The 65,074-nt window shown below is 40.6% G+C and overlaps 3 protein-coding genes across 3 annotated transcripts; all 3 read left to right on the forward strand.

The window, feature by feature from the left end:
* The first annotated feature begins 471 nt into the window (after positions 1 to 471).
* Positions 472 to 25,835, forward strand: fgf22 (fibroblast growth factor 22). The gene is made up of 3 exons (XM_082138910.1): positions 472 to 1,621; positions 23,372 to 23,475; positions 25,571 to 25,835. Exons 1-3 carry the CDS (start codon positions 1,285 to 1,287, stop codon positions 25,763 to 25,765), a joined length of 636 nt encoding a protein of 211 aa, XP_081995036.1. The 5' UTR covers positions 472 to 1,284; the 3' UTR covers positions 25,766 to 25,835.
* A 14,651-nt stretch (positions 25,836 to 40,486) lies between these two features.
* LOC309475915 (granzyme B(G,H)-like) lies at positions 40,487 to 42,306 on the forward strand. Its single transcript, XM_082138903.1, has 5 exons — positions 40,487 to 40,672; positions 40,766 to 40,916; positions 41,256 to 41,388; positions 41,479 to 41,730; positions 41,932 to 42,306. The coding sequence occupies exons 1-5, from the start codon at positions 40,609 to 40,611 to the stop codon at positions 42,085 to 42,087; spliced, it is 756 nt and encodes a 251-aa protein (XP_081995029.1). The 5' UTR covers positions 40,487 to 40,608; the 3' UTR covers positions 42,088 to 42,306.
* Positions 42,307 to 50,217: 7,911 nt separating this feature from the next.
* LOC309475913 (granzyme B(G,H)-like) lies at positions 50,218 to 51,953 on the forward strand. Its single transcript, XM_082138900.1, has 5 exons — positions 50,218 to 50,328; positions 50,422 to 50,572; positions 50,913 to 51,045; positions 51,138 to 51,389; positions 51,579 to 51,953. The coding sequence occupies exons 1-5, from the start codon at positions 50,265 to 50,267 to the stop codon at positions 51,732 to 51,734; spliced, it is 756 nt and encodes a 251-aa protein (XP_081995026.1). The 5' UTR covers positions 50,218 to 50,264; the 3' UTR covers positions 51,735 to 51,953.
* The last annotated feature ends 13,121 nt before the right edge of the window (positions 51,954 to 65,074 follow it).

Consider the following 65,074-nt stretch of genomic DNA (forward strand, 5'->3'; position numbering starts at 1 on the left):
AAATCACAACATGTAAATAGGAAAATGTCGCCGTTATTTTGTCACTTATTGGGAGCAGTATGCTAGATGGAGGCCGTTTACCTCCAGTATTTATGCTAAGCTTACGCATGGAGATGAGAAGGGTATGTATGGACTTATCTAACTCTGGGGGATACGGTGAATAAGCTAAAGTTCCAAAAAGTCGGCGTGTTCCTTTAACCAACGTACGGTTGGAAAATGCCAACCCATATTGCTCCATGACGTGTCAACGGTCAGGTGGTATTGATAGCATAGGGAGCGGGAGCGGGAGCATTTGATTGGACAGAAGATGTGATGAGAAACTGAAGTCCGAGGTGATGTCATAAAATAAAATACCGTGATCCATTTTAGCGGAAGTGAAAGACTGTACGCTTTTAATTATTATATTTCCTAAATGCAAATTTTGTCATTGTTTTGGAACACACCAGATAATTCATAACCGTAAGGCTTTATTCTTACTAAAAGCTAAAAAACTTAATTTTTGATTTCAGTGGGCCTTTAAGGGAAATGAATGACAGTATGTTAAAAGGTAAACAATATTGAGAGTGACATTTACTTAAAATGATTATGAATAATACAGGCCCCACCCATCCAAGTCCCCCAGATGCAAGCCCTGCCCTGAATAAAATGCAGGAAAGAACTGAGCCACCCCACCAAAGAGCAGGCAGACAGCAAGGCACAGAGAGTGAGAGAGAGAAAGACACCCATTTACAGCTTTACTGCCTTGTTCAGTCCGTCAGACTTGCTCTCACTGCCACCTCTATCATATCCTCTCCCTTTCTTTCTCTCTGTAGTCTCTTTGAATATTTCTCTCTCTCTCTCACACACACACACACACACACACACACACACACACTCATTCAAATACACTCATTCAACTCAGCTCATTCACAGGCACGGGTCAGGCAGCCTCACATTTCACCTTGCTCTGCCTCTGGCTGAGAGGAGAGCCCTGCAAGGTGCAGCCATCACACAGGACACAGGCTCCCGCAACTCAGTCAGGTTGGACTGAGGGACCTGAATGCTCCAGGACAATCTAACAAGACCGAGACGTTTCTTCAGGATGGCATTGCAGAGTTTTCATTCATCACTCTGAAGAGCAAAACCAGAAGACAGCTAGTTACAAGACCATTTTCTTTTTCAAAGAACTTTTACCATCTCTTCTCATGTTCCTGCTAAAGGGGTCTGTGTGAGGCAGAGCACCCAGCGAAGACCAGCATCATGCCGACTACTTGTACAAGGTGCACCTTGGGAGTCTGACCCATCATGTGCAAATGGACACCTACTACCGCTGGTCTCCACTTCGACCTCACCTTTCCTGGCTCAGCCCTCCCTTCCTATCCTTTTTCCCTGGTATGCCTGTCCTTGCTCTTTCTGGCTTGCTCTGCTCTTGGAGGTTGCCCACCTGGACTGGGGCATGACCCTCTTCATGTGCTGGCACAGGGCACAAACTGCTCTTGGACTCTGGAGCGGCACACACGCAGCTACAACCACCTAGAGGGTGATGTTCGCCTACGACGCCTCTATTCCGCCAACAAGTTCTTTCTCTGCATCGACAAGACGGGCAAGGTGGATGGCACCCGTCGGAAGAATTACGCTGACAGTGAGTAGACACACAGTGTTTTTCTACATGCATGTGTTCCTGCAGAAAGGGAGTCGTGCTCATTTGGTCTTTATAATCTTCCATTGACTCTCTTATCATTTGAGTTTATGGCTCTTTTAGTCCTCTGCTTGTAGGGTCAGACTTTTTTATTACGAGTATGTACAAAGGTGTTGCTAGGTAGGATTTGTAATACACAAAACACTTGATGGGAATGTGAAGGCCCTTATATTGGTCAACAAAATACTACGATTTGAAATATGGAAGTCTGTCTCCGCCTGTGACTTTATCTCTCATGATTGCAGCTTTATATATCTCCTAATTGCAACGTATCTTATCTTGTGACTTAAAATTTCACAATGTGACAATTTCTTGTTACTTGTGACTTCTTGTTATTGTGACTTTATATCCCACATTTGTGACTTTGTCTTAATTTTTATGTATGTAAGTTACCTGTTTTATTTTTTACTCAGAAGAAGAAACTGACTTCTATATTTAAATAAGGGATCAGTTGAACAGGAGCGGATTTGTCAAAACTGAACATACATATATTCAACATAAGTGTTTTGTTTTTAGAATCTTAAAACATTCTGCACACTGTCAGAAAAAAAGTGTACATTTTTTACTTTTAGGTATACAACAGCTTGTCAATGGTGCAGTACCCTTAAAGGGACGACTTTGTACCTCTAAGAGGTGCATATTAGTACTTTACAGTATGTATTAATAAGTACGCTTAAGGTTCTGCTATTAACATTTAAGGGCTAAATAAGTTGCAAAGATGTCCCTTTAAGGGTAAAGCCCCAGTGAAGATTGGAAAAAAAATTCTTTACTTTGACTATTTTAGCCCCACTGAAAATTGTGGGTGTATGCACATTTAAAAAAAGCAGGTGCAGTTGGTAGAAAGTTGGCAGATTTATACAATGATAAATCCACCAGATGTGCCTGTCATCAGGGTCATCCCATGCTCCTTACAAATCACTTCTCCCCTACCTCCTAATTTGGTTCCATTATCTTTGCACTTGTTTCAGCTGGAGTTTTACGTTATGTCATCCTGTGTCAGGGTTTAGCAGTGGCTTTCCGTTCATTTGAATTTGGGATTTAACTGGTCTGTGTCATGGTGGGTTGACCCTGGTTGTTGTGTATGTGTGTGTTGTTGCAAAACAGAGTGAGTCAGACTTTTTTCCAGGAAAGTTGCTTTAACTGCTCTGCCACTGTGCAGATCTTAACTGTTGCATGACATTTGTTTATGAGTTTCTGTCTCAGATCAGCTAAGATGCTTGTGCTTAATACAGCTGGGTGAAATTGTACAGCCCTCAGAAGCAATTTGCTTGTGCATTTACTTACCATCCTCTCATTTCCTGTCCCTAAATTAAGGTTCTTTTTAGCAGAGAGGGTCCCCTTCACAGAAAGATATCCTGCATTAATTAGCAGTGCAGAATTCCTCTATATCGCCTTTACTTGCTTTCAGGGTTCACATTAGAGGAAATTTTAGATTTTCAAAAAACACAGGTATCATGACTTCTTTCAGTAAACTCAGAATTTACATTGATCTTGTTGGTGTTGCTTTGCTGCTGTCCACCTTGTCCTCTGCTTAGCCCTCAGCGTCCGTCAACACTACTGCGTTGCCCAAACAGCCCTGCACTGACTCTCCCTCTCACTTTTTCCAACTCTCGCTCCCAAACTCTCAGGTGCAAAAACAGTTGGAATAAGTCAACGGGCCCTTGGCTAATTGAGGTAGGAAAATATTGTATCAATCCCAGTGAACTGCAGACTGGAACAGCTGAGAGAAGAGGCTTCGATGAAAAGGACTGAATGATAGATTGAGAGGTAAAAGGATGCAGGGGATATTATTTATATTTATATTTATATTTATATTTATTCATTTAGCTGACGCTTTTATCCGAAGCGACTTACAATTGCTATATATGTCAGAGGTCGCACGCCTCTGGAGCAACTAGGGGTTAAGTGTCTTGCTCAGGGACACATTGGTGTCTCACAGTGGATTCGAACCCGGGTCTCTCACACCAAAGGCATGTGTCTTATCCATTGCGCCACCACCACCCCTATTATTGCATTTGTGCATTGAACAACACACATTTATAGTACGTTTGAGAGTTTCCATACTTAATTCACTAATTCTCATGCTGAGGATTCCTTTAAAGGGCTGTTAATGGGCTAATAACTGCATGTTTGGAAGATTGCTCAAGTTTAATTTGTTAGCAAAATAATTTTAGATAGCACTGTTTGAGCCAGGACAAAATTAAGCAACATGACCTGGAGGAAATGTCTTGCATAATTGTGCAAATGATTTTAGAGCTTAACGGGCCACAAACTAGCCTTGCTTTGGCTCCAATTCCTGAAACTTGTTTTTGTCCAGGTGCTAAATGGAACAAGCACTTTGAGGTTTCAGGATTCAAAGTAGATTGATGTCAATCAACTACAATAAGATTCTCATCGTTCACAGTTAATGGCCGCCTAATGCAAATTAAACAAGCTTATTTGACTATTATTTCACAGTTGAGTGCAAATGAAGGTAGAAGTGCACCTGACAGTGCTTATTGACTGTTGGCAGTATAAAAACAGACACAGTCCCAGTCCATTTGCTAGCAACTATTCTGCCGGTGCGTAAGCTTGACATTAAAGGGAGCAAACAAGAAAAAAAACAAACAATTGGATTGTGTATGGCAAATTTATGAAATATATACAATTTATATGTTGCTTGCCTCACCTGTCAATGGAAATGTATTTTGCAGACATAATGGTGTAGTTTCACAATCTACCCGCGAACAAGCTACCCAGCCAAACTTTGTGAAGACCCATACACTAGTGTGAGTTTCACCTGCTACTCTATCAATAATGGCCTTCAATTTAGCAAATTAGTTAATTTTGCTTAAGGCAAGCTATCCTTGAAATTAATATAGTAAGTTTCTTTAGATAGAATGTTTTTCTAACTAGTAACAAATGTAGTAATGTACAAGTTTTCTCTAAAAGGCATGAGAAAGAAAAAGAATGGAAATGTCAATCAGACTTCAAAGGTAAAGACTGTAACCATCAACCACCACTTGATAACTAAAGTGGGTTGGTGAGTAAGAAAGTAGATCAATCTTTATCCAATGCTTTCTGTCCATTCTGTTTAAGGATTTCACCTTAGCCAAGGTTGTTTTCTTTTACACTTTTCGTGATGCAGGTACTTAAAACCAGCTTAACTCTTTTTTTCCCCTTAACATTTGGCTTTAAAAAGAACGCTGTTGAAGTCTAGGGCGTATGTGGTTGAGGACATCAAATGCTTGACTTGAGTCCAGGCAACAACACTGTGCTTAAGGAAATAAAGTCATGCGACAGGCATAATCAGAGAAGTCACTTTTGCTAAAATATGGCCACTTTGCAGTTTTCCAGGCCTTTCCCTCTGTTTCTCATTTTCTCTCGTTCTCCTTCTTCCATTTCAGCTGTATTTACAAGAGTTGTGTCATGTTTACCAAGTTTCCCCTCACTTTTCTGCATCTTGCTTTAGATGTTACAGTTTTCCCTTGCCGTGATTTCATAGGTGTGTTGAGCTTGGACCTGAGTCACGGGAAGAAAATCATCCACCCGTTCTGAATATATTGTGGAATTATTTAAAACATATTTCAAAAAGAGAGACTGTCAGTTCATGGACGCCTAGAGGCCACAGAGGAAAGATTGTGCACGACTGAATGCTGGAGAATTCATGGGAGGTGAAAATAAATTCACAATATTATATTATATCACCATATCAGGTCTGCATATGTGTTTTATTAGAAAAACAAATAATTACAGAATGTTGTTTGATTACAGACAGCTGAATTCATAAAATGAATTAACAGTCCTCTAGAAGTATCGATATATGATGAGACATTAAAGTACTTGGTTGCCTCAAACAAATTTGTTAAAGAATGAGAGGGCATGTACTCCACTAAGGACCTTTCATAAGTATAGTAGTGAAGCTCCTGGTTTGTGACAGTTTAAGTGGTAAGGGCACATGGGTGCTAGGTGATTCCAGACGCTTCTGGAAAGTCTGGGAATGTTGCTTACATTTAGCCTGTAGGGGCCTCTTGGAGATTTTGGTGCCAGGAAAAAAAAGAAAATCCTACAAATCCAGCCTTTTTAATCCTTCCGATGGACAGTGGTCCAGAGTTAGTGAGAAAAGGCTCGAAATCCATCTCTTGCCAGGTGTTTTTGGCCCTGGGAAACTGAAAAAGACAGAAACTGACACGCACTCTGAGAATGGTAGAGCTAAAATGTCCTAATTTCTCTAACCTCTTCTCTTTCCAAAGGCCATTTTTGATGTCATGAATGGATAAAAAGACACGTTGCAGTTGTAACCCCTCAGGTCCTACTCGCCCCACTCTTTGCGGGCCTTGAACCCATGTCCCCGGCATAGGAGGTTGGCGCGCTAACAAGGACGCTAAAGACCACAGTCTCTAGCGCGCCTCCTGAGATCAGGGGAGTGAGGTTTACATGCAGAAGCTCTCACTAGCTGGCCTCCGTTACACTCACCCCCCTAAACCTCACTCCCATACGGGTCACGGCACCAATGTAAACCCTCAGGTCCTACTCTCCCCCTCCCCACTCTGTGCGGGCCTTGAACCCGGGTCTCTGACGTGGGAGGTGGGTGCGCTAACAAGAACGCTAAAGACCACAGTCTTTGGGGTAGAAGTGAGGTTTACATTCACAACTCTCATTAGCTGGCCTCCGTTACACAATTAGTAGTGTGCTGCTAGGTGCAAAGAAGCTGAGTAAAACTACTTTAAAAGCCTTTGCCGAATGGTTGAATCGGCAGTGGACTCTAGGAACGTGCAAGCAGTGATACTACAATGGCTAATAGGAATACACAAAATCTGGGATTTTGAATCATTCTAAATCATTCTTTAGCCTGATGGAAATCAAACTTTTAAAGCGCATGTAAATGTACTTATTGAGTCACAGAGTGTCAGTTTGAATCTGGTAATCTCTGATGATATTACAAAAACAGCCAACGATAACAACATAAAACTGGGCCTAGTCTTATGATGACTCAACTAATGCAATATATATTTTCATTTAAAGGTTGAGCACTCTATATACCCAGCGGTGCAATTACTGACAGGCAGTCTCATGGTTCAAAAGGTATTGCTCCGCTTCTCTCATCTTCGCTAGCCAAACGGTAATGTTTGCAGAAAATTGACCCGAGACCATTTTTTCCTGAATGAGAAGTCATTAGCACTGTTGTTATTATTATTATAACTTTTTGTGAGGGATGTAAAACAAGTATTAATTAGATCAGTTGGGAACCCACAGCTTGGCTAAATCATGCAGTGCCATATGCTGACTAACATCTGCCAAAGCCAACACAGTCCACCTCTCTTGGCTCTGAGGCGAAATTAAACAGACAGACAGACTCGGTCTCATTGTGACTAGGTTCAGGCACTAGGCAGCGGCAAATTGGAGCACCCTCTTGGGATTGTAGTCGCTCTGAATTGACCTTTTGATTAAAGCTGTTCAACTTCAAGCTCAGGTTAACCCAGACGGTGTATCTTGGAGACTCTGAGTGACTACTGTGGGATTCCCATGCATGCATTTATAAAAATTCGTGATTTACACATTCTTTGCCAGTATATATATATTGTGGTAACATTAATGTCCAAACCTGCCATTTTGGGATAAATATCAGAAGTCAAAATGCAGGCTTATTAAACTGATTTCTCTTAGTCTGAAATGATACACAGGAATTCTGCTGTAATTCTCCCTCTGGGTTTACACAAGTCCATTGTATTTATTAGTGGTTCACCTCATGTTTTGGTGACCTAAATTGATGCTATTTATCACTTGTCTATTTATAATGATCAATGACTGAAGTGAATAGAATGGTCTCTTAGGTGTTGCAAGCTCAAGTTTCTAATCAGACCTAAATCTAAAGGAAACTACTTATAAAATATGGCACGATAAGAATGTGACACACCTAGTGCACGTCTTTACACGTAATTACAGCTGATTAAGTTGTAAAAAACAGCAATAAAATGAGTGAGCCACTAAAAACAGGCCCACCCTTCATCTGCCTGAGGATTCCTATGGCTACCACTGAAAGACTTTGATCACATAATCTAAACTACTTTCTACCATAGATATGTTAATTCATTTAATATTGTGGTTTGCTATAAGTAATGTGACAATGGATTTTGGCAGCTTTTGATTTATAAAATCCCAAGATATAAAACGTTTTAGTATGAAATTAAAAGTTTGTGTATACCTGTCCTATGTTTGGAAGTGTGTTGCACAATTTGCTGCTGACATAATCATAGTTCTAAAACAACTTATGAATATAAATCAACATGTCAACAAACAACAATATAAAACAGCTTTAAGCATACAGCCATATCACTAATGGTAGCACAGTTTATTTACAGTATATTGCTACCGTTCAAAAGTTTGTGGTCAGTTACTTTTTGTTTTTTTAAAGAAATGAATACTGTTCAGAAAGGATGATTTGTTAAATTGATCAAAAGTGACAGTAAAGACATTTATAATGTCACAAAAGATTTCTATTTTAAAACTTTATTCATTAAAAAGTCCTGAAAAACCTCTGTACCTCTGTTTCCACAAAAAAATTTCATCATTGATAATAACAAGAAATGTTTCTTGAGCACCAGATCAGCATTTTAGAACTATTTCTGAAGGATCATGTGACAATATTTTGTAACAATATTTTACAATATTACTATTTTGTACTGTATTTTTGATCAAATAAATGCAGCCGTGGTGATTATAAGAGACTTCTTTCAAAAACCGACCCGAAACTTTTGAACAGTGGTGTATTTGATAGTTACAAAGTTTTATCAGCTTTGTTTTATGTGATAAGACGGGACAATTCTCCGGACAGCTTTTGATCTAAACCAGTTAAACAGTGTATGTGAGATTTAGAAACTCTTTCCATACCTTATCATAATCAGCTTGTTTGCATGAAATCAGACATAGGACAACAACAAAAGACGGGCCACTATGAAGGCCAGCTACATGCGCTGAATGTTTCAACAGTTTTATCTCGCCACCTAAAGATGTAAAGTAATCATGATGTGCTAAAATGTGCTGTCCTGAAATGACATATAAGGGCATTGTCAATGAGCCCATTCAACATAATAAGCCATAAGCACACAATTGCCCCATGGTGTAAACTGAATTTGTGTGTGTTTGCTCACTCAGTTTGTATAGCCTCTAGGATTTGATTTGGCTATTAAAACTTGAATCAGTTTTCAGCGGCGATTAAAGTGATAATAATGATTTATTGTACCTCAAAGTTGGCTTCTTCATTGCAATTTCACACTACGTTCCACCAACCTTGTGGTAAGCACACTATACCTCTGTAACCGATATGCCACTGCCATCATTAAGACGCTGTCAAGACCCAAACATTATCTCAGTTTCAGTTTCCTGACGCATTTTTCTTTTTGTCTTGCCTCATAATCATCCAGTTGTGATTCAAAAAAAAAGAATTGCGTATTTTCCCAAACGCTCTTCAATAATGGTTTAGTTTCCCATGTGGCCAATTAGCTGAATCAACATTTTCAGGATGTATGCTGTTTGTCAATTATGTGATCCTTCATCTGCAAGTTAACACATAGCAGAGCTCACTGTATGTTTATGTATTTATTCTTCTTTGCATGACTTATCATGGCCAGACCCCACTTTACAAATTAGACAGTTTTTTTTGTGGGTAAAATAAAGACATACAGTGTGTTGTCCAATTCATGAACAAATTACTCTTATGAAATGGTTCTTTGTGTGTTTTTCTTTCAATAAAGAGTTTATCAGAGCAGTTAATGAATCAATATTTGACTCACTTTTGAACTGTAAATTATTGTTATTATTAGTTACTGTCAGTGTGTGTGTTTATATATATATATATATATATATACACACACACACACACACACACACATACATGCATACATAGATGGCTTTTTGTAGCTTCAAAAACACACTATTCAATGCCATTACAAAGCTCGGGAGAGCCAGGGTTTTATTTAATATAACTTAGGATGGCTTGAGGGTGAACAAATTATGGGATTAATTTCATTTTTGGGTGAACTATTCCTTTAAACATGTTCCACAAAGTTTGACAACCACACAGACTTTTTGTCTTCATTTTGAGCAATGTACTTATATTTTATATGTTCATTTTGTGAAATGAGGAATTTGATTGAAAAATTGTAGTGCTTGTTCTATTTTCTATAGAAGTAGAATAATGTCAAATGTTTTTGAAATAAAAAGCCTGTTGAATTGCACTACTTGAAAAAAAGAGTCATTGCATTAACCATGCTTGCATTTTAATGCATTGTATTTTTAGTGCTTACATTTTTATGGGCTGAAATTCAACATGGTTGAATATTTAAGCTGTGAATATTTCAATTAAAAACATTTCAAACACCTTTTCATTATTAAAAATTCAATAATCCATATTCACCTTTCATATTTCACTTCCAAAATATTCAAACTGTTTAAAAATACAACCAATAATATTCAACAGGCAATTTTCGGTCCATTTTATTTCGCTTTGCAAATTCGCTTCCACAAATTCAGTGGTTCAAATTCGACAGTAAATTCAACATTGACGTCCAGGAACTGCAGGAAAAGCAGTAGATTGCCGAGCATACTCTCCATCTGCTGTTAGTCGACCTCACCATCAGATGGTGCAAAAGCGCTTGTTGTTGACGAAGACATTCATTCATAAAATGAAAATTATTATCTGTGTCAGTATATGCGGAAAAGATGATAAACACACAAAAGCTGTGTTTATGTTTCATTCAATAACTTCATTGTTACTTTCCCTGTGTATTCTACATGTCATCAGCTTTCTCTACCATGAACAGGATTATAATCGGTTTCCCTCAATACCTCATACTCAAGGATTTCCCTTCCGTTGATACAGTGATATGAAAGACCAATCTTGCACCTTATTAGGGAAGTAGGCTGTAGGCTATTATATAGGCTACAGGCAAGAAGATGGACTCAGAATATGAACTTAACGCGCAAAGTTTCATGCTGAGCGTTTCGTGATACTGGCATAAAATCAACACATACATATATAGTATGCATACGTGTATTGCATTAGCTTAAACTGTCACAGCACTTGCATATTGTCCTCCTATTGTTAGTTTAACTGTAAATCGCTTTGGATAAAAGCTTCTGCTAAATTACTAAATGTAAAAATTGGCTTGACATTATACATTCGCACATTTAGGGACCGTCTCTAAAGTTGCATACAACATTGGCATACACGTTTCTAACTTCAATAGCAAACTTAAATTTATTTGAATAAATATAAAAAATCCAAAGGGTGCGCATTATGCCTGACACTAAATGAACACTTTACAGTTGGTTTTATGACTGTAAGTCGTTCTATTCAAATGCTATCGGAGTTAGAAACGTGTATACCAAAGTCGTATAGGCTACACTTTAGAGACGGTCCCTAAATGTGCGAATGTCCAACATCAAGCCATCTGTATGCCAATCTATCACTGGGAAACGCTCAGCATTAAGCTTTGCGCGTTATTCTGAGTCCATCTGCTTGCCTGCGAGTTTGGTCTTTTACATCACTGTAGTCCATTAAGCTACGTTAAGCGTTGTATATGTCCAGAAGGGGAATCCTGAAGTATTGAGGGAAACCCTACATGCAGCACATCACCACAATATAAAGTTAAGGCAACTAAACAACCAAGAGAAATATATGTCAACCTCAAAAATGTAACATTGGATCTGTATATCCGCATCGGGGAATAACATTATAATCTCGTTCACGGTAGAGAAAGATGCATGTAGGCTACACAGGAAAAGTAACCGTGAAGACACTGAATTTAACATAAAACAGCCGTCATAATAATCACAAATACACTTACATTGCTGTAAATGAGTTTTATGAATGAATGACTTGTTCTAACTGTTGCTGGTCTTCAACACGCGCTTTTGCACCATCTGATGGTGAGGTAGACTAACAGCAGATGGAGAGTATGCTCGGCAATCTACTGCTTTTCCTGCAGTTCCTGGACGTCAATGTTGAATTTACTGTCGAATTTGAACCACTGAATTTGTGGAAGCGAATTTGCAAAGCGAAATAAAATGGACCGAAAATTGCCTGTTGAATATTATTGGTTGTATTTTTAAACAGTTTGAATATTTTGGAAGTGAAATATGAAAGGTGAATATGGATTATTGAATTTTTAATAATGAAAAGGTGTTTGAAATGTTTTTAATTGAAATATTCACAGCTTAAATATTCAACCATGTTGAATTTCAGCCCATAAAAATGTAAGCACTAAAAATACAATGCATTAAAATGCAAGCATGGTTAATGCAATGACTATTTTTTTTCAAGTAGTGCAATTCAACAGGCTTTTTATTTCAAAAACATTTGACATTATTCTACTTCCATAATTTTTACTCATAACAAAATATCAAAAAGTGGCATTTTTTATGTAGAGAGCTCAACACCAACCGATGCTAAGTCTGATGTTAAAGCTCTTTGAAACAAGGGGAGATGTTGTCTTAACTCTCTGTGCTGCTGATATCAGTTGCGAAGTTTCAGGTGTGCTCTGATCAGAAAGTTCCAGACCAAGGTTGAGTGGACAAGGGCCAGAAATCCCCCATGGAGGATAGTGTTAAGGTCAAGGCCTCTCTCGCTAGCTGAGTGATTTGACAGATCTGACAAGAAGCTGATTGCCCCTTTGTGCTGCCTGTCAACTTCCTTTTCGGTCCGTCTCATTTCAGTGCTTTGAAACACAGAGTGAGCTCCAGCCATGGAAAACATCCTGCTTCGGATTGACCAAGTGGAACTCCTTGTCTAAGCTCAGTCGGCCCTGTTTCAAGCACTACCTTCTCTGTTGTCACCGCAACACAACCTTTGTAACTCCGTTGCTATTTTTAGGTTAAGTACTTTGTCAAATGAGAGTAGAACGGGTGATGTAATTGTTTTATGTGCTAGATTATGGTAATTGTTCTGTGTGACAACAGGTATTAAAGGATTAAGTCACTTCAGAATTAAAATTTCCTGATAATTTACTCACCCCCACGTCATCCAAGAAAACATATCGCCATTTCAACGTGATTACGTAATGCGTGGCGTATCGCAGTGCTAGTGCAAGACGAGCATTTGTGGTTAAAAAGTATCTATATATATATATTTTTTTTTTAATGACAGATCGTTTCGCTAGATAAGACCCTTATTCCTTGGCTGGGATCGTGTAGAGCCCTTTGAAGCTGCATTGAAACTGCAATTTGGACCTTTAAACCATTGTACCCCATTGAAGTCCACTATATGGAGAAAAATCCTGGAATGTTTTTCTCAAAAATCTTAATTTCTTTTCGACTGAAGTAAGAAAGACATGAACATCTTGGATGACGTGGGGGTGAGTAAATTATCAGGACATTTTAATTCTGAAGTGAATAAAACCTTTAAGCCCTCTAGATTCATATAGGTTCTGGAGAAGTTACACCATAGCTTTGTTTGAATAAGCCCTGCACGTATTTGCAAGGGTGAGGTAGTATGCTCTCGTCCCCAAGCCTGATTTTAGTCAGGACAACTGCATCTGCATTTTGGCAGGTGGACGGTTCTCCTCTCATGCAACTTGGTGCAATTAACCACATTTCGACAATGACCTCAGCCTTAATCCTGGGCCTTTTGATAGCGCTGGCTGCAGAAAACAACAGAAGCCTTGAGTCACAAAATAGCCCTTGAATCCGCTTGTAACTATCCGTACGGGCCATTGATGTCTACCCGCTTGCTGGCACAGGAAGTGATGCGTGATTTGGAGGCACTGCTGCACACCCTCTCCTTGATTAAAGAAAAGCCTATTTATGGGGTCCTGCTTTCTTTCCGTGCCACCTCACACATTTTAGTACCTCATAAGACCAGACACACCAGACCATGTCTTTGTTAACCTCTTGCGCCTTCTCAGTCCTCACGACAGAGGCACCGCTTGCCCTCCGGCATGCTAAAACTCTTAGTGGGTGGGTGAATGTCTGCTAGTTTTTTCAATGAGAAAAAATGCTAGCAAGGGAACCATCCTGAGGGTTTGGTTTCACATGAGAAAGAAGCCAGATATGTACTATTCAGCCTTTAGGAGCAATAGAAATCGGTCTTGTTGAAGGTCTGGCCACTAATTTGCGACCACCAATGCAGTCATAGCAACAAGATAATTTTTTTTTGAGAATTTGAGAGTCCATTTAATCTTATTGAACGGGCAAATTGATTCCACTTGTATTAAGTATAAACCACTTAAAAACAAGTGAATAAATCTGTCAGTGCAGTAAAACAAACACTGTAGGAAAAGAAGACACATTTTCTGTGAGAAAATTTGGCGGGATGAAAATTGAAGTGTCTCAATGGGCTTTGTGGGCCATACAGTGAGTAAATCGGACATTCTGGGATCTTGTTTTAGGGGTTGATTATGTAATTTGGCCTCTGACCCTGGATCAATTGACTCTGGAAGTGGTCTCTTTATCTGGGACAGTAATTGACTAATGAAAGACTTCCTGTGCCTCTTATCTCTGAGTCTCATTTCTAAATCTCGATATCAGTGTTTCAAACACATTTCTACCATACACACATGTAACAATGTGAAAAAAAAAAGTTATTTAGCTAGTTCGTCCCAGACAGATCAGTCATTTGAATTCAATGAACCAATACATTTGCACAAATTTAGTCATTTGTGCAATTGTAATTAGCCGAATATGTATAAATAAAGCCACGCAATTCAATATAAACTCAAATCCTGGCTTAAAGTCCACCAAAGTGCTCAATATTTGTATCTCTTTTATGTGTCTTTCAACCTTTCAGTCACAAACTTCACACATTTACAAAAAAATGAAACGTTTCTACAGCGTTAGGGGAACCGGTCAGTGACAGAAAGAGCTGTCTGTAAGTTTGACAAGGCAGACAAACTGACAGAAAGAAACTCGGGGCCCTTGCTAAGTCTCGCTTTGTCCCCGTCTGACCCCTGCTCTCCTTCCTGGCCTCTGTGCCTCTCACCTGGGCCGTCTCTCTGTGTGCGGGGGGTAATGGGATACCTGTCACTGGCTCTAATGGCCTTTGAAGGACCTGGCTAATCCCAAGAGCTTGCATTCAGCGAGCCATAAAAGCAAAACGAGGCCAAGGGCAGGCCCCTGAAACTGTAACAGCTCTGAATTGTGTGAGAGGGAACGTCACCCAAGTGTGCAACCCTGGCAAATGAGTGTGATAATGGACTCTCAACTGAGTTAAAGTGCCTTGATGCTTGTGGTTCAAATTTGCACATCCCCACTTGCCGACACAATAGCAACTGAACGGCTATAGGGATGCACACTATATCGGTACCATATCGGTTATCGGTCGATATTGGATATTTAATTGTAACTATTTATAACCCATAATTTAACATTTGGATGACCTTTCCAGTCATCTAACATTATTAAAATTTCACCTTAAAAAACAATACTAATTTAATAACACTGCATTGTAATCTTTAGCAAATCTCATAATGCATATCCATTCTATTTTCATATTTTTCATATTGTACAAGTATGATGCACCATTTAAAATAGTTAATTTTAGTGTTTAATTTTTTATGTATTTAGACAATATAGTTATAGAAGTTAGCCAGAATTTGTAATATCGGTGCATCCTCCAACAATGCAAATTTAGAATACGAATAAATAGAGATAAATAACTTAAATATATATAAACCTGTGTGTGTGTGTGTGTGTGTGTGTGTGTGTGTGTGTGTGTGTGTGTGTGTGTGTGTGTGTGTGTGTGTGTGTGTGTGTGTGTGTGTGTGTGTGTGTGTTGGAATAAGTATCGTCTTCAGTATTTGGGGTAAAGTACTGTAGATCAGTTTCAGTATTAAGGATAAATGGCGTTTTCCAACCATGACCATTTGGTGCATGTAATAGAATATTCTTTTTTATTCTTTATTTTATTCAGTAAAGCTTGAGTGAATATGACATGCACTTTATTATACTGGAGCCCTATGAAACACATGGCGAGAAGTAAAGACCAAGTCTGAAACAGATGTTTCACATTACAGCCAATGGACATTTATGAGACTGGACAGTAAATGCTTGGCAGAGTTATTTAACTTCAATGTGTGTGACCTGGTCAAAAATATTTTTATTTGATTTTATTTTTAAAACATGGAGCAGATTTCATCAGCTTTTACAGGACCTGGAGCACGAGTTCCTATTTGCTTTTGTTCATGTTGTCTGAAATATGTCAATATTATAGTCCATATTATATCCCAGTAGAGAGGTGCATGTGTGCTGCATTAGCAGGTGTGAACTAGATTATATACCGATAATTTAGACATTTTTTTATTTATGTGATATATATGTATTACTGGTATTGGATATTTAAGCACTTAGTAAATTTTTTAAAACACTAATAATTCATATTTCGGAACACTGTTAAATCTTTAGCAAATCTCAAAATGAATAATATATATATATATATATTTTTTTTTTTTATATATAAGTATTTTATTAAGCTGTGATGCCAAAATTCACTATTCAATTTCGAACAAGATCAAATAAAATATTTTACATTTATTCTGGCAAAAAAGTATACATTTTAATATCGGCCATTAAAACTCTGTGAGTGTCTTGGGAAAAGTGTTTATAACTAGGAAAAAAAGTATTGTGCGGTTCTCTACTCTTGTTCTCTACGCTTGGTTCTCTAAAACTGTACCAAGACCACTGCGCATCTTGTTCAAAAATCTCTATTTAACGACCAATTTAATTGTGAAAAAGGGCATGTTTACCTCACACGCAGGCCTCTGGTGCAATGGATAGCAGACTAATAGGATGAGAAAGACTGATGTTATCAAAGCCAGCGTAGTTTAACACACACCACCCCACCCCCTGGAGATGGCAAGAATGTGGGAACGAAGAGAGAAATCAGGCCAGGCAAAGAATCGCCTCAGCCGCGTCCTTTCTTTGCACTCTCGTTGTTTCTTTCATCCCTTTCACCGTTTTCGCAGTAAGAACAGACCAAAAGGCATGCGAGTACATCTGAACAAACCATTGTCCTGCTTCTAAATGGCAAAAACCGGTGCATATTTGTTATGCATTTCTTCAGCTTTTATTGTGAATTAATCAGTAACTTCTCATACATTCAGTTTCATACAGAAAATCAATTGACTTGCAGTTTGAAACGGCGTCCGTTTATTTAGTGTTGAAAATGTCAAGAAATGTCTAGCTTTTTTCCACACATTCAGCTTAGAGGGAGCTTGGAAACCGTTATTATAAACAGCTTAGCTGTACACATTTATTACATCAATAACAACCATAAGTTATGTTTATGGCTGTGTAGGATGTCATGGGATCTAAATAAGACATGGGAATCATTACTATAGACTTTAACGCCTTGACAGACTTACGTAATTTGAATAATATATAGTAATATGAAGCCAAGGTGGAAAATTGCGCTAAATACTGGAGCATAGACAAGTTATATTTGTATACTAAGATAGTTCCATTAAGGTTACAGGGTCATTTTGACAATCCGCCATTATATGTACTGTATATGTGTGGTGTGTATGGATGGAGGGGTTTTCCATAAGTGAAAGAGTAGCAGTGTAGAAGAGGTTTGTGAGTGTAGAGGAGACGTGTGTCATAGCCTGTAACCTTTGGAGACTTCGTATAGTTATGACGCATGTCCGTAAACACAGGCTGGAGCTTCTCAGCTGCTCACTGGAATACTTTTAGGATCGTTCAGCTGTTAATTAGCTCATAAATTTAACAACCCCGCAGAAGCCGTTTCTGCATACAAGTCAAGTTGTTTGACCACACCTGTGGTCAGTGTGGAGCTTCATGCCAGGACAAGTTGTAAAATGTTAGTTTATACCATAAACATTAATTTTCGGATTAAAACCATTATGAAATTACTTGAACCCAACTGAAAACACGATATAAACTTTAGACTTGAATCCAATGACGGCCCCAAAACATATTTAGAGACCAGTATAATAAAACCATTATGGAATTACCTGAAGTCTCGGTTATATTCCCCAATTGGCGGCGTTCATTTTATCAAAAATACCATAGAATTTCACAAATTTTTAGTCAAATTCAGTACGGAAAATGTCCATCTAGGACTAGGAATAGCATCAGATGATAACCTCTTTCCCCAGGGCTCCAGTGTTTGGTGAAAATTCGATTTTGACTGTAACGTGGTCCAAAAGTAGGGCATAGCGGTTTCCCGCACACTTGAAACTCAAGCTGTTTAAAGCGGCGGTGACCAGGGTGGGCTCACGGCCTGAACGCTCATCCCACACACACAGGCCTAGAGTTCATTGGGCTCAAGAGCACCTAGGAGGAGGCTGATCTGATCAAAGGTGCTGGTCACGGCCATTAGGCACAGCAATAAGGACCCAGCATGAAAAGGTTGTGATCTGAAAAGGGTTAGGAAAGAAAAGGAGAAAAAACAACATCAGGACCCTCTAAAGGAAGAAAGCAAACTGTGAAAAAATTGAAAAGGTACGTCAATCAACTACAAGCACCCAGTTGGACACAAGAGATTCCCAGGCTTTCACCCGAAGGGGCGACAGGCCAGAGAGGGCTGCTGGAGGGGGCAACCTGGGAAATTAAAGACCCTCTTTAAAAAGCACGTAAGGGAGGGAGTTCGCAGGAGAAACTTAGCTCCATCTTTCACCCTGTCGACCCCTTCCTTCTCTTTTAATTGATGTGGGTGGAACTTTGCTCTGTGTGACAAAAGCCGGGTCATTAATGAGACCTTGTCAGCTTCCAAATCTCAGGTAGGTAACAAAGGCCTTTTGGGAGCAAAGGGCCAGTTGAAGGAAACATAATTTTAGGAACCTCCTGACCTCCGCCCTGGCTTTCCTTATTACCAGCATCTACATCCCGCGTTCTCCACCAACTCCTCCTTCTGCTCCTCTCACCCAACGATAATTCTGACAAAGGAATCGCTTTGAGAGCTCCTTCCTGCTTTTTTTTTTTTTTTTTTTTTTTTTTAAATGATTTGCTTTCAATGTTAAAAAGGGCTGAATGATCTGAAGATGGGCTCACTTCCAAAAAGTAAAGGGTGGGAGATTAAGGCAAAAGTGAAAGAGTAAAAAGACTGTGCAAAAGGGCTTTCAGAGGTTACATGTGAGATGGGAAGAATGGGTAGTCAACACTTGACTAAGTCTGTAGAAATGAGGATTTTGCTTGTAATAGTTCAAGCAGCTTATTGCCATCTCCGGCCAAAACATGTCAAAGGTCAAGCGAGTTTCCCGAACATGAGACGAAAACAAAGTCGACGCTATTTAACTGAAATTATTCTCACCTACAAAACTCACTGGCATCTTGCACAATTCTTTCATTAAAATGTAAAAAATACTATTGAAAAAAAAGAGGAAAATTCTCACATCAATTACTCATCTTTGTCGTTCCAAACCTGCAAGACTTTCGTTCATCTTCGGAACACAAATTAAGATCTTTTTGATGAAATCTGAGAGATTTTTGTCCCTTCATTGACAGATACGCAAGCACCGCTTTGACGCTTCAAAAAGAATAAAAGCCTAAATCTGTTCATAATAAAGTGAGCGAGTTTCTTCAGAAAACTTAGATGTTTAAGATGAACGAAAGTCTTACGGGTTTGGAACGACATATTACACGAGTAATTAATGACGGAATTAGAATTTTTTTTGGGTGAACTCCACACTAAAATTGCCATATTACTTCACTGACTACGTTTACATGCAGCCAATAACCCGTTCAAAACCGGGATATTAGCAATAACCCGGTCGCGCACGGCCATGTAAACACCGGCAAAAACCCGGATATGCTCATATCCCGTTTTTTAAAAACCCGGATATTATACCTGGGGTACCCCCTTTCTAACCCGAATATTTGGTCATGTAAACGCGTATCGGCATATCCCCATCAAAAGGGACATTGATTTGTGTTCTGCGCATGTTCTATTCGCAAGGAATCTTGGTCTTTTGAGTAGGGACGGCGCATACAGAAACCCGCGTGCAGTATACCGGAAGTAAACAAGAAGTAGAGGTAAACATGGCGAGACGCAGCACAGCACCACACTTTTGGAGCGAGGAGGAAAGCGCAAACAAAGGCGATCGCTATCTGCCCCGAACTATTCATTATCCGCGTGCTGCTGCTGCTGTTGTTGTCTTTGGATACAGGAAAAAGAATCGGAAATGACGCATATTGCGTCTTAAGGAAGTCCGTACGTCCAGACGCTAACCGTGCGTCGCCGTTTACATCGGGATATTGCAAATTCCATGTATACAGGAGTAACTCTCTCTGCTCACGCATGTAAACGCGTTATTCCGAATGTTTCAGAAACCCAAATAGTGACTCTAACCCGACCATAACCCGGATATTGGCTGCATGTAAACGTAGTCAGTGATGTACGTCTCACAGTTGTATGTGTTTGATTAATCTCATTTGAGTCATTCTGTCGAGATTTGGACTATAGTTGCATTGTAAAGATTGACCTTTGCAGTACTTTATTTCTTTCAAGGTTTTTAGGTTGTGTTGGACTGGGCATTTTCATGATAAATTGAATTCCTTGAACACTCCACAGACCATGAGCTTAAGTTAGGACACAATAGAGGACATTTTCAAAGGGAATAAAGATTAATAAAGGTCCAACTTGGCTCTACAGGTGTTTGGTCATGCGTCAAGAACTTTAATAATTTCACCTAGACAAATCTGCACAGAATATCCATTGGATTTTCTCAACTGTGGTTCAGCTGAGGCTGGTTCAAATAATGTTAAGAATAGACGTTTCAACTTCTATTCAACAAAGCTTTTTTGTCTTTTCCTTTTTTTTGCGCATTGAATAAAACCACTCTGAATCAGTTCTTTATTTAGGAAGTTGTCCTGAATTGGACTTGACTCACACCTTTGAGCAGCTATAATGAAAATGAGAAGAAACCGCACTTACTTCAGACACCGGCGCTTTTCATTTGACTCGACCGTTGCTCATAAACTCAATGTGAGCTCCAATCATCTGGGAGACTGGCTGGATGTCTTATGAGCTGTTTGCACGCGTCCATCACCAAAGCTCCCATGATTGTAAACACGGCAAGGAAATAACATATTGACCTTCAAAGCACAAACATTATTGAATGAGGTGGCACCTGAATGATCTATCAGCATGTCCTTATGATGGACTATGTTACCCATATGTGAAGAAAGACGTTATTTATCAATTTATGTGCCTGTCACCTGTATTAGACTTCTCATGCTTGCCAGTGAATTTCTTTTAATTTTTTATTATTATTTATGATCTATTTTTATTTCTATGTTACATTTAAATTACATTTATTGCATTTGACATACATAGAATACATTGTAAATTGCTTTGGATAAAAGTATCTGCCAGATAAACGCTATAAAAATCTGATGTATATATGTATAAAAACGTATATATACACTGTAAAAAAAATTGCTGCGATTATTTATCACAACTTAAAATCCAACATTGTTTCAACTTTAAAAAGTATGTTCATGCTTGACTTAAAATATTAAGTTTAGTTAACTTTAGTTAAGTTGGATATTTAAGTTATCTCAACTAATTTTAAGTTGTTATAACTAATCGCAGCCACATTTTTTACAATGTACGTATATATATAAAAATGTGTGTGTGTGTATATATATATATATATATATATATATACATATACATATATATAATATGCAAGCATGGGAAGACTTGTTTGATTTTTGCTTTTAGAGTTTACCACAAAAATACATATGAAAGATGGTTGTTGGACATTAAGTTGGTGCAGTATCTTCCATCGTATCAGTGTCAGTGATTTAATTTCCAAACCCATTGGAAATGACATAGGGTCAAGGATATTACTCTATCACTACATTTTCTATTCCATTTTTTCCAAGCTACCATTTTCGGATAGAACAGTGTTTTTTATCATAATAAAACGTGTATAATTCAACAAGTACATTCATCCCAGGAAGTGCCACAAAGTTGCGGACGATAATTAGTCAATGAGTTTAAACTGGAAGAAATGGCTGTTGAGAAATGACTACACCTGCTCAAACCTGACGGCGAGGGTTTATTCAGTCACAGCTCAAAAGCTTTATCCAGGATCCCAAACCCAATTTCTTCGGTCTACCACCTGCAACACATGTGTTCAACAGAACTGCCTTCCTGTGTGTTTTTTTTATGTTCATTTCCCAACTGGCACTAGGTCAACATCTCATTCAGCACCTTGATGTGTTACAGTGTTTACAGTCCAAAGCCAACAGCTGATTCGTCTGCACCATTTCCCCTTTCAGTATTATAGAGAGGCACCCAGCTGACACCAAATGGTTTGCAGCGTTTTGTATTTTTCCCCTTTTAAGCTGCTTTTTATGAGCCTTAAAAAGTCTTGGATGCTCCGGAGAGATAACAACAGACATTAAGAAGTATGTGATGTAATGGAGAGGAACACTCTCAGAAAGCATTCAAGTCTTTTTCACAGATTTTCAGGACAATCTCAGGTCATCTCCAAAACAATCTGTTCTATTGTCATGACAAAAGGACCAGCCTCCATTTTAGAGCAAAAACAGCATTAGAAAAACTTTGCTCGATGGACATCCTACCACAATCAATCTAAAACTAAATTGCCAGATCATAAAAAAAAAGGATTGCTTTAGATATAATCGAATAGGTGAAATGTTTGTAAGAGAGCAGTCAAAGACGTCCATTGAGCGCATGTTGAAAAATACATAGAAACTAAAAAAAATAATGGGAAAACAGCAGTGGAATGCAAAAATGCATTCAGTGAATGGCTCCTTAAACTCTCAAACATTTTTCTTTAGATTGTGAAAAAAAGACAAAAAATGTCAAATGTCAACTGTTTTGATTTGTTGCAAATTCATATAAATTCTCAAGACCTCATTTGTACGTTTTCGTACGTTCTGCTCTCGCCCAACTGAGGTGTATGTTTTTGGGGTGGGTTATGGATTAAGCTTAAGCTTAATACTTGTTTTTAGAGAGAGATTAGAAAGAGGTTGTCATTCGAGCCATATACAGGTATATACAAATCATACAGTTTCACACTAATCACAAAAATTCTTACACAACTGCACACTTAAAAAGTAGCTAAATCTCATGATTTGTGGTTGAAAAATGTTTATTCACTTGACCTATTGTTTGCATGTGTAAACATATTGGCAATACCAAGCTAAAGTGGGTTTTTTTTTTAATGCAACATAGATGTATTTACATTTTGAAAACCCTATCTTAGACCAAAATTGTTTACTATTTTGTCATTCTTGTGAGCAACCAACAGAAAAGACGTGCATTTATCAACCCCCCCCCCAACATTTTTTGTCAGCTACAATTGGGAAGTACATCTGAAATCAGTTGTATTTGTCAAAAATAAAATGTGTTAATTTACTTGCAACTTATATACGTATAAAGTTACGTTTTTATACGTAACGTTACCCCCAAAACTGGCCATAACATCAATCTAGCATTTTGTTGTTTTCTACACTTTGTCATTATGCCAAGTGCCATATTAGTAAAAAAAAAAAAAAAAAAAACATGTCTGGAAAGGTTGTTCTTTTCGTGGGATTCACAAAGAGCATCATTCAAACTGGCCTATTGTAGTGTGTCCTGTTTTTTCTAGTCCTGCGAGGAAAAAAAAAAGCCCATCCCTTGAGCATATGGATGCCTGGTGTTCTAATCAGTAATGATAGAGTGGCTTTTGATGGAGAAACTCACTCTTTCTAAACCAGACTTCTGTTCCTTTTTCCCCTCCTCAGGTCTGATGGAAATCCGATCTGTCAGTGTGGGAGTTGTCGCCATCAAATCTGTCAGCACCGGCCTGTACTTAGCTATGTCCAAAAAGGGAACACTCTTCGGATCGGTAGGTACATCGAATGACAGTGTTTCGGCATCTTTTAGTATTAGCGATTTTGTGAATCACAGACGTTGGTCATCCAGTGAATATCCATATTTTGACGTTTAATACTGTAATTTAACTCAGACTTGGTCATTACAGGAATCTGCGGTATCTTACTGTTTTTGTGAAGTTAGTGCGTGCCACCAGACAGTTGTTTTTGGCTTGTTTAATGAAGACGCCCCATTGCATGGTGCGTTTTAACTGCACTCTGAGAAATCTCACCCTGGCAATCTGTCACCCAGCCATGATAAGATGGCTTACAGATGGCTATATCTGTCCTCCGATCCCCAGAGTAAACATGACAAACCTTGGGAATCACTCGAGGCCTAAGCACCCTTCCTTTCTTACTCTTTTGAATGATTATTAGTCACATTCACTCATTCCACAGTTATCTTATCGGACTGTAAAGTGTTATTGTCATCATCCTTTTTGTCCGTTTCAAGTTAATAGCTTTATCCAGCTGTGACAGAGTGGCAAAGCTCTTTTGGCCTCGTCAGGCAGCTTTTTGAGCCCATGCGAGACGGTGATGGTTGATTTACAATGACAGGCTGGTTGAAATAAATAGAAATGCGTAATGGGTACACAATGGGATGCTTGGAACATTACTCACTCTCAGATTTACCTAGGACATAAACACATTTTCTGGATTTGGGGATCCAAATGTAATTCTTCAATACAATGGCTGACCCGAATATTGGGGTGGGGGTCCTAGTGAAAAAAAAACCCCTACCAAAATACATTTATTTCACACTAAGTATAGTACAAATCCATTATTTACTGACAAATCGCTTGAAACTTACTGATATAAATATTATAATTAAACTTTATTTGGAGTAATTCTTTATTGCACAATGCACATTTCTTTAATACTAAGCCTAACATGTGTTTTAATGTCATTATTATTAAGGATTGTATTATCACTGTATAATATCAGTCTTTAAATGCAAGATATTTAAAGTGTATCTAAAGTATACTTGCAGTATAGTTCCATTTCAGCACAATCAAATATCTTTGGTTGAACCACAGCACTACTTCCGGATAACTAAAGTGTGTTAAGTACAAAGTTAGTTGTTTCAATTTGGCCGACTTTAAGTATAACAATTTACTATACCAAAAGTATATCAAGTACATAAATATGTAAATGTATTTGTAGTATACTTAGCATAAAAGAAATGTATTTTAAACACATTTTGGTACATTTATTTTTCACTAGGGGGTGGTTACAGACCTGAAAAAATAGATATATAATATAGATTTTGAAATATATTTGAAACCTTGAGGTACTGAAAGGCATTATATAAAAAAATATGTTATTATTATTGTTGTTAATAATAATAGTACTAATAATAATATATTTTTGCCCAAATATATATATTTTAAATAAAAATACATTTCACAATTGAACATTTCTTTTCTTGCCGTTTGAAGAACATTTTGCAGTACATAGTATTTAGCTTTTTCTCTTTTTTTTTTGCCTTAGCCAAGTTTTAAATGAAATTTATCTTTAATTAAATAGGCTATATATATAACAGTATATATTTTTTTGAAATTAAAGATAAATTTCATTTAAAACTTGGCTAAGGAAAAATATTGCTAAATACTATGTTAAGAAAATTATACATATATATAATTTCCGCTGTTTACAACATATATTTAGCATATTTGAAATCTATTATGTCCAGATATTTTTTTATTTTTTATTTTTTTGGGGGGGGTTAGGGGGACTGCCTTAATAAAAAGGACCCCTTGCTACTGAAAACATAGGCAAATTGACTAGTTGGTCAATCAGCAGATTTGCATCAATTAAATGACATACCATTTTAGTCCTCTAAAGTAAAATTATATTTTAATTAATAAAAAATAACATGATGAAATTTTGCCAAATTTTAAAGAATATTTCTTTCAAAAGACATCTAAAACAAGAACTGTGTAAAAAATAAAATAAAAAAATAAAATAAAAATATATATATAATAATAACTGCATGTCTTAATCTACAGTAAATATTTTGATGCTGTCAACAAGTAACTCATCCTGCAATCTTCATTTGACTAATTTCAGGTCAGATACAACCCCAGCTGCAAGTTCAAAGAGCGCATCGAAGAGAACGGCTATAACACCTACGCCTCCCTGCGCTGGAAGCACAGGGGGAGGCAGATGTTCGTGTCGCTGAACGGCCGAGGGAAACCCCGCAGAGGACACAAAGCTAGACGGAGACACCCATCTACTCATTTCCTCCCTATGCTGCCCACATAGCTGGACTCTTCCTCATGAGCAATGCTGTGCCATCTGCATTTGATGGGGACTTATTAAATGTTATTAAGTTCTTGTTTGTCCGTTTTGTTTTTCTGAGTACTGCCGCACAGTACATTAACTTATTACTCTGTCTTCTGGCTCAGCTTAAGACCCAGTAATGTTTAAAGCAATGTTGTTAATATGATGTACAGGTTATGTATTAATGTTGTTGTTGAGTTAACTAGGTATTTACTGCATCTATTTGTATGGCAGATTTCTGATAGAGATCACCAACCCAATCTTACTGGAAAAATGTGCCTCATACATTTTTGCAAAACCTATTCATAGAATTCACTGCAGTTTCCGGCTGAAATTAACACTATAATGGCAGCTTTTATTCCTTTTCATAGAACTGATGATTATGGGGTATTTTATTATACTCTAATAAAATACTTTTCAGAAAACGTCTTTTTCTTAAGACTAAGAAACACTCAAAAAGCTTTCACCATAATTATTGCATGATTTGTAGGCTAATTTATTTTAATGGCAGCCTAGGCTACTGTAACCAGCTTACTACTGTTCAAAAGTATGGGGTCAGTCAATAAAACATAAAAAAAAAAAAAGATGTTAATCATTTTATTCAGAAAGGACACATTAAACTGATCAAAAGTCACAGTAAAGGCATTTATAATGTAAGAAAGAACTTTCCATTCATTAAAAATATTAAGCAACACAACGGTGTTCAACATTTAATATGTATATTATATATTATATAATATTATATACCTATAATACTGTAATCAGATATGTTTCTTGAGCAGATGCAAATCATCATATTATTTCTGAAGGATCATGTGACATTGAAGACTGGAGTAATGATGCTGAGAATTCACCTTTAAAAATTACATTGTTAAAATACAACTTTCTTTTGCTTAGGCTACACTGTCGGTAGGATTTAGTGTATTTTTTTCTTCATTTTAAAATAGATAGAGAATTAAACTTTTAGTGCCACTCATTTGACGATTCATTTCCGAACTGCTGTGACGTGCACGCAGCAGGGAATGCTTTCACAGTCATGTTCTTTTGTTCCGGCAAAAACTAAACGCATTTGGTGCTATTTCACTTATGCCGCGATACGCGCAAAAAGCAACATAATATCATTTTGCAAAAATATCGCCACAGGCACGTTTTTTTCTTGAGACTGGGTTGGACATCACAATTGGCGATTGCATTTTAGAAAAGCAACGTTTGTTTAATTCTTTTATTTTTATTTTTTTATATAAGTCCACAACACACTGTTGAATCTTGAAACATGGGCTGCGTCCGAAATTGCATACTCTCTTGAGTAGGTACTTATTTTGAATATGTAATTACTTCACGACCCCTAAAAAAGTATGTTCTATATAGTATGAATGTAATCTGGACATACTACATCCGCCATATTGTCATTATCATGTGACCTACCAGCGTCAGTTGCGTCGCATCACCTCCATTCACAAATCCTTTACCGTGACCTCATAGGTAAAGTGTCCATCCTATGCACACTTCCGAATCTCACCGGAAGTAGGTCAACTGAATACTTTTTGCCTGCTGTTTTATGAGTATTGTGAATTCGGACATACTATTCTTGTCACATACTGTGTTTCGCCTATATAGGGAAGTATGCGGTGTCAGATGCAGCCATGAATTTGGAAACTACAGTTTCAGTGTGAAAGCCCTTTTCAGTACAAACAAAAAATATATAATTACGACTACAAATCTCAAATGTATTTCTTGTGATTGGAATGATTTAACAAAAAGAAACATATTTCACTGCCAACATGCACTGTGAAGGGAACATACAACTAATTGGTTACATTAGTCAACATCATAGACAAAAAGTTAGGCAAATGCAAACAGATTTAGTTCTCAGAACAACTTTTAGCTTAACAGACTTTCTGTACTGTAACGCTCTGAAAATATGTTTTTATATCCATGTGTTCTTACTGTCTCATTAACATTTTTTTCCACAACTTGTCGCAAAATAGAACATTTAATATATTTCGACCTTTTGAACTCCACTGTTCGGTTGTGATGTTATTGTCTATGTTTTGTCCTTCGCAACTGCAGTCTGCTCCATGTATCGGTGAGAATCTGGCTCCCTCCACGTTCCATCGACCACAACTGCATGTTCTGCCTACTAATGATCAGCATCAGCTGCTGAGTGGTTAGCCGTGGCAGAAAGTCCAAGATGCCTTCCAAAAAGGCGGAATTCTAGCCGCGCTAATGGAAGCTTCATCTGTTTGAGTCAAAACAGGGGTCTGCTTTCACCTGTTGCTGGCAGTCGCTAAAAAGCTCCGGAGACTTCTATGCCCATCTCGCCTGTTAGTCAAAAAAGTAAAAGGATTTTATTCACTGTGTGAAATGTTGGTTGACATTTTGTATAGTTATACTGTATGTGTTTGAACAAGGATATGAAACTAATGGGGTATGCTGAGGTATTTGCGTATATAACGTTACAAGAGTGCTGTGGTTTATTAGCCTCATTGATTCTCGTCTTATTTGCAGGTTTAATGGCAAAAAAAAATCCTTAATGCTACTACTACTGACATAATGATCCAACAAAACCTCACGGATCTTGGACAACAGTAAAAAGCTCTATTCATAAGGAAAATCACACAATTTAGAAGGCTAAAGGATCTTGGAGGGTTTTTTCAGCTTGATAATAATTGCACAAGGAAAATTTTTTGCTATAGTTCTTGTAAAAACTTCTATGTTCTTGTGCTCAGAGTTCTGAAACCAGCATGCTGATCTGAAGAAGCTATAATGCAACATCAAGAACATTTTTAATCTTTAATCTAAAACATGTAGCTCAACTCCAGACAGCAACATAGTGTCGGCCCAGATCCGGGCCACATCTGGTACATGTGGGCAGGATCTGGGCCGACACTATGTTGCTCTCTGGGAAACAATAGGTTTGTTGGACCTATAATGTCCAAATGAAAGTACAATTGACCGCCACACTAGAGGAACCTTTTAAAGAACATCTAAGAATTATTTTGAACGTCCCTCAGATCTCAAATTTCATATTTTGTGCTCAACTATCTTCAAAATATATTTCAAGTACCTCAAAACCTTTCCTTTATGATGGGTTCCTGGAAGAGACGTTGATGTTCCCAAAAGTCTTGCAGGAATCTATGGGTTCCTAGAGCTGCCCTTTATTTTAAGCCCTGTAGATATTTCATCATTAAAAAAAAATTCACAACATGCTTAAAAACTAAAAAGAGAGTATTCGCTTTGAGATACTATTTAGTATAAATGTACATGAAAGCAAAGCTTTATAGAGACACCAACTTTCTATCATGCAGAAATGTTCTATCCTCCTTTAATCTACTCTCTTCATCATCTAAATAGTAAAAGCACTTTACCTTTCTTCCTTTCTCTCTCCCCGTGCTACAGCCCAGGAATTCAGGCTGTAGTGCAGAGTGTCTGTTTATGCCAGTTTTTTGCTTGAAAGACACAGAAAGAAACATAAAGAGGAGCCTGTAATTATCATTGTTGGTCTACTGTCCTGTCAGTTCGCTCGCCAGAGAGACCGGAGTGATCTTTTGGCAGCACTGGGACGAAAGATCAAAGCTGTGGACCTTTGATCAATGCTAAAACAGCCCGCAAAACGTCTCTGTGGAAAATCAGGATGGAATGCCTGAGAAAAAAGGAAAAAAAAGAGGACAAGACCCTGGAAAGCTTGGCGAAGACATCTTCTGTCCTCTTCCATTTTTAGACCAGTGGTGGCAGTTTGATTGTTCATATTTTGTGTCTTTAAAGATGGTCAAACAGTGATGAATGATGTTTTGATATAGATTAGACAATTTCAAAGACAGTGAGCTTCCCGGTTATATTGTATTACATCATATAGTATATGTAAATTATGAGTATATAATAGTATTAAATCATAGCAGTTGGTAACTAGCTTCACCAAATATTATTGTTTCAAACTGGTTTTGCAAACACCCATCTGCCACCACTTATTTATTCAAACTGTACCATTCTTGTCTTGTAAAACTGATTAAACAGCATTATTCTCGTTCTTCTCTCCTCCTTTCTTAATACTTGAATGATATATTTTCCATCTGTTCCATTTATAATTGATCTAAAGGCCAGAACAAAAACATACCTGCAATTTTGCAACTTAGTGAACCTGTTCAGTGTTCTCAATGTAAATCAAGTTCGCCTCACGAAGAGCTCGCTGATTTAGAGACAAGAATGGACAGAATCTAAATTCTCCTCAATTTGTTGGGTAAACTCTCAGGGTTGCTTTGAAATTGATCCAGATTCATAGGCTATTCAATGTTTCTTTACCTCCAAACTACTTCTGCATTTGATTTTGGCCATCGTCTATACTTACTTTGAGGCCGATGTGTTCATTACATAGCATGATGGTTTTTTTCGAGTCTGTCTGGCGTTACAGCATTGCATCTGTGCGAGAAAGTTTAGGACGGCAGTTAAAATGAGTTGTTGCATTACTCTCGGGCTGAAAAAACACAGCTTTCAGAAACCCCTTGTCCTTTTCCTCTTGCGGTCGCTCTCTTTCTCTCAACCTTGGCAGTCCCGACAAGATTCATCATGGCTTCGATTGTCATCACGTTGAGGATTAGTGTGTGTTGTCTGAAGCGACTGGACGCACATGAATCCTGGAGTGGTGCGCGAGCCTCGTGGCCCTCGTGAACCCCACCATGCCACTGTCGCGGTATGTGCCGCCACCACAAAGTCTTCCCTGACTTCTGCACCATTTTGGCATTCCCAGAATGCCTGTGGGCAAGCCAAACGCTGGCGAGTGGGTTGAGCAGGCTGCCATGCGGAGGGGGTGCTGTCCATTGTTATAGGTTTTGGGCAGTTGAAGCAGACCGTATATTGGCTGCCATCCCAGTTAGCATCGTGAGGTTGTCTATGGCTTTTGAGGGGCTGGAAAAGGTGTAAGATGGGTTTCATACAGTGTTCATTTTCATGTTATTGTCTTTTAAAAAAAATACCATTTAAATTTAGTCAAAATTTTGGCTTGTGATGGTCATGAATTTACCCAATTTGAGTATTTTAGTTGTGTAAAATGAATTCAAATATTCAAACATTTTACATATTAATTAAAACGTCAAAATTAAAAACAAACAAACATGAAAACTGCTTGTTGTGATAACCCGGGCTCCTAAAATAACGTTATAATGAGCAGCATTGTATTGTAATTCCTTGCTTTATTCATTGTCCCTTTTCTAGGGTGTTGCCATGGAAATAGAGTATTAATGACGTGACTTACACATTCTGACTGGCACGTAACTTAAAGGGTTAGTTCACTTCACCCAAAAATGAAAATTATCCCATAATTTACTCTTCCTCAAGCCATAGGTGTATATGACTTTCCTCTTTCAGCCAAACACAATCAGAGTTATATAAAAAATATTCTGGCTTTTCCAAGCTTTATAATGAGAGTGACTGGTACCTGAGTTTTTGACGCCCCAAAAAGCGCATCCATCCATTATGAAATGAGGGTTAATAAATGCCTTCTGAAGAGAAGCCATGCGTTATTGTAAAAAATATATCTATATTTGCAACTTTATAAACTATAATCACTGCTTCCGGGAACCACATGAGTCTAGTTCTGGCGGAAGAAGGACATCTGACCCGACGTTAAAAGCGCCAGGAGTTATTGTAGGAGAAATAATAACGAAAACACCTCATTAACGAACATTTTAGGCCGTAATTACGTTGATGGGATTAACACTGGTGGGAAATCTCAACCATGCCAAACTGCTATTTGCCTGTGTATGAGAAGGCCTATAGGTTATATATTCTGTCTTCTGTCTCCATCTGGACTGTGATATTTCTCAACAACTCAAACGTTGTATTTTTCCTCGCTGAATGTTTAAAGTTAGGTTTTAATCAGTTTCCTTCAATCCTACACATTTGTAAAATAAGCATGTCTAGCCATGAACAGCCCATTTATTTTGGACTCTTTCCATTGGGTTAGTATCAGACTTGCTGAGCGCACTAGCCAATCAAATTTCAGCTTCAACGCTCTGTCATTATTTTCTCTGACAATGAAGATAACCTGATACTAATAATGGCTGAATCAAACGCACATGCTGGTTCAGTCTGGTTTGTCTGAGCTTCTTTAATAAATATAAATATAAATATATGTATATTGAGTGTACTAATAACATATAAAAATAAATCATTTCCAGCAGAAATGGGTTTGTGCACATGCTGTCAGATAACTAGACATTTTGGCTTTAGAACAGAACATGGTTTTGGTCTCCATCTTTATCATGTCATTATGAGTATTAACCCTTTCATGCATTAATTATGACAACCTCAGTCAGGATTTTATATCTCTTAGGGTATGAAAAACAAGATCTGAACTACTTCTTTTTTTTTTTTTTACACATTTTTTAAAGAGATTTTTCAGAGGTCCACTTGAGTGGACAATGTGTATGTTTAATTTTAACTGAAGAGATACTGTATTGTTTTATGTACATGTGAAAACGTCTCGGTTACGGATGTAACCCTCGTTCCCTGAGTGGGAACGGAGACGTTACGTCGGATGACGACGATTGGGGTTTCGCTTAGAAGCCTATCACCTTCGAGTATATAAAACGAGCCAATGGCAATGAAATGCCATGGGTCTGCGGAATTTGCATAGCGTAACTCCGCCCGCCGCAGGGGGTATATAAGGAAGTACGCTGGCACAATGCAGATATGTCTTCGCTGAGGAGCCGAGACTAGCCCCAGGCGTTTTTCAGCGGTACAGCGGAAGTGGCAGGAAGACGTAACGTCTCCGTTCCCACTCAGGGAACGAGGGTTACATCCGTAACCGAGACGTTCCCTTTCGTGGTCACTCCGAGTTACGTCGGATGACGACGATTGGGGTTCCAGTCTAATCACGCCACCTCGGCTGTCTTCCAGTGCCCTGCGTAAGTCTGAGCTCCCTGTTGTGAGACCAGCACGAACGAAGGAGTCATACTTAACACAGGGATACCAAGGTACACTGGGAAGCATATCTCCAGAGAGAAATATGCAATTATGCCCAGCCATTGATGGGGGGGACTTAGAATACACATATGACCCAGAGGGCTGCATATGGAAAATCACTGGGGTGTCCAGCCGCAGGTGGAATATTTCAACCCCAGGGGTGGCAAGGTGGCTTGCCAAGGGAAAGACACACGCTCACAAGGAGACTTACAGTGGAATACACATGTGGGGGTCGCCCAGAGGGGGAACCATGCACATGGAGGCACCTAGTCAAGCGCAAAAGCTGCGTTATGGCAGATTGGCATAACTCAGGCGTTGACGTAACCAGTGCTGGAGGAAACTCAGAGCTTATCAGACTCACCTGAGAGAAATATCGCACGTATCCCGTCCGTGGAGAGGAATGGCGAGCAAGCGAAGACACCTGAGCAGAATCTAGCACCGGCTGGTTGAAGCGAGTACATGAGAAGAAACTGGCTCTACTCGGAGATTATAGAATCTCGCGAATGTGTTGGGTGTCGCCCAGCCTGCAGCTCTACAAATGTCTGTTAGCGAGGCGCCATGCGCTAGAGCCCAAGAGGAAGCCACACTACGTGTGGAGTGGGCTTTCACACCAAGGGGGCACGGACGACCTTGCTGCTGGTATGCCAAAGCAATGGTATCCACTATCCAGTGGGATAACCTTTGCTTTGAGAGAGCCTTTCCCTTCAGCTTCCCACCATGACAGACAAAGAGCTGGTCTGAGGTCCTGAAACACCGCGTTCTGTCTACGTAAGCACGGAGGGCGCGTACTGGACAGAGCAGTGCCAAGGCTGGGTCTGCCTCCTCCAAGGGCAGCGCTTGCAGGTTCACTACCTGGTCTCGAAAGGGTGTGGTAGGAACCTTGGGCACGTATCCAAGCCGGGGTCTCAGGATCACGTGAGAGTTAGCCGGCCCGAATTCCAGGCACGCTTCGTCAACCGAAAATGCCTGCAGGTCCCCTACCCTCTTGATGGAGGCCAATGCAACCAGGAGCGCTGTCTTCATTGACAGGAACTTAAGCTCCACTGACTGTAAAGGCTCAAATGGAGCACTCTGCAGGGCAGTTAGAACCACTGAGAGGTCCCAAGAGGGTACGAAGGGAGGACGAGGAGGATTTAGTCTCCTCGCTCCCCTCAGGAACCTGACGATCAGGTCGTGCCTTCCCAGAGACTTACCATCAACTGCTTCGTGATGTGCGGCAATGGCGGCAACATACACTTTCAGGGTGGAGGGAGACAGCCTTCGCTCCAACCCTTCTTGCAGGAAGGAAAGCACGACACTGATCGGGCATTTCGTGGGTTCTTGATGTTTAGAAGAACACCAGTTGACGAAGAGGTTCCACTTCAACGCATAGGCATGTCTCGTGGACGATGCTCTAGCGGAAGTGATGGTAGCCACCACCGCAGGTGGTAGGGTACTCAAACCTGCCTCGTCCCGTCCAGGAGCCACACGTGGAGGTTCCAAAGATCGGGACGAGGGTGCCATAAGGTGCCCCGTCCCTGAGAAAGGAGGTCCTTCCTCAGAGGAATTGGCCAGGGAGGTGCTGTCGCGAGGAGTACTAGTTCGGAGAACCAGGTCCGGTTGGGCCAATACGGGGCAACCAAAATGACCTGCTCCTCGTCCTCCCTGATCTTGCGCAAGGTCTGCGCAAGAAGGCTCACTGGGGGAAACGCATACTTGCGTAGGCCCCGCGGCCAGCTGTGCGCCAGTGCATCCGTGCCGAGCGTGCCCTCGGTCAGGGAGTAAAACAGGTCGCAATGGGACGAGTCGTGGGAGGCAAACAGGTCTACCTGTGCGTCGCCGAACTGATCCCAAATCAGCTGGACCGTCTGGGGATGGAGTCGCCATTCTCCAGCGAGAGGCCGAACTCGAGACAGCTCGTCGGCCGCCTGGTTCAGGTGTCCCGGGATATAAATGGCTCGAAGCGACCTCAGATGCTTCTGACTCCATATGAGGAGGTGGCGAGCGAGTTGCGACATACGGCGGGAGCGTAGACCACCCTGGTGGTTGATGTACGCTACTGTTGCGGTATTGTCTGATCGGACTAGTACGTGCTGGCCCCTGAGCAGCGTATGGAAGCGGTGCAGGGCGAGACGTACAGACAGCAACTCGAGGCAATTGACATGCCAAAGGCGCTGGGGTCCTGTCCAGGAGCCCGCGGCAGCATGACCATTGCACATGGCGCCCCAGCCCGTGTTGGAGGCATCTGTTGACACAACAACATGCCGGGAAACTCGTTCTAAGGGCACTCCGGCCCGTAGAAAATTGAGGTTCGCCCACGGGGTGAAGGTCTGACGGCAGGCTGGAGTCACTGGGACTCGGAGCGTGCCGTGTTGCCATGCCCACCTCGGGACTCGATCGCGAAGCCAAAGCTGAAGCGGTCTCATATGAAGCAATCCCAGCGGCGTTACTGCGGCTGCGGATGCCATATGCCCCAGGAGCCTCTGAAAAAGTTTCAGTGGAACCGCACTTTTGCCCTCGAACTGACGAAGACAAGTCAGCAGTGACTGCGCGCGCTCGCTCGTAAGCTGCGCGCACATGGCGACCGAGTCGATCTCCATACCGAGAAAAGAGATCCTCTGCACGGGGCAGAGTTTGCTCTTCTCCCAGTTGACCCGAAGGCCCAGACGAGCTAGGTGCCGGAGCACTAGGTTCCTGTGTTCGCAAACCTGGTCTCGAGAGTGAGCTAGGATAAGCCAGTCGTCGAGATAGTTCAGGATGCGAACCCCGTGTTCCCGAAGGGGAACAAGGGCTGCCTCGACGACCTTCGTAAAGACGCGAGGAGACAGGGCTAGCCCGAAAGGGAGAACCGCGTACTGGTATGCCTGCCCCTCGAAAGCAAACCGTAGAAACGGTCTGTGTCGAGGTAAAATGGAGACATGGAAGTAGGCGTCCTTCAGGTCGATCGCTGCAAACCAATCCTGCGGCCGCACACACTGGAGGATGTGTTTGGCCGTGAGCATCTTGAATGGCAGCCTGTGAAGGGAGCGGTTCAAGACGCGCAGGTCGAGGATTGGCCGTAACCCACCGGTTTTCTTGGGTACAATGAAGTAAGGGCTGTAGAAGCCGGACTTCATTTCGGCTGGAGGGACAATCTCGATCGCACCCTTCGCCAGCAGGGTGACGACCTCCGCTCTCATGACAGGGGCATTGCCACCGACCATAGTGAAGCGGACTCCGCTGAAGCGGGGAGGAGATCGCGCGAACTGAATCGCGTAGCCGAGCCTGATGGTTCTCGCGACCCAGCGGGACAGTCTGGGAAGCTCTAGCCAGGCCTCCAGAAAGTGCACCAGCGGGGTCATACGAACCACAGACGTACCGTCGGTGGGGCAGCGAGGCGGAATGACCGGCACCGGCGAGGGTGGCATCGCGGCCCTGTGCGGGGGCACGGTCATTAACCGCGTCCTGCCAGAGGAGGCCAGGGGAGGGCGCGCGTCCCGCGGGGGCGTGCTCTGGCAGGGGTCTGGCGACAGAGGGGGATGAGAGGAGCGTGGCCCGTGGGCGGCGCGTGCTGTCATCCCAGACCTCTGGGACAGAGGAGGGCGGTAGTGGTGGGACCCAAGGGTGGCGCGCACTGCGGCCCTCTGGCTCTGTAGGCTCAGGATTGGGGATTTCGATTCTTTCTTTAACCACATTAGGGTGCTGCCCGTCGTGGGACGAGCAGCGGGGAGTGGAGAACAAAAGATTCTCCCCCAGCCCTCCACCGGGGGAAGGAGTGGCCCTGCTACCACCTCCTGTAGAGAAAAGAAAGCCAATCCTGAGCTGCCCGTCTCAGGAGCGCCGCTTAGCCTGGCGTTTAGCGGGCCGCGGGGCTGGAGAGGGCTGTGGCGCCTTCCTACGGCTTCCTCCGCGACGCGGCCCAGATGAAGGCTGCTGCTGAGGCCGTGCGGGAGGGGCGGGAGCCGTGGGAGGGCGCCCTCGGCGGCGAGCAGGCTGAGGATTCTGTACCGGCGGCTGAGCAGCAGCAGCGCGTCGGGGCAGAATGTGCTTGATCGCCTCAGTCTGCTTCTGGTCAGTCGAGAACTTTTGGGCAAAATCCTCGACCGCACCGCCGAAAAGGCCGGCCTGGGATATGGGAGCGTCAAGCAGACGAGTCCGCTCGGGCTCACGCATATCAGCCAGGTTCAGCCAGAGATGTCTCTCCTGGACCACAGCTGTGGACATCACCAAACCCAGGGAGCGCGCGGTCACTTTCGTCGCCCGGAGAGCGAGGTCAGTGGCGGCGCGCAGCTCATCAAAGAGCCCTGGGTCTGTCCTACCCTCGTGCATGTCACGGAGCATCTTGGCCTGGTAGACCTGCAAGATGGCCATGGCATGCAGAGAAGCAGCTGCCTGTCCCGCCGCTCTGTAAGATTTCGCCACCATGGTAGACGAAAATCTACAGGCTTTGGATGGGTGCTTTGGATCACCACGTGATGAAGCGCTTGCCGGACACAGCTGCATCGCGACAGAACGTTCAACCGTGGGAATCCCAGTGTACCCACAAGCATCAGCTCTATCAAGGGGAGGAAAGGCGGAGAAAGCCGACGAACGATCACGGGAAGACATGGGAGCCTTCCAGGACCGCGTGACTTCCTCATGCACTTCCGGGAAGAATGGTATTGGGGTTGGGCGGCGACGGGTGTCAGCGGCCGCTCCCAAAAACCAATCATCCAGCCGCGAGCGCACTGGATCAGGTGGCGGGGACCACTCAATACCAATGGCCGCGGCTGCCCGGGAAAGCATGGCGGTCAGCTCGGGATCAGACTCGGGCAATGCTGGCACGCCCGAGGGCGGCAACACAGCCGAATCCTCACTTCCCGAGGACTCGCGCCCACCTTGTGATGCAGCGATCGACATAGTATCTTCCTCTGGAGCTCCAAACGAGACGCGCTGGGGCTCCGAAGAGGGACCAGCGGTCTCAGTTTGAACACTCGCGGGTGCTGATGCTGGAGAGGGGTGTGTGGACCGTGGACGTGTCGGCGGTATGTCCCACACAGTCACCCTCAGGTCACCCCGGCCACCAGCCGAAGTACTAGCCCTCTCGGGACCAGTAGATCGGGGTGTGGGTAGGGGGACTCTCGCTCTAGTGAGCTCATTGAGTCTCGACCGCAGCATAGAGATGGTCATGTTCCCGCAGTGGGAACATGAGTCATCCACGAACGCTGCTTTAGCGTGATCAACGCCCAAACACGCTAAGCAGAGATCGTGCCCATCAGAGAAAAATATCTCGCGACCGCAACCAGAAGTGCACGGGCGAGGCATCTTTAAAAAGACGTGCCACGTGCAATGCTCTTTTTGTGAGAGGAAAAACTCCGCGGATGCTGAAGCGAACAGGGAGAAACACACTATCTGTCAGATCACTGACCAGATCAGCAGGGTAGTGAGCACTCGCTGAAATCGCCGTCACACCAACACCGGAGAGTTCGCTCGTCTCGAAGGTAAGAGAAGGCTTGCAGGAGTGGAGAAGTTCTCGGCTCCGAAGCGAAAACATATCTGCATTGTGCCAGCGTACTTCCTTTTATACCCCCTGCGGCGGGCGGAGTTATGCTATGCAAATTCCGCAGACCCATGGCATTTCATTGCCATTGGCTCGTTTTATATACTCGAAGGTGATAGGCTTCTAAGCGAAACCCCAATCGTCGTCATCCGACGTAACTCGGAGTGACCACGAAAGGGAACTATAAAATACATACAAACAAAATAATACAGCTTCAGTTATTGCAAACGCAATTGAGTTTGTTCTTGTTCGACTAGCAGACGGAGAAGAACTTCATACAAGTTGAACGTTGTACTTTTGAATACTTTTGTGATGTTACAAGTAACATGCATTACGTAATCAGATTACTTTTTTGATGCAATGAGTAAAGCAACGCATTACAAGTAACATGCATTACATGATCGGATTACTTTTTGATGTTACAAGTAATGCATTGCATTTTGTAATAAGATTACTTTTTTTTATATAACTGCAAATTACATTCTAATAACACAAATACATTTATTTACAGCCAGAAAAGTTACAGCAGATGAAGTATTTTCAAGAACAGTCACAGTATTAGTATGAATGTAGCTGATATATACAGTGATGCATGATGTCCAATTTAGAAGACAGATGATTAATCTGAATTTCCTCCAAATCTAAAATCAATACGGGGAAAATTTAACAATGATATGATTTCTTAGATGTACTTGATGTTGCAACTATTTTTTTTTTTTGTTAAAATTAACATTTTGACCTGCAAGAGTCTAGGATAGAAGGAATGGATGCAGATTCTGGAGCAACTTGGCATTTCTGACTGACTGTCAGCCATCTTGGTTTGGAGAAGAAAAAAAAAATCGACATACAATGGCTTGTCACTTGGTGGCAATGTATAGGATGATGCACTAATGTCCGTTGTAGTGCTTGATGTGAAACTGTGCCATCAAAACCCATGCATACAAGAATGGGCTTTTGTATAGTTGTCCACTGTAGTGACTCTATGTGTGAAAGAATTTAAAAATAAAATGCTGATATTTCATCAATCAGGATCAGTACCAGTCCAAGTAACTATCAGTAATTATCCAAATAAGTTCAAATAAAGGAAATACATTTTTTTGTTTAATGTTCAACATTTTTATAAAATAAAATTTATTTATTTTCATCCATATTGAATTTTTGTCACTTTCTGTGGCATTTTCTTGGGTTGGCAAAGCCAAAACTGACATCAGATGTGTTTATAGAGCCCTCTTCTGACAGAAAGAGTGTATTACAACATGAAGACCACACTATGAAATTGTGCCCCCCCGTCGGATGGAAATGTCAAAAAACTTCCCAAAATACTACAAGTCCTAGTAATTACTAGTAAACTAATACAATTAGTATCATAAAAGTATCGTGTGTTAACAATAAGTCAAATAGTTTTCAATGTAGCAACCTCATGAAATTGCAGTAACATCCTGTCTAAATGTTTTACGCACACAAAATATAAATTTCTTCCTCGCATTTGTTTCCTGAGCTCCCGTAAAGTTAATCAAGAGGTTTACTTCTACCTCACTTCTGCAGTTTGAGAACAATGACACAGTAGACATTACAGTTTTATAGCCATTATGAATTTTATTTTTGATTTGGAGTACAGTGATTAATAATGAATTAAATTAGTTCTAAAAAGACCACAAAAATATAAAACCAATCATGTTTAAATGCCTCATAACTGTTTAATGTCGGTCCAAGTATTCAAACATATTTGTGTTTTATATATTGCATGCAAGTGTTAATTTTGACACTATGCCTCATCTTTTAACAGTTTTTTTGTCATCTGACACTGTGGTTGGAGCTGAAGAGCTGAATAAGAGATCTTGCTACAATGTGTGTGAAGTTTTACTGCGTCCATCAAAAGGATGTGAAACTGCTTTAGCTTTTTCTCTGCACTCTATTTCAAGAAAGACCAAAACCTGAAACAAATTTATCTAGGGGAAAAAATGCTTCGAATGGCTTCAGTGCAATGCAAGCATATAGGAAATGTGTTAGATTTAATATGAAAAAAAGATGTATACACTGCATTCATCAATGCAGTTATAGGGTCATGTGACCGGTATTAGCATTGCATACGCAAAGTCTTTCACGTACTTAACTTGCATTTGTATATAGTGTTGTATACATCGAAAATTGTTTTAGGGTATATTTTGGACCTCGCTTTTTCCCTCACACCAATGTCAGCACTGGTGCTTTCCAGATGATGGTTTTAGACATTAGACCACAAGGATTAGCAAGAATTTACTCACAGTGTTACTGGCATCATAAAGTGAGAAACTGAGTCTCCACCCACTGAAAAGAACAATAAATACTCTGCTTCTTCTGCAGACGCTCACATATCGTCTTCTTCATCATGGCCATCATCATCATCTCTCTGCTCCTGCTGGCCTCTCTGCTGCCACACCTGATCTTCACTGGTGAGATTGATTATATTACAGCATATTATGATGATTTTTTAAGAATAATTAATTGGTATGTGCTGAATAAGTTACTGATAGCATCTCTTTCAGCTCATGTGAATGTGGGTATAGTGAACGGCAATGAAGCCAAACCCCACTCCAGACCCTACATGGTTTCTCTTCAGAAGAACTCTCGACATATCTGCGGTGGATTCCTCATTTCTGATGAGTTTGTCTTGACTGCTGCACATTGCCGAAACAAGTAAGACAAGTAATTTTATCTGAGCTAAATTCATGAATTTTCAATTCAATTCACATTTATTTGTATTGCGCTTTTCACAACACATTATCGTTTCAAAGCAGCTTTATAGAAAAATACATGTTTCTACATTACAATTTAGAGTAATCTGTTATCAGAGGTGACTGTCGTAATCTCTTCACAGGTTTTGGGTCATCTGAAATCTAACTAACTTTAAAACTAAAACTAAACTAAATTAAAAGTTAAAAATCTCAATTATGGTTTCATCATACCTTCACAATCTTTTCTGAAAGAATAAAGAAACCTAAAAACTGAAGTTAAGATGAATGTTTCCATAAACAGAACAGAAGAGCTGACAGTTGTGGTTGGTGCACATGCCCTACGAAAAATGAACGTCCGCATTAACGTGAAGTCCTACTACAGACATTTGGATTATAGTGAAAAACCTTTTCTGAATGACATCATGCTTTTGAGGGTAACAGACTGCATTTATATCAGTTTTTGAAAATGATACCTAATCATTTAAACACTGTCTATTAACATATCATTGCATTTTTGATTGCAGCTAGAGAAAAAAGTCGAAAAGAACAAAAATGTCGAATGGATTTCAATACCAAAGACAGAAGAAGACATCGCAGAAGATTCTGTGTGCAGTGTTGCAGGCTGGGGACGTTTAGCAACTAATGGCACTTTAAGCCCAGTCCTCATGGAAACAAATGTGAAGATCATGAATAACAAAAAATGCGCAAATATTTGGAGATCGACGTACTCAACTGCACAGATGATGTGTGTATATGGCCATGGAGGAACCTGTAAAGTATGTAAAACATTTTTAAATAATAATAATATTAGTAATTAGCAAAAAAAAAAAATAATAAAATAATATATATATATATATATATACAATAATACATAAACAAATTATTATTTCAATTTATATAACACTTTACAATAATGTGCTGAAGAGAGAAAGGTGATAACTGATATAGTGACTTGCTGATCCTTGTTTTTTTAACAGGGGGATTCAGGAGGTCCTTTGGTTTGTGGAAACACTGCAGTTGGTATCACATCTTTTGAATATGAATTTCTTTGCAATTCACCTGAGTATCCTAATGTGTATACTAAGATTTCGGCCTTTCTTCAATGGATCAAAAATATAATTGAACAAAAATAATTGACTTTACAGTATAATAATAAAAACGATGTGTAGTACTAGTGCGTAATCCAAAATGTTTCCAAATGTTTAACAGATTTTCTCCCACATCTTGTTCTAATAAAACTATCATGTGTTAACAACAATAAGTCAAATGGTCCTCAATGTTACAACCTCATGAAATTGAGTAATGTCCAGTCTAAATGCATTACACAAATAAAATATACTTTTTCTTCCTCACATCTGTTTCCTGAGCTTGTTTCTTAACTGGGGGATTCAGGGGGTCTTTGGTTTGTGGAAACACTGCAGTTGGTGTCACATCTTTTCATCACATTGATCTCTGTAATTCACCTTAGTTTCCTAATATGTATACAAAAATTTCGGATTTTCTTCCATGGATCAAAAATAAGTTTAATTGTCCTCAATGTTATAACCTTATGAAATTGCTGTAACAACATCCTGTTTAACTGCAGAATGCATTACACACAAAATCCATTGGGGCGTATTAACGCAGACTAGGCTGTAGACTAGGAGCCCATGTGATCAGGGTGCCTCTGTTCAGCGGTTATGAAAATATTTTCGGATTATTCTTTTTCTACAGTACTAGTAATTACTCGTGTTACTGGACGGAGGTTTTAAAATATCAGACAATTGATGCACAATCGCCCATGATGGACTAATCTTATATCACCCCTCCTTACAATTTACACCACACCGGTCACCAGTGGGATTGTCACGAACAGGTACGGTTAATCTGAAAATGCACAAAGGATCAGAGCCCTGCCAATGCTTTGACAATGTAAAGCTGTTTTACCATACCAATAAAGCTAATCTGAATTTGTCAATCGCTGATTGATTTGCGATGCATTTTTCAAACGGGGAGAGACCACTGCAAGGGCATTAACACATTTTTAATAATGTCACATGAAAGGCACAGAGAGACAGAGTAGTTTGCACCTCAATAACACATCTGTACCATTTACTTCACAGGACACATGTGCTTTCCACTTCATATTTATCTACTTGTGTGTTCTATCATGTAACTATGTCTTGTTTGGTCTCATCTGACAGCTGAACCTAATAGAGATATTAAAGTATCATATACAATCTAGGTATTATTGCTTAAACATGCATTGAGGAGAATATGTTAATGTACTTCTCCCCCTCTTCATCACCCATTTGCCTTATCTTTTGGCTTCCTGTCAGTTGAAGACAAAGATACATAGTGTGTGAAGCTTGTTTACATGTGCTCATTGCGCCCTCTAGCGGTGTAGACTGCAAAAAACCTATGTACATGTCTTAGTTTCAGTAAGATCAAACTGAACAGAAACGTCTTTCTTTTCATCTCATGCTATGAGAGAAAAAAACTCTTCATTGAATGGCTAGATTTACATGCTCCTTCTTTACATTCAAGACTCTGTGCACTGTCAGTGTAACGGTGGCCAGCTAGTTGTGCAGGTAAACCTCACTCCCCTGATGTCAAGCGAACTAAACAATATCAAGTGGATATCCATACCAATGAAAGAAGATAATATTGAAGCAGATACAGTTTTTAGTTTGTAACTATATGATGTGTGTATATGGCGATGGAGGAAGCTGTGATGTAAAAAAACAAAAAAACAATTGAGTAATCAAATCTTAATGTATTAGCAAAGTTTAAAAATATGACAACACAAGACTTATGTGTTGATCTGTGTTTCTTGACAGGGGGATTCAGGAGGTCCGTTGGTTTGTGGAGACACTGCAGTTGGTGTCACATCCTTCAGAGACCCCAGTCTCTGTATCTCACCTAAACTATCTGAAGTTTATAAGATTTCAGCATATCTTCCATGTATAAAGAGCATTATTGGATATGTTAATTTAATTAATTGCCGGTGAAATGGGGTGATTTTGCTTTTTTAAAGCTACACTGTGTGATATTTTCCCCCATCTAGCGGTGAAATTGTATATGACTACCCAGTGAATATTAGTTTCTGTACCTTTCAATTTCGAGGGCGTTTTAACTCCTACGGTGGCCGTATTATTCCACGATTTTAACATGGCTTCCAGTTCGACTTCGTCCAATTGCGCCTTTAAAACTATCACCTGTGATCCGTCGCAGCACAGATTTATGTTACAAGGTAAACAATACTTTTTCACCATTGACGTGAGGAAAAGTAACGCAAGTTATACTAGAGGTCGTTCTGGCGTTATGCACAACCATGCTATGGTTAGAACTTCGAATTTACACAAATAGGCTGGATTACCTCTCGAGAGGAAAGCAGGCAATTTCGGCGTCCGTTTTAAAATCTTTGCTCCTCGAGCTCTTTCCATCTGGGAAAAGTTACTCCAGTATTGACTTTGGTCTTGCTGATTTGCCTGTCGCGTTGACGTTTTAATTCTCTCTTTCGCTTCCTTGGCGACTCTGCTACATGTCCTCAAAAATAGGCGTGATCCTCCATCAGCAATCTTTCAAATCTGCCGGCAGTCGCGAGTAATCTCCCCCTCGCATTCGTCTCTGTGTCACTGAGTGTAAAGCACGAAAGGCGAAGCTTGAATTTACAGGTATGTCCCTCTTTGGCTAATGTAGTTTCAAGATGGAGGGGCAACATGGCGACCGGCATTCGAACCCCTCACCCGTATGTACTTTCAATGGCAGATTATAAACTTACGAGAATACTTTATTACTTGAAAGAAGTATACATTAATGAGCACATATATTTTTGAAAGAACTAAGTGTTTTTTGCTAAGAATCAACTAAAAAAATTACACAGTGTAGCTTTAAAGTTAAGTTAATTTGCCCTCAAAACTTCTTACAATAAACATAATATACATTCAGGGCTGTACGTTAACTTTTTTTGCACATAGCACTGGTGCTACAGAGGTTGAAAGTTTTGTAGCACAGGCCAAACTGTTGTAGCACAATTATAAAACGTCTGTTAACATCCCTGAAAACAAACACAAGTAATGGAGTTCATCATTTAAAGAGGCACTGATGTTCCACAAAAAATACAGAACATCACAAAAATAGTTTTTAGACACACTTTTTATTTATTTGCTAAAAATGGAAGAGTGCAGAAACATAACACCTATTACACCTCAACATTACACATCGAAGTAGAACAGATCTGTGGGAAGACATCACTAAATAAAAACTCTTGTTTGCAGCTAGCACTAACCTATCCCATGACACTCCTCTATGAGACTAATACTGTCAACAGTTGCATCTTTTCTTTAGTTTAGTGCAAAATGCTGTTACTCATCACAAATGGGTTGTCTTTTCTGGAGCCTCCTTGCACCAGCTACAAAACAAGAGCTGTTGGTCAGAATCGAAAGTTAACCACGGAAAATCTTTTTTCCACACAGGGTTATATCTATACATTTTCATTTTTGTTTCTCCCTTACTTTGATTTGGTAAAATTGCTTCTGTTGATTCTTCCTCGCAGGCTCGTTTGGGGTTTTCGTGGATCACTTGAAAATAGCGCTTCGTTTTCTCGTCAACTAGCATCTGCGTAGAAATAATGGCCGTGTTACTTAAGAATTGTGCGAAATGGAGTTGGACAAAATGACTCAATGCAGCCAGGACACGAGTTTTAATCGCAGTTTTAATTAAAGTATAGGCTAATAGCAGTACGCCATCAATGTCACATGCAAACAAGCACAACAATCACTTCACACTATTAAGCGGCTGTGTTATGAACATGCAAAACTGTATCGCTCGCGTGCTACAGTTGTAGATTTATTCATCGCACAGACCATTTTTTCCAATTGAGACTGTTGCGTACATCAACCGGTAAGGTGGTCTACGCTCCCGTCGCAAATGGCAACTCGCCAGCCATCCCCTCTTTTGGAGGCAGAAGCATCTGAGGTCGATTTGTGCTGTTCATATTCTGGGGGTGATCAAGAATGGAGACTCCATCCCCGGTCGGTCCAGCTGATCTGGCGTCGTTTCGGAGCCGCAAAGACAGACCTCTTTGCCTCTCCAGAAACCACCCATTGCCAGTTGTTTTACTCTCTGACCGAGGGAATACTCGGTTCAAATGCTGGCCCACAGCTGGCCAAATATGCGTTTCCCCCAGTGAGCCTACTAGCACAGACATTGTGCAAGGTCAGGGAGGACGTGCTTTCCTTCTTGCAGCAGGGGTTGGAGCGAAGGCTGTCTCCCTCCACCATGAAAGTCTATGCTACCGCCATCTCAGCCCACCATGACTTGGTGGAGGTTAAGTCAGTTGGGAAGCATGACCTGGTCATCAGGTTCCTTAGGGGGGCGAGGAGATTAAATCCACCCGCCCTCCTTCTTTACCCTCTTGGGATTTGTCTCTGGTGGTCAGAACGCTCCAGAATGCCCCATTTGAGCTTTTGCAATCAGTAGTTGCTCCAGGTTGCACTGGCCTCCATTAAGAGGGTAGGGGACCTGCAGGCTTTTCCGGTCTACGAATCATGCCTAGAGCTCGGGCCGGGTGATTCCCAGGTTACACTGAGACTCAGACCCGGATATGTGCCAAAGGTTCCCACCACTCCCTTCAGGGACCAGGTGGTGAACCTGCAAGCGCTGCCCTCAGAGGAGGTAGAACCAGCCCTGGATTTGCTCTGTCCCGTCCGCTCTCTGCGACAGTACGTCGACAGAACTCAAAGCTTCAGGACCTCAGACCAGCTCTTCGTCTGTTACGGAGGCCAGCAGAAGGGAAAGGCTGTGTCCAAGCAGAGGGTGGGTAGTGGGCTCCATCGCCCTGGCTTACCAAGCACAGGGCGTGCCTTGCCCGCTCAGGTTGCGAGCTCACTCCACTAGGAGTATTGCATCTTCCTGGGCGCTGGCACGTGGCACCTCTTTGACAGATATCTGTAGAGCTGCGGGCTGGGCGACACCTAACATGTTCGCTAGATTCTATAGCCTACATGTAGAGCCGGTCTCCTCCTCTGTTCTCGCCTCAAACTGGTAGAAGACACTGAGTGGACCCGGCTTGTGTTAGCTTGCTGCGCTAAGACATGCGCTATTGCTCCAGAGAGTTCCTACGGGTAAACCCTGTGAGTCCTCCGTCACCATCGGCTGTTGGACATATAGCGGAGCGTCCGGCACCAGGCCTATATTCAGCTGAATCCTTGAGAACCGGGTTTAGGCTGGGTGCCATATGTGTGACCCTATGGGGATCCTATGGGCCCTATTTTAACGATCTGAAACGCAAGTATCAAGCGCAAAACGCAAGTAACTTTGTGGGCGGGTCTCGGCGCTGTTGCTATTATACCGGCGGGATAAATGACTCTTGCGCCCGACGCAAATCTAAAATGGGTTGGTCTGAAGTAGCTTCATTATTCATAGGTGTGGTTTGGGCATAACGTGAAATAAACCAATCAGAGCGTCATCTCACATTCCCTTTAAGAGCAGGCGCGCTTGTCCTAAAGCGGATTCCTAATATAACGGCGGATTTGCAGGGCGCGCACCAGGAGCGGTTCACAGCCGAGGAGACCGACGTTCTCGTCAGGGCCGTAAAACACAGAGAAGTGACATTGGGGATGGAGAAACACACCCAAATTAACTTCGGTTAAACAGGCGTATGATAATTTGGGTAAATGTGTAAGCTAGATGTATGCTTTTATAATAAACTATCTATCTATCTATCTATCTATCTATCTATCTATCTATCTATCTATCTATCGTAATAATGTATGATTTGCAAAAATGAAAACTGCTGCTTCTGTGTAGATGAGAGAATCAAAATGTATGCGCGTTGTGCACACGCTACATTGATTATGGCCAAGCATGCGCCCTTAAAATAGCATATGAATAACATGCGCAACGCGCCACTGACTTTAAACTAGATTTTTTCGGTCAATGGCGGAATTGTTTTCTAAACCTGCAAAATAGCATGAGGGAACGTTTGCGCCGGAACACGCCTCCTCTTTGCGCTGAACCGCCCCCGGGAGCGCAAGTGTATTTCTTAGTTAACCGACGTGCGTCTGTGGAGGGAGAAGTCATATTGCGCCAGAACGCCCACCACACACCAGCTTACTGGTGGAGAGGAGACAGTGATGAAGCCAATCAGTATATGGGGATGATTAGGAGGCCATGATGGACAGATGCCACAGGGCAAATTTGGCCAGGATGCCGGGGTTACACCCCTACTCTTTCGAAAGACATCCTGGGATTTTTAATGACCACAGAGAGTCAGGACCTCGGTTTAACGTCTCATCCGAAGGACGGTAAAGGCCTAGAAAAGAATAAGAGTCAAAACACTTTTACTTTAGCAATAAAAAAGGGGGTGAAAAAGGAAACACAAATGTGATGTTTAACTTGACTGAATTGAAACAACAAAAGTCAGTAGCAAAGAAATTGGATAATAAAGTGAGATTAAGTACATACATTACATCTATCAATTTAACATATTTAATTATTGCATTTTTGCATAATATTCTGAGTTTGCTTTTCACTGTTTTTATTCATTTTGAGGAATACTGAATCTGTTTTTGTTCAAGCGAGAGGAGTAAATGCATGCTAACTTTTAGTCTAGAACTACAATAACCATCATGTTCACACAAAGCGCACACAAAGCCTCTAAACCTTACTCAAGATTTCTCTCAACAAGGGGACAGGAGAGATGTTGGTCAATAAATGGGAAAATGGAGTAGCATTACTTATTAGGAAATAGTAACTTGTTGCTCATTTAAAAGTAATGAGTAACTTTACTAGTTACGTGAAAAAAGAAAGAAAGAAAGAATCAGATGTAGGCCTACTTGTAATGCGTTGCCCCCAAAACCAATAAGATCAAATCAAAAGATTAAAATGAACATTGCAACTGGCTGGGAAAATGCTGTTTCACACACTCACAATATTCATTATGAGTAAATCTTGCTGATAAGATCTGCAACCTTGTTTTTTTTATTTTTTATTATTAGTTTAACATGCTAGTACATTCTGATTAAAAAAAGATGTTTAATTTTCACTCCAAATTTTTTTTAATGTTATCAAAATGAGTAAAAAAAAATATTTTTTTTTATTAATGTATTTTTTAAATGTATTATTTTAGTTGCATGCACTATAATACGGTTCTCAATTTCCATCTACATTTTCTGTACGATTTTCAGTAATTCATTAAAGATGTGACACAAGAGATGCAGCACCGGAGAAGTAAATAAATATATTAAAGTCTTTTATTTTATTTTTTTTAACAAGTGAAAATGAACCAGTTATTAATTATTCACTTAGTCATGTCTACAGCTCACTTGAATTTGTTCTAGATCATTAGATATGACTTTGTGGTGCACTGTAAACCGATCTGATAAAGAGACCAGAAACTCTTTCCATTATGTGTGCAAATGTAAAAAAAATAAAAAAATAAACACTTCCCAACATACTACCTCACTTCTGCAGTTTGAGAACAATATCACAGTAGACATTACAGTTTTATAGCCATTATGAATTTTATTTTTGATTTGGAGTACAGTGATTAATAATGAAGACTTCAAATGGCTGACAGCTACTGGTCTACTTCTAAAAAAAAAACACAAAAATATAAAACCTGTCATGTTTAAATGTCTCAACTGTTTAATGTCGGCCCAAGTATTCAAACATATTTGTGTTTTATATATTAGATGCAAGTGTTAATTGCGACACTATGCCTCATCTTTTAACAGTTTTTTGTTGTTGTCTGGTTGGAGCTGAAGAGCTGAATAAGAGATCTTGCTACAATGGGTGTGAAGTTTTACAGCGTCCATCAAAAGGATGTGAAATTGCTTTAGTTTTTTCTCTGCACTCTATTTCAAGAAAGACCAAAACCTGAAACAAATTTATCTAGGGGAAAAGAAGCTTCGAATGGCTTCAGTGCAATGTTATCATATAGGAAATGTGTTAGATTTAATATGAAAAAAATATGTATACACTGCATTCATCAAAGCAGTTAGGGTCATTGCATATGCAAAATATTTCACATACTTAACTTGCATTTGTATATAGTATTGTATACATAGAAAATTGTTTTAGGGTTTTACAAAAGTGACATTGCCTTATACAGAGATTTTGGACCTCGCTTTTTTCCTCACGCCAATGTCAGCATTGGTGCTTGCCAGATGATGGTTTTAGACATTAGACCACAAGGATTAGCAAGAATTTACTCACAGTGTTACTGACATCATAAAGTGAGAAACCGAGTCTCCACCCACTGAAAAAAACAAAACAATAAATACTCTGCTTCTTCTGCAGACACTCACTGATCGTCTTCTTCATCATGACCATCATCATCATCTCTCTGCTCCTGCTGGCCTCTCTGCTGCCACACCTGACCTTCACTGGTGAGACTGATTATATAACAGCATATTATTATCAATTTTTAAGAATAATTAATTGGTATGTGCTGAATAAGTTACTGATAGCATCTCTCTCAGCTCATGTGAATGTGGGTATAGTGAACGGCAGGGAAGCCAAACCCCACTCCAGACCCTACATGGTTTCTCTTCAGAAGAACTCTCGACATATCTGCGGTGGATTCCTCATTTCTGATGAGTTTGTCTTGACTGCTGCACATTGCCGAAAGAAGTAAGACAAGTAATTTTGTCTGAGCTAAATTCATGAATTTTCTATTCAATTCACATTTATTTGTATTACGCTTTTCACAACACATTATCGTTTCAAAGCAGCTTTATAGAAAAATACATGTTTCTACATTACAGTTTAGAGTAATCTGTTATCAGAGGTGACTGTCGTAATCTCTTCACAGGTTTTGGGTTATCTGAAATCTAACAAAACTTTAAAAATAAAACTAAACTAAATTAAAACTAAAATCTCAATTAGATGGTTTCATCATACCTTAAAAAAAAAATCTGAAAGAATAAAGAAACCTAAAAGCTGAAGTTAAGATGAATGTTTCCATAAACAGAACAGGAGAGCTGACAGTTGTGGTTGGTGCACATGACCTACGAGAAATGAATGTCCGGATTAAAGTGAAGTCCTACTACAAACATCCGGATTATAGTAAAAAACCTTTTCGGAATGACATCATGCTTTTGAGGGTAACAGACTGCATTTATATCAGTTGTTCAAAATTATACGTAATCATTTAAACACTGTCTATTAACATATAATTGCGTTTTTATGATTGCAGCTAGAGAAAAAAGTCTATAAGAACAAAAATGTCAAATGGATTTCAATACCAAAGACAGAAGAAGACATCGCAGCAGATTCTGTTTGCAGTGTTGCAGGCTGGGGACGTTTATCAACTAATGGCACTTTAAGCCCAGTCCTCATGGAAACAAATGTGAAGATCATTAATAACAAAAAATGTGAAAATAGTTGGGGATCGAAGTTCTCAGCTGCACAGATGATGTGTGTATATGGCCATGGAGCAACCTGTAAAGTATGCAAAACATTTTTAAATAATAATAATATTAGTAATTAACAAATAAATATATATATATATACAATAATAAATAAACAAATTATTATTTCAATTTATATTACACTTTACAATGCATTCTCAATGTGCTGAAGAGAGAAAGGTGATAACTGATATACTGACTTACTGATCCTTGTGTTTTTTTAACAGGGGGATTCAGGAGGTCCTTTGGTTTGTGGAGACACTGCAGTTGGTATCACATCTTTTGGATATAAATTTCTCTGCAATTCGCCTCAGTATCCTAAAGTGTCTACTAAGATTTCGGCCTTTCTTCAATGGATCAAAAATATAATCAAACAAAAATAATTGACTTTACAGTATAATAATAAAAACGATGGGTAGTACTAGTGCGTAATCAAAAATGTTTCCAAATGTTTAAAAGATTTTCTCCCACATCTTGTTCTAATAAAACTATCATGTGTTAACAACAACAAGTCAAATGGTCCTCAATGTTACAACCTCATGAAATTGAGTAATATCCAGTCTAAATGCATTACACAAATAAAATATACTTTTTCTTCCTCACATCTATTTTCTGAGCTTGTTTCTTAACTGGGGGATTCAGGGGGTCTTTGGTTTGTGGAAGCACTGCAGTTGGTGTCACATCTTTTCATCACATTGATCTCTGTAATTCACCTTAGTTTCCAAATATGCAGTGGTGGCTGGTGCTAAAAAAAATGTGTGGAGGGGTGGGGGGGGGGGGGGAGGGGGGGTGGGCGCAACAGACTGAATTATTAATCCAGGACTGAATGTAGGCTAATTGTTAAATAACAATTTAACAGTGATAATAATGTAGCTATCATTAGCCTAAAGTGTAGCTAAAACTTCAGCCGGTAGGGTTGGGAAATAGCCAATTGCCAAATAAATCTGAATTTTTGGGCTAAATGGCGATGTATGGTATAATCTGAGTATTTAATTATTATTTTTCTATTTGAATAATAAAATAAAAAAACTGTATTTAATTTTAAATTTTTATATTTAATATCCTGATCAATATTGTCCTACAAACAATGTTCATATTGAAGGTTATAAAAACAAACATAGTGTAACCTTGCTGTCTATCTGCAGTCTATCCAAAAAAGGGGTCAAATCACATTACATTCTAACATTGCAACATTACAATCTAAAAACAAAATAATGTTTTTTAAAGAAGTAGTTAAATTTACTAAACTTAAAAAAACAACAAAAAAACAACAAAAAAAAACTAAGCTAATATCATAAAAATACACATGTAGGTTTGAAATTCTCTAGCACATTTATGTTCACCAACAACAACAAATATTCAACAACAAATATTTTAGCTAAATATATTTATAATTTAGTGCTAATGTATATTTTAGTCCGAATAATTGCGCTTCTATTCTATTGCGCTCGGTCTGTTCGGCGCGCATGCACGCGGCGGCGCTTGTTCATGGAAGTTTAGCTTGCAGAAAGCTTGCCCACTCATGACGGCAAACTGGAAATATTGACTTTCTAACATTTACAGATGGAGAATATGTTCGTGAAATGTAAGTTATGCACTGAGGAAATGATTGGATGTCACTTCAGCTTATGGCTAAATATTATTAGAGGTATATTTGTTTCCACCAATCACTGCACAAGTGAAGTTTACATATGATGACGAAAGCACATTAGTGCGAGCCCTCCCGGAACCCATAGAGAATGCATTGCAGTGCCTGCAGTTCAAAAAAAATTAAATCTTTGAATGTAAGGCCCTGTCCCAAATGGAACCCTAAGCACTCGCGATCTTCCTCTGAGTCCGCACTTTCGTGACGTAATGCCGCTTTGACTGTCGCATCAGCGCGGGCTCAGCAAAAGTGCGCATCAAGGGCGCAAATCGACCACATGGGGGCGTCGCAAGCACCCTTCTGAGATCTAAAAATGACAAATGGGACACACTGCGGTCTCACAGACTTAACGGACACGCGCACGCGGCAGCCATTGTAAGTCCACAAGACCGAAAGTGCACATGAAGTGTGCCATTTGGGACAGGGCCTAAGTCTATGGGAACACTCTGGGCGATTTTCAGCCATAGTGAAATCGCCCAAAAAGAGGCGGTACTCCACAGAACGTGACTTGGCGCTGATTGGACTATATCCAGAGGCAGAACAACAGTGAGTGACTGCTAGCAACTCTGTGGTTGAATGAGATTGTGATTGAAAAAGTCCCTTTCACACTCTGGTGGTGCGTCGCCCGATCGCCCTAATGAAGAAACCGCCGCTGCTAATATGTATACAAAAATTTCAGATTTTCTTCCATGGATCAAAAATAAGTTTAATCGTCCTCAATGTTACAACCTTATGAAATTGCTGTAACAACATCCTGTTTAACTGCAGAATGCATTACACACAAAATCCATTGGGGCGTATTAACGCAGACTAGGAGCCCATGTGATCAGGGTGCCTCTGTTCAGCGGTTATGAAAATATTTTCGGATTATTCTTTTTCTACAGTACTAGTAATTACTCGTGTTACTGGACGGAGGTTTTAAAATATCAGACAATTGATGAGAGCACAATCGCCCATGATGGACTAATCTTATATCACCCCTCCCTACAACTTACACCACACCGGTCACCAGTGGGATTGTCACGAACAGGTACGGTTAATCTGAAAATGCACAAAGGATCAGAGCCCTGCCAATGCTTTGACAATGTAAAGCTGTTTTACCATACCAATAAAGCTAATCTGAATTTGTCAATCGCTGATTGATTTGCGATGCATTTTTCAAACGGGGAGAGACCACAGCAAGGGCCTTAACACATTTTTAATAATGTCACATGAAAGGCACAGAGAGACAGAGTAGTTTGCACCTCAATAACACACCTGTACCATTTACTTCACAGGACACGTGCTTTCCACTTCATATTTATCTACGTGTTCTATCATGTAACTATGTCTTGTTTGGTCTCATCTGACAGCTGAACCTAATAGAGATATTAAAGTATCATACAATCTAGGTATTATTGCTTAAACATGCATTAAGGAAAATATGTTAGTGTACTTCTCCCCCTCTTCATCACCCATTTGCCTTATCTTTTGGCTTCCTGTCAGTTGAAGATACATAGTGTGTGAAGCTTGTTTACATGTGCTCATTGCGCCCTCTAGCGGTGTAGACTGCAAAAACCTATGTACATGTCTTAGGGCGCTTTCACACTGGCAGTTTAGTGCGGACCGGGGCACGGTTCGCATGAAAAATCGTTAATGTGAACGCTGTCATCGGACCCGGGTGCGCACTAGAGTACCGAACCCGAGACTAGCTGGAGGAGGTGGTCTGAGCTCGGTTGCTCCCGAACCGTGGTGCGGTTCGCGTTAATGTGCAAGCAACACGGACTCGGGTGCGCGCTTGTTCAGGAAGTATAGTATCCCGCGCATGCGTATCACTGTCGATATCATTGTTTGATTGCGTTTGCGATGACGTAAGATCACTGCAAACGCACCTGGGTTCGATACAATTAATTGAGTGTGAAACCAGACCAACGCTGCGGGAGGCGCCGGGAACTAGCGCACTCGGGTTCGGACCGCAGCAAACGAACCCAGTGGAAAAACGCCCTTCGTTTCAGTAAGATCAAACTGAACAGAAACGTCTTTCTTTTCATCCTCATGCTATGAGAGAAAAAAACTCTTCATTGAATGGCTAGATTTACATGCTCCTTCTTTACATTCAAGACTCTGTGCACTGTCAGTGTAACGGAGGCCAGCTAGTTGTGCAGGTAAACCTCACTCCCCTGATGTCAAGCGAACTAAACAATATCAAGTGGATATCCATACCAATGAAAGAAGATAATATTGAAGCAGATACTGTTTTTAGTTTATAACTATATACAGTATATATGTATATTGTAACTATTCAACTTCACAGATGATGTGTGTATATGGCGATGGAGGAAGCTGTGATGTATAAAAAAAAAACAAAAAACAAATGAGTAATCAAATCTTAATGTGTTAGAAAAGTTAAAAAATATGACAACACAAGACTTATGTGTTGATCTGTGTTTCTTGACAGGGGGATTCAGGAGGTCCGTTGGTTTGTGGAGACACTGCAGTTGGTGTCACATCCTTCAGAGACCCCAGTCTCTGTATCTCACCTAAACTACCTGAAGTTTATATTAAGATTTCAGCATATCTTCCATGTATAAAGAGCATTATTGGATATGTTAATTTAATTAATTGCCGGTGAAATGGGGTGATTTTGCTTTTTTAAAGTTAAGTTAATTTGCCCTCAAAACTTCTTACAATAAACATAATATACATTCAGGGCTGTACGTTAACTTTTTTTGCACATAGCACTGGTGCTACAGAGGTTGAAAGTTTTGTAGCACAGGCCAAACTGTTGTAGCACAATTATAAAACGTCTGTTAACATCCCTGAAAACAAACACAAGTAATGGAGTTCCTCATTTAAAGAGGCACTGATGTTCCATAAAGTGCACAAAAAATACAGAACATCACAAAAATAGTTTTTAGACACACTTTTTATTTATTTGCTAAAAATGGAAGAGCGCAGAAACATAACACCTATTACACCTCAACAAGACATCACTAAATAAAAACTCTTGTTTGCAAACTAGCACTAACCTATCCCATGACACTCCTCTATGAGACTAACACTGTCAACAGTTGCATCTTTTCTTTAGTTTAGTGCAAAATGCTGTTACCCATCACAAAGGGGTTGTCTATTTGAATATTTTCTGTAGCCTCCCTGCACCAGCTACAAAACAAGAGCTGTTGGTCAGAATTAAAAGTTAACCACTGAAAATCTTTTTTCCACACAGGGTTATATCTATAAATTTTCATTTTTGTTTCTCCCTTACATTGATTTGGTAAAATTGCTTCTGTCGATTCTTCCTCGCAGGCTCGTTTGGGGTTTTCGTGGATCACTTGAAAATAGCGCTTCATTTTCTCATCAACTATAGCAGCTGTGTAGAAATTATGGGCCAGATGCGCTGGCCTACTTAAGAATTGTGCGAAATGGAGTTGGACAAAATTATTCAATGCAGCCGGGACACGGGTTTAAATCACAATTTTAATTAAAGTATAATAGCAGTGCGCCATCAATCTCAAACGCAAACGAGCACAACAATCACTTCACACTATTAAGCGGCTGTGTTATGAACATGCAAAACTGTATCTCTTGCGTTCTACGGTGGTAAATGTATTCATCGCACAGACCAATTTTTCCATAGCACGTGCGACATGTCTGCACTGGAAAGCCCTGACATTGCAATATATATATAAATATGTTCTGTGTGCTTTCCTCTCAATAACAAAATTTAAAAAAATATCCTCAACATTGTATAATATTTTGTTCCCTTTCAGTCGCTTCACTCTCGATGTTCGTTGATGAACGACTGAGGGAATCTCGCTAGAGAGCCAATATACTTCGAGTGTAAACTAAACGAGCCAATGCACATTGGCGTACAGTCATTTGCAACATCTGCTCTGCCTCGCAGCGCATGGTATATAATGAGCAGAAGGTGCGATTGCACTTTTCGCTTCGGAGTTACGCACTTTTTAGCCGCTACAGGGCAAAGATGTACTGATCCATACAGACAAAATCGCGACCGTTGCATACATCAACCGGTAAGGTGATCTACACTCCCGTCGCATGTTGCAACTCGCCCGCCATTTCCCCTTTGGAGGCAGAAGCATCTGAGGTCGATTTGTGCTTTTCATATTCTGGGGGTGCTCAAGAATGCAGACTCCATCCCCGGTCGGTCCAGCTGATCTGGCGTCATTTCGGAGCCGCAAAGACAGACCTCTTTGCCTCTCCAGAAACCACCCATTGCCAGTAGTTTTACTCTCTGACCGAGGGAATACTCGGTTCAGATGCGCTGGCCCACAGCTGGCCCCGAGGCCTACACAAATATGCGTTTCCCCCAGTGAGCCTACTAGCACAGACATTGCGCAAGGTCAGGGAGGACATGCTTTCCTTCTTGCAGCGGGGGTTGGAGCGAAGCCTGTCTCCCTCCACCCTGAAAATCTATGCTGCCGCCATCTCAGCCCACCACGACTTGGTGGAGGGTAAGTCAGTTGGAAAGCATTACCTGGTCATCAGGTTCTTTAGGGGGGCGAGGAGATTAAATCCACCCCGCCCTCCTTTTTTTCCCTCTTGGGATTTGTCTCTAGTCCTCAGAACACTCCAGAATGTGCCTTTTGAGCACACCCCACACCCCAAACACCCCATTTGAGCCTTTGCAATTAGTAGACTTTAAAATCTTGTCTCTAAAAATGTTGGTTGCACTGGCCTCCAGGGCCACTGGCCTCCAGGTTGACCTGGCCTCCATTAAGAGGGTAGGGGACCTGCAGGCTTTTCCAGTCGACGAATCGTGCCTAGAGCTCGGGCCGGGTGATTCCCAGGTTACACTAAGACTCGGATATGTGCCCAAGGTTCCCACCACTCCCTTCAAGGGACCAGGTGGTGAACCTGCAAGCGCTGCCCTCAGAGGAGGTAGACCCAGCCCTGGCTTTGCTCTGTCCCGTCCGCTCTCTGCGACGGTACGTTGACAGAACTCAAAGCTTCAGGACCTCAGACCAGCTCTTCGTCTGTTACGGAGGCCAGCAGAAGGGAAAGGCTGTGTCCAAGCAGTGGATGGGTAGTGGGTAGTGGGCTCCATCGCCCTGGCTTACCAAGCACAGGGCGTGCCTTGCCCGCTCAGGTTGCGAGCTCACTCCACTAGGAGTATTGCATCTTCCTGGGCGCTGGCGCATGGCACCTCTTTGACAGATATCTGTAGAGCTGCGGGCTGGGCGGCACCTAACATGTTCGCTAGATTCTATAGCCTACGTGTAGAGCCGGTCTCCTCCTGTGTTCTCGCCTCAAACTGGTAGAAGACACTGAATGGACCCGGCTTGTGTTAGCTTGCTGCGCTAAGACATGCGCTATTGGTCCAGAGAGTTCCTACGGTAAACCCTGTGAGTCCGCCGTCACCATCGGCTGCTGGACATAGCGGAGTGTTCGGTACCAGGCCTATCTTCAGCTGAATCTTTGAGAACCCTGTTTAGACTAGGTGTCATATGTGTGACCCAACGGGGATCCTATATGTGTAACATTCCACGGCTGCTCCTAAACGGAAGCAATTGTCTTTCCCTTGGAGCCAAGTCCCCAGTATTCTATACGGAACAGCCCTACAGGGTTAGTCCTATGTACATCCCCACATAAATACTTTGGGAAGAATGTGGCTTCCGCAGTGTTCTACTTTCTAACGGAAAGGGCACACTTTCCCAGTGTTATCCAATAATCTCACTGTTTGGGTTACCACGGAACAGCAGTGACTGATCTCTCTGTGCAAGCTCTCTCCCATCATCTTCCAGATAAGAAGGGGCAGCTGGCTTGCATAGGGCACTGGAAGAGAGCAGCAGCTGTGGCACTTTGGTAAGGATTCCCTCAGTCGTTCATCGACGAATGTTGAGAGTGACTAAAAGAGAACATCTCGGTTACTTATGTACTTAAACGGAGACGTTCGTCCCCTCGCCACAGCTCCTACACCCTGCTGCCAGGTCATTGCAATTTTGGTTCCAGGTCATTGCTCGGCTGCTCAGCGAAAAACTAAAGTGCAATCGCACCTCCTGCTCATTATATACCTGCGCTGTGAGGCAGAGCAGCTGTTGCAAATGATTGCACGCCAATGTGCATTGGCTCGTTTAGTTTACACTCAAAGTAGATTGGCTCTCTAGCAAGATTCCCTCAGTCGTCCCTCAGTCGACAAACGTCTCAGTTCCCTCCTTCAGGGAACGTGCATACGTAACCGAGACTTTTGTAGACAACCTAGGAAGTCGGGGAAGGTCTCGTTTTTTAAAGTTTCTTTACAAACTGTTCACACATTGGCAATAACAAAGCGATTAGTACATGAAAATATTGGGGAAAGTTAACTTTTAAAAGTAATGCATTACAATATTGTGCACTCCCTAAAAAAGTAACAAATTGCATTAGTTACTTTTTATGGAAAGTTCAAAAAATTCTAAGCAGGGCTGGCTTGTTAATGTTTTAATTAAAGAAAAAGTATTATTATTGGCAAATGTAAAGGCCCTTTCAGACCAAAGGTGAAATTAATAAGCCTCAGGCTGAATGAAATGCAGATTCACATCTGTACAGTAGAGGGCGCCGCTCAAACAAACCTTTCAGCTGTGCTGCCATTCTGGATTGCAAAATAATAAGAGGCAAAACACTTTTACTTTAGCAATAAAAAAAGGGGGTAAAAAAGGAGACACAAATGTAATGTTTAACTTGATTGAATTGGAACAACAAAAGTCAGCAGCAAAGAAATTGGATAATAAAGTGAGATTAAGTAGGCTACATACATTACATTTATCGATTTAACATATTTAATTGTTAATGCATTTTTGCATAATATTCTGAGTTTGCTTTTCACTGTTTTTATTCATTTTGAGGAATACTGAATCTGTTTTGTTCAAGTGAGAGGAGTAAATGCTCACATTTAGTCTAGAACTACAATAACCATCATGTTCACACACAGCGCAAAGCCTCTAAAACTTACTCAAGATTTCTCTCAACAAGGGGACAGTAGAAATGTTGGTCACTAAATGGGAAAACGGAGTAGCATTACTTATTTGGAAATAGTAACTTGTGCTCTTTTAAAAGTAATGTGTAACTTTACTAGTTCCGTTAAAAAAAAAGAAAGAAAGAATCAGATGTAGGCCTACTTGTAATACGTTGCCCCCAAAACCAATAAGAACAAATCAAAAGATTCAAATGAACATTGCAACTGGCTGGGAAAATGCTGTTTCACACTCAAAATATTCATTATTAGTAATTCCTGCTGATAAGATCTGCTACCTCTTTTTATTATTATTATTATTATTATTTATTATTTATTATTATTATTAACATGATACTACATTCTGATAAAAAAAAAAGATGTTTCATTTTTTTTATGTTATCAAAATGAGTAAAACTTTTTATTTATTTATTATTAAAGTATTTTTTAAATGTATTATTTTAGTTGCATGCCCTATAATACGGTTCTCAATTTCCATCTACATTTTCTGTACAAATTTCAGTAATTCGTCAAAGATGTGACACGAGATGCAGCACCGGAGAAGTAAATAAGAAGTAAATAAATATATTAAGATCATTTTTTTTTTTTTTTTTAACTAGTGAAAATGAACCAGTTATTAATTATTCACTTAGTCATGCTACAGCTCACTTGAATTTGTTCTAGATCATTAGATATGACTTTGTGGTGCACTGGAAACCGATCTGATAAAGAGTTCCCAGAAACTCTTTCCATTATGTGTAAAAAAAAAAAAAAACACTTCCATACATACCCGTCCTAAATAGTATGCAAAATTTGTATCATAAGAGAATCATGTATTAACACCAATAAGTAAAATAGTCTTCAATGTTACAACCTCATGAAATTGAGTAACATCCTGTCTAAATGCATTGCACACACAAAATACAATTTTTCTTCCTCACATTTGTGTCCTGAGCTCCCGTAAAGTTAATGAAGAGGTTTACTTCCAAATGGCTGACAGCCACTGGTCTACTTCTAAAAAAAAACACAAAAATATAAAACCTGTCATGTTTAAATGCCTCATAACTGTTTAATGTTGGCCCAAGTATTCAAACATATTTGTGTTTTAAATATTGCGTGCAAGTGTTCATTTTGACATCTTTTAACAGTTTTTTTGTCGTCTGACACTGTGGTTGGAGCTGAAGAGCTGATTAAGAGATCTTGCCACAATGTGTGTGAAGTTTTACTGCGTCCATCAAAAGGATGTGAAACTGCTTTAGCTTTTTCTCTGCACTCTATTTCAAGAAAGACCAAAACCTGAAACAAATTTATCTAGGGGAAAAAATGCTTCGAATGGCTTCAGTGCAATGTAAGCATATAGGAAATGTGTTAGATTTAATATGAAAAAAATATGTATACACTGCATTCATCAATGCAGTTAGGGTCATGTGACCTACATTGCATATGCAAAGTCTTTCACATACTTAACTTGCATTTGTATAGAGTGCTACTTTGAATTTTTTTTCAAAAAAGAAAGTGAACTTATGTAAACAAGCAAACACTGCATATTGTAATTTAAGGTGCATTTCCCCAAAAATGTTATAGAAGTTAAATAAAACAGCATTTTAAACACAGATCGTCTTTTATCCTATTAATCTCTTTAGCCTCTTTTACCCAAAAAGCAATGGATTACCGATCTACAGACCACAGACTATAAGACCATAAGTAATTAACTTTCTCCTTTTTATGGACCATTTTAAGTATCTTTTAACTTATATCAACCCATTCAATGTATCAGTATTACATCATTTTTATCATCCTTACATACTCCCCATCAACACAGATGTCATCCTCGACATCCCAACCAACAGATGAGTAATGATGAATGCAGTTAAACAGTACATATGATGTTACCAGATCACCTTTGCAACAGTTTGTATACAAACACTCAGCTTATTCAAAAGTCCAGGAGTGTGTGTAGTGTATATGTTAGCACTCGGCTTGTCCCTCAGTCCATCATTGAGTGAAGAATGAATGTGTGTGTATTGTGAACACTCAGTACGTTCAACAGTCCATCCGTGAGTGTATGATGTATGTGCATGTGGGTAAGTGTGTTAACACTCAGATTGTTCACAATCCTCCAATGAATGTATAGTGGGTGTGTGTGGTGTGTGTGTGTTACCCTGGTACAACAACAGGCTGGTAGCCAAAGCGCTGTACTGGAGTCATCCATGCACTTGCCGCTTGCATGGCTCTATAATGTGCTGGTGGGTACCACTGCATGGTGTTACTTGTGAGTCCAGTGCTGTAACAACCAGGATTGCCCAACTGGTCATATGTGAAGACTCTTGGAGGTCGCCTCTCCCTTACTGGTCGCTGGTATCGGTGTTCATGTCCACAGTGGGTTCCACTCTGAACAGGTGACTGCACTACGGACGTTCTCTCCTCCAGAGCAGTGTCCTCTTGAGCAGTAATCTCCTGTTGTCCTGATGTGTCCCTCTCTGTCAGTGTATCTCCACTATCCTGCTCCAGCTGGCAAATGTCCTGTTGCTGAGGCTCAGCATCCTGTAAAAGTTGTTCAACTTCCTTGTCAGCATCCTGACTGTCTGTGTCTACTTCGGGCTGTATCACAGGGAGAGGATGATCCTTGGGTGGATAGTATCTATAGTCATCTTCATCACTATCCTCAACGTCTGCTTCTTGGTGTTGATGCTCCCTTCCTTTGCGGGTCCATGCTGTGATGGTCACACGGCAACAGCAGGTTACGATGCAGTATCCTACGTCCTCTCGCTTTGCCTTGTTCTGGTATTACTTCATATATGGGCATGTCTTCTCCCACCTGACGGATAACTTTGTGAATGCAATCTTCTCAGTGATTTCGGAGCTTCCCTGTTCCGCCCCTGGGTGTCAAATTCCTGACGAGAACCCGGTCACCCTCGTGCAATACAGAACTCCTCACTTTGCTGTCATGATTTCTCTTACTCTTTTCAGCACATTTATTTTGTGTTTGCCGTTGTGATCTCATATGCCTCCTGCATCTGTTCTTTCCACCTTCTCATATACTCCTGATGATCAGCAGTCCCAGCCTCTGGTGTCAAGCCAAATAATAAGTCTACAGGTAATCTCGGTGATCTCCCAAACAGGAGGTAGAAGGGGGAGAAACCCGTGACTTCACATCGAGTGCTGTTGTATGCGTAGATAAGCTTGGGCAATGACTCTCTCCAATCTGACTTCTGCCTCTCTGTGAGCGTTCTCAGCATTTGCAGTAGTGTTCTGTTCAGGCGCTCCACCTGCCCGTTACCTTGTGGGTGGTACGGTATTGTTCTTGAGCCCATCACTCCACAGTTCTTCTTCAGCTGTGCAAACAACTGGTTTTCGAATTCCCCTCCCTGATCATGATGAATCCTCAGGGGAAACCCAAACTTCAGCGCATAATCATTAAATATCTTATCAGCTACAGTTTTGGCAGATTTCGATGTGGTGGGGTAGGCTTGTGCAAAGCGTGTGTAATGATCTACGATTACCAATATGTATTCATATCCACCTTTACACTTGTCTAGATGCAGAAAGTCAATGGATACAAGCTCGAATGGCTGAGTGGTAACAATCGGTATGAGTGGAGCTTTTGTTTCTCGACAGGGTTTTTTCTGTTTAAGGCAGGTACAGTTTTGAGTGACATAGTGTTCAATCTCTCTCTGCATGTGTGGCCAGAAGAAGCGATCGCGAACAAGTGATGTTGTGCATTCCACACCTTGATGTCCCATGTCATTGTGGAGCTGTCTCATAACTGTTGACTGACTTGTATATTTCAGGGAGAACAAGTTGTGTCCTGGTTGCAGTCTTTCTATGAAGTATCCCGTCTCCATTAAAGCTGAGTTTCTCCCAGTCACGGAGGAGACATCTGCTCTGTGCACCGAATGATTTTAACTGCTGTCCTACAGGTCTTTCATTTGACTGTTTACAGGCGATGATGGGGCCAATATCTTTATCATCTTTTTGAGCTTGACAGAGAGCTGCTCTTGAAAGGGGCGTGCGTAGGCATGTCCTCATCCGTTTCCGCACACCCAGTAGCCATAATGGACCACACAGTGTGTGACACATTCATTTCCACAGCTTGTACTGTCGTTTGCACAGAAGGGGAGGACATTTCCCCTGAACATTCTTCAATCATCATCTCTATGTTGCAGGGCATTCTTGAAAGGCCATCAGCATCACAGTTCTCTCTGCCCGGGCGATATTTTATGGTTAGGTCGAAGTCTGCTAATTCAGCAACCCACCTCTGTCCTGTTGCGTTCAGCTTGGCCGTCGATAACACGTAGGTTAGTGGGTTGTTGTCCGTATATACAGTGCAAGATGAGCTGATTAGGTAGTCTCGAAAGCGCTCTGTAACGGCCCACTTCAAAGCCAGAAATTCAAGGTCAGTGTGCGAGATAGGCTATTACACAAAGCTTCCCCTCCTGCTCTTGATATAGCACTGCACCCAGGCCTTGCTGTGAAGCGTCTGTGTGTAGGATGAACGATTTGTTGAAGTCTGGAAATCCAAGTATTGGCGGCTCAACCAAACAGTCAATCAATCCCTCCAATATGTGTTGATGTTTTTCAGTCCATGTGATTGGCTTGTGTGATGGTGTCCCTTTATACTTTCCTTTCACTCTTTTTGTCCTGGCGTTCCGGTCTTTCTGCTTATCTGGGCCAGGGTCTAAAAAGGGCATAAAAAGGGTTGGCCATGCGGGAGAAGTCTCTAATATATTGTCTGTAATAGCTCAGAAGCCCCATGACTGCTCTCAATTCTCCCACAGTCCGTGGCCTCTTCTCCTTTAAAGGAGACATATCATGCTTTTAAATCGTTCCTTTTTACATATAAATCATACATTTGTGGTCTATATAAAGCGGAACTGCAATGCTTGGGTCTGAATTCCTCATTATTATAGCTCCACAGGCCCCTTTTCTACCCCTTTTCTGATGTGCGTCTGAGAGCAACTCGTTTTGGTGCGGTCTCTTTAAATACAATTGAGACACTTCATACCCCGCCCCCTCTCCAGGTTGTAGCGGTGACACTCGGTTCAACTCCACCCCGTTCGGCCATTTTTGTAGTTTGATAGCAGAGATACGATTATCTAGCGGCACAGAAACGTTTTATTCACACGTTATTAACAAAATGTCAACAACGG

Source organism: Leuciscus leuciscus, assembly GCF_965113295.1.
Source record: "Leuciscus leuciscus genome assembly, chromosome: 15".
Taxonomy (NCBI): Eukaryota; Metazoa; Chordata; class Actinopteri; order Cypriniformes; family Leuciscidae; genus Leuciscus; species Leuciscus leuciscus.

Bases quoted from the DNA above. Each gene is read 5' to 3' on its own strand.
- fgf22 (XM_082138910.1), top strand. From the start codon at position 1,285: ATGTGCAAATGGACACCTACTACCGCTGGTCTCCACTTCGACCTCACC. The intron at 1,622-23,371 runs GTGAGTAGACAC...TCCCCTCCTCAG, and splicing joins TCGGAAGAATTACGCTGACA to GTCTGATGGAAATCCGATCT. The intron at 23,476-25,570 runs GTAGGTACATCG...GACTAATTTCAG, and splicing joins AGGGAACACTCTTCGGATCG to GTCAGATACAACCCCAGCTG.
- LOC309475915 (XM_082138903.1), top strand. From the start codon at position 40,609: ATGGCCATCATCATCATCTCTCTGCTCCTGCTGGCCTCTCTGCTGCCA. The intron at 40,673-40,765 runs GTGAGATTGATT...CATCTCTTTCAG, and splicing joins GCCACACCTGATCTTCACTG to CTCATGTGAATGTGGGTATA. The intron at 41,731-41,931 runs GTATGTAAAACA...TTTTTTTAACAG, and splicing joins GCCATGGAGGAACCTGTAAA to GGGGATTCAGGAGGTCCTTT.
- LOC309475913 (XM_082138900.1), top strand. From the start codon at position 50,265: ATGACCATCATCATCATCTCTCTGCTCCTGCTGGCCTCTCTGCTGCCA. The intron at 50,329-50,421 runs GTGAGACTGATT...CATCTCTCTCAG, and splicing joins GCCACACCTGACCTTCACTG to CTCATGTGAATGTGGGTATA. The intron at 51,390-51,578 runs GTATGCAAAACA...TTTTTTTAACAG, and splicing joins GCCATGGAGCAACCTGTAAA to GGGGATTCAGGAGGTCCTTT.